A 72089-nucleotide genomic window follows, 5' to 3' on the forward strand; every position below is an offset into this window, starting at 1 on the left:
GTCATATCACAAAACCCACACCTTTACCAGCAGTGGTAAAGTGGCCTCGAAGTTGGACTGGACGAAGCAACCATCATTTCACTGGAACGCTCGTTGAAGCCCTTTCTCCCCTTTCTTGAAGAAAACCTCACTCCAGGCTACTCACTTCTGCCATTTTTCTTCTGTACCGACGAAGGAAAGGTGGGTGAATCAGTGATGCTGCTATATTTTCATTCCAAGAATCTTCTTTTTGCGAAGCACCGACCGATTCTCACAGCCTATTCATTTCCCGTTTTCATTGCGATTGTGGTTTCCTTTCGATTGCTTTTTGTTTGTCAGTTCATTGATGGAACCTGGAGCACTAGGCAAAGAGTTGCCGGCGGACAACCCACTGGAGACAGCGATCTCCAGAAAGCGAGCACCGACCAACGAGTTGAACATGTTGGCGGGCCAACCCATGGAGACGAAGAACTCCAAGAAACAAGCACTAGCCAAAGAGTTGACGACGTTGGCGGACGAACTCCTCAAAGAAAGTTGGAAGAACAGTAAGGGCCCCACCGTGCCTACCCCAGAAACTCTGATGGCCACCTTTGCGCGGCTCAAGGCCGAGTTTGAGGAGATACTCGCCGTTGAGAAGCAGTATTCCCCTGGCAAGGTGATGGCCCCCATCGAGGACGAGGAGATGGCCCCCGGAGGGATGGGATCCCCCAGTGAGCTGCACAAGGTAAAAAATGAAAGTTGTGGTTTTTGATTATTTGCAATGTGCTTGCTAATATGTTAGGGTTGTGCAGGTGCCGGTGGATGTCCTTGATGATTCCGATGTCGTGGCCCGTCCTGTGGACAACGCCCCAGAGATCGTTTTCGATGTCGCGGTCCGTCCTGTTGGCATCGCCCCGGAGATCGATTCCGATGCCGCTGTCCATCCTGTGGACATCGCCCTAGAGATCGATTCCGATGTCGCGGCCAGTCCTGTGGACATCGCCCCAGAGATTGATTCCCATGCCGCTGTCCGTGCTGTGGTCATTGCCCGAGAGATCGATGACAAGAAATAGTTGGTCGCGCTAATCCTTCAGGGTAATTTGCATTGCCCTGTGTTTAATTACCAGAACGATGTGTGTTATCAAACCATCTTAGGGCTAGTGCACTGTCTTGTGTGGGCGGTACTTGCTAGTACTTTTGTTTGATAGTGAATCATGCGAACCCTCTCCGAGTTATGGAAACAGATGTATCCTCACCAGCTTTTGATGTAATATATGGCATGCTTAGATGTAAGTTTGAACTGTTTATCATATCAACATGGCTTATTTGATGATTCTTGGTGTTAGTAGGCTAGCTACTGTGCAAGCTATAGTACTTGCAAAACACTCACCGAAGAGAAATGTTGGGGCTGATGAGCTCGTGGTACGCTTATACTGATCCGTCGTCGATCGGCCAATAGCCCAAGCTCCTAAAATTGTAGGCTTAGTGATCGATCAGACAATAGTCGACACGGATACATTCAGGCCTCATTTGGTTCATAGGTTAGGAAAATCGTAGCAAAAGTACAGAGACGTACAATACAAAATCATAGCAGTACAGAGACATCCCTCCGTTTCAAAATAGATGAGTCAACTTTGTACTACTAACTTTGAAACGAAGGGAGTACAGATCCTAGGCGGGCTAGTTTGGCCTAGTGGGTTTTAGTGATATGACGTGGTACAATGTCGTCCAGTCTTCGCGTGCGGTAGCAGTACTGCGGGTAGAGTAAGTTTTCTTGAAGAAGCGGAATTCAACGAAGTCATGATGGTTCCTTCGTCCGACTAACTTACAGTGGGAAAGCTTGAGCCTGCGCTACGACCGGGGTGGACCAGGATAATTTTGTGCATGGCAGGTGGACCAGGATGGTCGACGTCCCACATGTTGGTGAATGAAAGTATTCTTTCCGATATAGTGGACGAGCAACGAGTATTCATTTTTTATTTTTGATGAAACCTATTTCCACTGTTACGACGGAGGAGTGTGAAACACGGCAGCCCAGTGAACTTGGCATGTGCACCACTCCCTCCTTCCTCATGTAATACTACCATAGTGTTGACTATAAGGTTACAACTTTTTCTCACTTTCTCTCTATCTATTTCCTCTCAAATGTTTTTTACCTTTCTTTTTTTAGACACAATTGTTTTTTATGCCTCTTTTTTTAGAATTAGTTTTTTTTATACCTAGGAGCACGTGTAGAGATGAGCTGCTGCAGATCCCACTCCTTGACTTTGTCAATGCCTCTCTCTCCTCCGCATAAGCGGGCTTGTCGAGAAGACAAGAGATGATCTCTTAGCACAATATGTTTCACCATGTTTTTAGGAATAACTAGTTATTGAAGATAAGGCTAAGTGATGATCCATTGTACACATGTTTTTTGTCATCTCTAAATTACATGCAAGACTTATGATAAGACTATCTTATCAACCATTGTACATGCCCTTTATAGCCCAGAATTTTACTGGTAGTACTTGCTATGAATACGGGCAGCTGGCCTCTGAGGGGGGAGCACGCGCGGGGAGGTGGTGGGGTGGGGGAGGGGTTCTGGTGGGCCAGGGCGGTAAGAAGCAGGCTTGGAAGCGGTGCGGACTCCCACATGGCCCACCTCACATTATCACCACATATTTCTTGGAGTCCGTGCACGGCAGGCGGGCGATCTCTTCTCCCTCCCCCGTCTCTCTCCTCTCAGCCGACGCCCGCCGAGCGATTAGATTTCGGCTGTCGACGGTTTATTCAATTGCAGTCCCACATGTCAGTGAAAATGCAAGACAACGTGTGTCCCCTCTGGTGAGCGGCGTGCGAGCCGGACTGTCGGGGGTGCGACGTGAACGCGACGCGTACGAGTTGTAAGTGTGCCGCCTTTTCCTTTTGAACCTGCAAAGCGTAACATTTTCGTGCGATCGATTGATAGAAATCCAGAACAAAATGACGAGGGCGATGCTTTCCCGCGCGTTAGGCGGGCTAGTTTGAGTGATATGACGTGCTACAGTGCCGTCCACTTGCTCCATTTTTATGTAAGCAAGAGTCTACACACTTACGTGGGAGGAGTGCGAAACACGGCGGATCTGATTTTGATCGAGGGATAACTGTTCCCTGCGAAATAATGGAGCACTGTTAGCGAATATAGCATGATAGTTAGGGCATCTCCAGCGCTGGCCCTCAAATTTACACCGGCATCTGTCCGAGGACACTGGTGGATGTCATCCAATGCTGCCCGCATACCTTCCGACAACTATATGAACTAACCGGATGAAATTCGTGCAACAAAGCAAATTTCAAATTGACCGGATGAAATTCATTACATTTTGAGAACTTTTCCTATAAACTGGACGAAATTCATTACATATTTCGCACAAACCGTACTAAAACCTACTGTAAACCTAATCTAAACAATCGTCGGGCCGCGACCACCATGTCCGGCCCTGAACCCAAGAAAGACGGCCATTGCCTTTGCCTCCTCCTTATCCGCCTCGATAACCTCCTCCTCCGGAGCACAAGGTTATGTAGATTTCCGCCTCCACGTCGCCGTCAAGCGGCTAATCGGCCGCCGATTATTATCCCACCAAGCTTGGCGTCGACTGAGTGGAGGAGCGGTGGCCTTCCTGGGACCAGAGCGGTGGCGACCTACCGTGTACTACTCTTCCTCGCTACCGGCTGCACTCGCGCACGCGCGCCGGCTTCGTGGTCGTGGCGGCAGAGGGCGGCCGGGGGGAGCCGGCGATCTCCTTCGTCTGCTCCTACGAGAGTACGTCCAAGAGAGCTTTGGAGCGCGCCCGGAGCGGAGCCACCGATGTCCTTCGTCTGTTCCTGCGACAGTACGTCCAAGAGAGCTTTGGAGTGCCCGGAGGCCATGGTTGGAGTGGTGCCAACAGAAGGAAGGGACCGGAGGAGAATGAGTGTGGGTCTTTGGCTATGGCTGGGAGCTGGGGCTCAAGTTAATATAGCGGGCGAATGGCAATGAGCCGCGGCAGACGGATGGACGGCTGGCATCGGATAGCCGTGGTGTAACGCGGAGCAATCGCTTGCACCGGGATGCCGCGCGGGTGGCGCTCTCTCGGTCGTCGCGCTGCTGCAATGTCGGCGCCAGTGAGAGGTCGTGTCGGGCGTGAATGCGGATGCTGCTTCAGTGACTTAACCGCAGGTGCTTTGTCTCACTGACATGTGGGCCCAACGGGCATCAGGCCCGCATGTCAGTGACACACCAACTGCACCTGCAGTTAAGGCCAGTGAATGCGGCATTGACGTTCTGGAGAGACGGTGATCGTTTCAGGCGGGAAGCGCGCGCTAGCGATGGAAGGGGTTTCGGTAGGCCAGGGCGGTCAGACGCTGGCGTGGTGGTAAAATGTGAACTCATGGATGACGAGCCTTCGAAGCGTATGCGGCACGTATTGACAACCAGGCGTCCATGCAACTGCTCTTGTCGCCAGCTAGCATTCGACGACCACCATTAGACACCACACAACCATACATAACTTACGAATAATGGACGAATCGATCAGACACACACTCGTGTGCAGTGGCACTATGATCGGTTGCTCACGATAGTACATACTCCGCACCATAGTACCCTCTCTAGCTAGGTTGTTTTATAGATTGTCGTTGTGATGGACGATATACATGAGCAAGGCGCCGAGTCACGAGTATGACCGTTGGTGTTGATCCAAGTGAATACATGCTCGGTGTTCGTGGAGGCCTCCAGCAAACGTCTAAACAGTAATGTCACATACGCATAATTTTGGTTTTTATTTCTTTCTCCACTGACAGGTAGGCCTGCATAGATAGATAGATAAAGAACACGAGCTGATGAGGCGCATGCGGACTGTTTGACTGGTCAACTAGACAAATACGGAGCTATACGCTGAGCCAGTTACCGTATAATCACCATATCTCGTATACAATGATCAAAGTGAGCTATCAAGACAAGTTCAATGACCGCCAATGCATTTTACTCGGTAATAAATGACCAAGATTGAAGGGGAATCCAAATTTCCTTTGTCTTCTATCCTTGAGCTCTTGACAAACCAATGCACTTTACGGTTGTCCGGCCACTCCACCCCAGAGCTGTCACCAAGCGTCGTTCATGCCACCGCGCCGCACATTAACCGGTAAGGAAGCGATGGCATCCCGCCGCGCCGAGTTCCTCGCCGCCCACGACCGCACACAGAATGGTAGGCAAGTGGTGGCATCCCGCCATGCCGAGTTCATCGCCGCTCGCGACCTCACACCTATGTGGGCGGAATTTGAAGCTGTCAAGGCCGAATGGGTGGTAGAGCAAGAGTCGGCCAAAGCCGCACAGAGGGAGCGGAAAAGTCAGAAAGCACTCAAGAAAAGAGAGGCTCGCCGCCGCAAGAAAGAAGAGGACGCACGCGCTGCTGCGGAGAGGTCGGCGAGGATCCAAGCACGGTGAGGTGTCGCCGACAAAGCCGGGAAGGAGAACAACAGCGTCTGGCCAGCATGTGAGAAGTAGTAGTACTAGTAGTTAGTATGTGTGTCTGTGTTGCCCGTACGTTTGTTTAATTAATTACAAGCATGTAACATACTACTAGTTACTACTGTAGTTTTTAGAGCAAATTACCAGTACATTAGCCTAGAATCAATGGAAAAATTCCTATCCTATGCATCAAATGGCATATCTTTCTCTATAGGAATTGAGATGCATGTCATCCCACTTCCTATGATTTTCATATTCCTATAAAATTCCTATCCTATGAACCAAAGGAGTCCTCTGCTGGAGTAACTACTGTAGCTAGCAGTACTGCTGGTACAGTAGTTTTCTTCAAGAAGCGGAATTCAAAGTCATGATGGTTCCTTCGTCCGAGCAACTTCACAGTGGGTAAGGTTGGGCCTGTGATTTGACAGCTCATTAGTAATTACTACGGCGCGACGATCGGGGTGAGTCTCCCTTGGAGTTCTGCGGGCATGGCAAGTGGACCAGGATGGTCGACGTCCCACATGCCGGCGAGCGGAAGTATTCTTTCCGATATCGAGGAGCAAGGAAACCGCGTGGTATAGTATCACTGGTGATTTATATTTATTTTTTATTTCTAATGAATGCTAGCGTTTCAACTCTTACGACGAAGGAGTGCCAAACGCACGGCACGTGCTGGATGTCGCACACGTCAGTGAAAGGAGTGGGACATGAACAGCGTGGTAGAGCGTCTCCACTTCTGGGTCGGAGACCACACGTAGTAGTACTACTGTACTAGTGGTATGAACGATACAAAGTGCGACCCGGAGACAAAGGCACGTCTAGTTGGAAGGTCTGGGGCATACACGTAAACAAATATAAAACCTAATATGTGCCTCCAATTAATATAGTAGTAGTAGAGTACTTAGTCATGTACTCCATAACATCACCGGGCATTGCACGTACAACATTTAGTGGTAGTAAGAGACAAATGCCTATATGCCACGCATGTTCATACTATTTGTGCCTTTCTACTTCACTTACTGCGCTACGTTACACAGGTTCGCACGTCCACTCCTGGGTACATGTCCGTCTCGTAGTTCCAGTCCCACGTGTTCTTCATATAGATGGAACGATCCTTGCATGACACGTGCACCTTGATGCTAGATGTGTCGCGTGTTGGCAAAAGGATGAACAAAGCTCACGTAAAAAAATAGAGTGGAAGAACATAGATTCCCGACGACCGAGAAGGAGCAAGGAACCTCGGGGTGGAGCGTCTGCACTCATAATATTTTATATTATTCAGCGATATTAAATCAACCAATCATCTCCACAGTGGACTGGAAGAGTACGAAACACGGCAGCCCAGTGTAGTTACATCATACTAGTACATGGCTAACCCACGCTATCACCATATTTCTTGGCTTCCGTGCGAACCTATCTCTAGTAATCCAGCAGCAAGTATTGCTTCTCCCTCCTCGTCTCTCTCAAAGGCCCTGTTTGGATACTCTAACTTAGTTAAAGGTTAGAGTTAGATTCTAATCCTGAACTAACCCTGAAGTAACTCTAGCGAAAGAGGTGTTTGGATGACATGGTTAGATGGAGCGCGGATACGGCGAGGTGCCTTCATGGGCGGTGCGAGAGGGAGGGAGGGCTAGAAGCTTCGAGGAAGTGGGGAGGGGTCTGCTGCGGGGAGAGCGAGAGAAAAATGTGATTTTTAGTCTCCCGAGAAGAACTAACCCAAATAAGCACCTCTTGGGTGGGTTAGATTTTTTTTTTGTGTTAGTTGAGTTCAAACTAACCCAAACTAACTCTAACACGTGGATCCAAACAGTAACCCAAACTAACCCTCCTGTTTGGATATTCTTGGGTTAGTTGAGTTCAAACTAACCCAAACTAACCCTCCTGTTTGGATATTTTTGGGTTAGTTGAGTTCAAATCGCACAGCCCGACCTTTCCAGCAGTAAGTAAGTTGAATCCGCTACTCCCTCACCCTCCTCGCCTCTCTGTCAAACCGCCTACGCGAAAACTGCCGCGCATACTGCCCGGGAAAAGCCCCGCCCTCAACTTTTAACTACGCGAAAATAGTTTGAGCTTGTTCATTCTATATAAATACTAGTACTGTATGTTTATTCACCCGTGGGGTTGTTCAATGAATGGAGGGCCGGGGAGCACAAGTGAACAATACTACTACTAGTAGTAGTAAGTAGGAGTCGTAAAGGTAGTCTCCTTAAATAGAGAGTTTCTTTTCTTTAATGCCACGTACACAAATTGAAACGCTTGTTGTGGAGAGAAAAAGATAATACTCCACTATATATGTACGCAGGGGCCTGAGCGCTTGCTTTACTAGGGTTGCTCTCTTCATTCTCTCATCCTCTCCAGATATAAACAAGACAGCGGTAGCGACATTTTCTCTCTGCTCACCGCTGGTCACAGATCCGGCTGGATCCCTTCGGCTGGTGTGTGTAGAGGACTAGGTGCATCATTCACGCGGGCATCACCGGCGAGGGAGGAAACCCACAGCTGCCGGACGGGCCCGATCCTCTGCCCGTGCCATTCTCTCCGACACAGCGCCAGCTCGGGAGGTCCTCCGACCCTTCTTCCTCCCTGCCGTGTTGTCCGCAGATCCGACCTACTGCCGTCGACATCCCGACGACCCTCAGGTATAAGTTCTTCGAAAGTGGCCTTGCTCTACTGCCCCAGCTCCCCACGTGTCTGCATGTGCATCTTTTTCTACTCCCATCAGCTCTTCCAAAGCCACCTTAATTTTTAGTATTATTAGAGGTAAAGCTACTTCATGCATTCGAATCTAGGGCTTTGTTCAAACAACGGAGAAAGGGGGGAAAGTTGTAGCATGAATCTAGGACTTGATTCAAAGAGGAAATAATATGGTGAAAGTAGTAGAGACCGGATACCCAACCGGTCTCTTGGTTGAAAAGGGAAATAATGGGAAACGCAGTACAAACTGGATAAGGAACAGATCTATTATTGGTTGAAAAAAGGATAGAAAGTGGTGGCTGGTGGACAAGTCAACAGAGTATGTCCAGGATTAGATTTGTTGCCCTCACATAGTAAAAGCTCTCCAGGATTAGAATTGCTGCCCTCACATAGTAAAAGGTCTCAGGATTAGATTTGCTGCCCTCACATAGTAAAAGGTCTCCAGGATTAGATTTGTTTCCCTCACATAGTAAAAGGTCTCCAGGATTAGATTTGCTGCCCTCACATAGTACAAGGTCTCCAGGATTAGGTTTGCTGCCCTCACATAGTAAAAGGTCTCCAGGATTAGATTTGCTGCCCTCACATAGCATGAGAAAACTCTGCATCACCACTTTATGCCTCCTTGTAGGTACATTGTGCTGATGCGTCCACTGTCGCATGTCCTTATACCAACCTTTTGTTGTTGTTAATGTAAGGGCGATGTAAAATGAAGTGATCACACTGTTACCTTAGGGACATGTCTAACCAGTGTTATTGTTAATCTAATGCCTCCAGTGATAAGATGCAATTAAATTGTGTTACAAATGGCACTCCTGTTGTTTTCCCCAGTATGATAAGTAAGTTGCTCCTTTACACTGCTGAGTGTCCTGGTGTCCCCACGGTCCCATGCCCTTAAACCAACTCTTTAGCTGTTGTTGATTTACTGTATCTGGTAAACAAGCAATGCCACCATTAAAGTAATCCCATATTTGAGGAATCACATTGTTGATCGTAATGCTTCTGGTAACATGAAGCATTGCTGACGTTTTAAAATTTCTACTGTCCTTGTGTGATTGCCATGAACATAATTAAGATGCTTCTTTTCATTTCGTATATGTTTCGTATATTCTTATTGACCAACAACTGTTTACTTTCTATCTTTTTGTGTAGATAGGGATATCCATTTCACCCTATTGCTATTGTGACCTTTTGGTGAACTGCACAAAACACTTTTTTTTCTAATGAGTGTCTTGTGCAGTTCAACTAAAATGTCATGTGGGCAACATCTCTCAATTTTGGTGGAACTGCACAAAATGGTGATTCGAGCTTCCAAAATCTCCGTCAAGTTCTGCTGGTAATCTCGTGCAACATTTTATTAGCCTTTGCAAGATGAGCCGTCACTATCACCACAATGGCACTTTATTTTAGTGGAACTGCTGTGACAGCCTGGTTTTTGCCCTTTCTTATTTGCTTGAAATTTCATTTGAAAGTTTTTGAAACTTGGAGTTTCTGAATCTTTTCATTTGGACTTCAACACTTGGGAATCCTTGGCTTTCACCCAAGTGTTCACTTCTCTCCCAAACCATCACTTCACTTCTGATCCACCACAAAATAACCTTTGGAATATTTTTCTTAAATGAAAAAATATTCATTTTCTCTCAAAAACCCTAAGCCAGATCTGTTTGCTTCAAGGAAACCCTAATTTTTATGGCTCAGAAAATTCTAAGATAATTCAAAAATATTCTAGGGACCCTAGGGCACCTCCCTGAGCAAAAATATTTCATCACTTTTTGGAATATTTTTGCTATAGAAAATCTTTTCTGTTCTGGACAGAAATGGTGGTTTCTACAGCAACTACCATTTTACTTGCTCCATTTGACCTGAACTTTCTTGTGCATCTTTACCTTAGTAACTTATAACTAGCCTCCAAAGCACAGCCCCAAACTCCCAGCCATTTGACCACAGTAACATCACAAAGTTACTGACCAAAAACTTACCTGGCTTGTAAAATCTTCTCTACTGCACCTGGATCCAAACCAAACCGTGGTAAACTTCAAAACTACCACGAACAACATGCCAGACATGATTTTTGGACGAAGGCTGGCCTGAGGAGAGAGTTTGCGCGGTGACCACGCGTGTCCACGATGCCAGGCATGCGTGTCGACGCGCTCTGGGTGACGCCGAGCACTCTGTTCGAGCGTGCTCGCTTCCCCCGCCTGCCCAACCATGCCAAACCCCGCCACCATCATCGTCTCGACGTCCTTAACTCCTCCCTGGCACTCGCCGACGCTGGAGCTCGCTGCAGCGAGCACGGGCAAGTTCTGGCCAGCCCAACAGTGCGGAGTGCACTGTGCTCATCGCCATCCCCTTGATCATGTGCTCGTCTCCGCTCGCCCACAGTGGCCGCGTGACCTCCGTCGCCTTCTCCCCCTCTCACTGACGCCGCTCGTCGCCGGGCGCCGTGGACAGGTGTCCACCGGCGGAGCCCGAAGCACCCTCGCCGCTCGCCTATAAATAGAGCCACCCCCAGCCTCCTTGAGCACCATCCAGCACTCACACACACCCCACGATCGAGTAGGAAGCCGTAGCCCGGCCGGGCAGGCCTCGGGCCGCCGTCCCTGAGCTCGAGCTCGCCGACGATCCCCTCTGGTCGCCGCGGTAGCTCCAGCCCCTCCAAGGCCTCCGCCTCTCTCCGGTGAGGCCATCTCGCCCACTTGGAGCCTCTGGAGTGACCTCTGCTCGCCGTCTTCCTCAACTCCGCGACCTCCATGTTCTGCCTCCGCTTGCGAGCTAGTTTCCGACGCCGTCCGACCACCCCTAGCCACGCTACGGGTACGGGCAGGTGCGCCATCGTCCCCTCTCTCGATCCCTCCCTCTCGTTTGGGCCAAGGAGCCCTCGTCGCCGGCGAGAGCTCCGGCGAAGCCGCGGCCCTCTCTGTTTCTCTCTCCCTCTTCCCCCACCTGACTAGCGGGGCCCGCTAGTCAGCCACTCAGTACACGCGCGAAGCGGTACGAGTGGTGGCGCCCCTGGGCTTTACGCCTTCGACGTCACCCCCCAGCGGTTTCTTTTTATTCAAATTCATTTATATTCCAGAGAGCTTCAAACAATTTTAAATTTTTAACCATAAGTCCAAATGAGATGATTCTTTTTGCATTGTGTTCTTTGAAAGTAAATCTAACAGCTCACCAAAGATGAGATTTTTCTGAGCTGTTTAGAATTTTTGGTGAATTTCAGAAGTGTTCTTGATATTTTATTTTTGTGTTTAAAATTATTTTCAGAAGGCGAGGCTTGTCTTGAGGACCACCAGGAGGCTTGTGAACCTCATCTGCACTAAGGCAAGCCACAGCAACATTTTTATGATGCCATTTCAATATTTGTGATTTTCTCACTTAAATGAAATGATTAACCCATGCATTTAAATAATTATTGAATTATTTGTATTCTGTTAAGTATTGGTCAGTTGTTATGGTTGATTTACAGAATAGTTGAAACTAGTTTAAGTGGGTAAAGCAAGTTAAAATTTATTTGAGGTGATGGTAGAAATAATTTTGTTATGCATGTTAGTAATTATTTAAAGCTTTGTGTTTGCATTCTGAAATTGATAAAAATTTGTTAGAAAATATTCTGTTAAATACTTGTTTAATCATATTACTTGTCTTACAGAATGTTTGAACCCAACTTAGTGATAAAGAAATTATGAGTTGTTGATAATGATATCTTTTGGTCAAGCATATGAAAGATTTATCGGAGTTACTTTCTTGCGTAGGAAATTAATAAAACTTGTTGCAAAATATTTTGGTTAAGTTGTGAGTTATTTTTGAGCAAGTAGAGCAATATGAGTTGTTGACGTCTATGCTTGTTGTGCATATGGATGACGTCGGTCATTTTTATCAATATGTGATGCATGTGTTGTTTTGCATTTCATGGCATGCTATGACACCGGTCATTTTTAGTTTAAAGTTAGTCCTGAATATAACTCAACTTGAATATACCGTTGACTGGGTCATGGTGCCGCTGAATCGAGTTTTTTTCCAGTGCAACCACATTTACCTTGTGGGAAGGCCTTGATTCGGTCCATTGACACGGCCTCTGGTCGGTGCCTCCATCTAGGGAAGATTATGTCGTGTTTGCCCTGGCCCGGTAAGCACACATAATCTTGTGTGCTCGTTGATGAGATTATGTACCGAGTCCCCGAGTGGGAGTGTTTTGACCACGACGGTGGTCGGGGTGTCTTTGGTAGACACGGGGCCACCCAGGAGCAGCCCGTTGGGGATTTGGGTCGGAGTGGCCGGGAGAGTGCTGTGGCAATGGAGGGGTTTTGTCGGAATGCTGTTGGTCCACCCGAATGGGAATGCGAGGCCATGGGTTCCATGGTGTGGGTACAGTGTGCTACCTCTGCAGAGTGTATAATCTATCGATAGCCGAGTCCACGGTCACGGACACCTCGTACTAGGTCCCACCATGAGTCAACGTTTAATAAAAATTGCACACTAAGCTATGAACTTTGCATTGTCAATGGATGGCAGAAAGGCCATCGAGATATTTGGGACCAAATGATGGTCGTGGTTGTGATCGCCGTAAGGATCACGAGTTGTTCTTGAGAAAGACCACTATGGTGGTGTGTTTGTGGTCCAGAGATGATCACAATTGGTAAGCTGTCCTGAGGGACGTTCGGGCTTGATCACAGCATGTTGACATATAATGTTGCATTATTAATAATTGGTTAAATATCATGATATTGTTTGTCATTATGATTATGCTTGTTGTGAGCTTGCAAGTACATTCAATGTACTGACCTGGCGTGTCATGCCAGATTTCAGGAAAGTCTCGTTGGAAAGGAGCGCTGTTCGAGTCTAGATCGTGTCCACATCAGTGTCCCTGTGATATGGAGCTTCCGCTACGACGTTATTCCGCTGCCACGTAGTTGTTCGAGTCGAGGCCCCTTTATGTTCACTAAATAATGTACATATTGTTCCGCCTCACCGAGTGTGCCGCTTGGCCTCGACCACTGTTGTAATATGAACTCTGTTCCGCTAGCATCAATAAAGCGGTTGTTTTCTGTACCAATATGTTGTGTGTTGCCAGAAGACATGATCTCTGGGCTGCCAATGCAGGGTAAACCGGTCGCTCTGAGCCGGGGTGCCACAACGGTTGGTACCAGAGCCGCGCTGACAGTAGGCCACGCTAGACTACGACGTGTTAACTGGACGCTAGACACGAGTAAATGTGAGTGTCGGTAGCAGTTATAGCTGGTTGTTGCATTGTAGTCATTTGAATATTATTTTTATGCTAACCTGTTAATGGTTGTGAGTGTAGATGGCTCCGGTGCCGTATCCGTGCCCGTTGCAGTTGATGCCGTACACGTCACCGCACCTTCTCCGCAACGTGTGGCGTCGGCTGTACCCTCACAGAGATGAACCAGTCTACCGTGTGTACCGGGAGCGTCTAGCAGACTCAGTGTATGAGTATCACGCAGTGGTTACTCTGCGCACCAGTTTCGATTCCGGATCTTACACTCGCACTTCTCGGAGCGGTTACGCCTCCACCGCTTCTCAGGCTGTCCAGTTTGCCGCATTTGAGGTCCTTGTCGAGCTTCGTTATACCGAGGTTCAAATGCAGCATCACCCAGGATTCTATTACTACCCATCTCTGCACGACAACGGTCGTGTCCGTTTTCCTCTCGTTAACCCGGAGTCTGATAGTGTTGCTAGCCATCTTGCTCGCTATATCACTGCTAGCTATCTGATGATCCACGAGCTGGCTCGAGAGCTGACTCGTGCCCGTACTGATTTAGCCGCTACCTTGGTCACTACTAGATCCACCACTACTCCATCCTCACTGGGATTTACCCCTTATGTCCCAGTTAGCTCTAGCTCCCCTATTTCGCCGGTTACTCCCCCGAGTAGCACAGGCGTTCCGGCCGTGAACCCTCTCAGTACTCCTGCCGAGTGGGTCTCACTTCTTGCTACTCCTGCAGCCCCGATGCTTCATCCTACCCCTGCCCCTGAGGGAGAGCCCTCGAGGCAGCGTCATCATGTTACCTTTAACCCGGAGGTTTCCGTTAACCACGTCAGTTCGGGATCTGAGGCCGCTTCAGGGGAGGACACCGCAACACCAGCAGAGCAGTAGTGTCTTTGAGTATTCGCAGTCGTCTAGATGGTGTACGGATGTAGTTGTACGAGTCATGATGCTTCATGTATGAGAGTAGTGGAACCAGTCAGGTTGTTAAATTTTCATGTATGAGTCTATGTATAATTATGATGGGACTTTAATCGCCGTATTCTCTTCGCTCTTTTGTCTTTTTCGAGAATTGTTGCTGGCTTTTCCCCAATTTTATTCTTGGACGTCTCTCATCTCGATTTCGTTGCCTTGGGAAAAATACTCAATAGGATGACGCGGGGAGGCGGCAGTAGCAACGTTCATGAGGGAACTCCTGTTCGTCGTTTCGCACGACAAGCAAGATATTCTCCCGAGCCGTATGTTCAGCCACCACCTCCTCCGCCTGATCCTCCCTCCACCGAGCAAGTTTTGCGTATGTTTGAAGAAAAAAGGAACAATTATCTGATTGAAATATTGAGAAGTGTGCAAGCTATAGTTGGACAAAATGGAAATCATAATGGTCATCACTCAAAGCTGTCAGATTTTCAGAGAACCAGTCCACCCAATTTCAGTCAGGTTGTTGACCCATTGGATGCAGACGATTGGTTGTGCACCATGGAGAAAAAGCTTGAGATCGCCCGTACTGAAGGAAATGATAAAGTCCCATTTGCAACCCATTACCTTGAAGGCGCAGCTGCCATATGGTGGGAAAATACAAAAGCCATGTGGCCGATTGATGAGGAAGTCACCTGGGAAAAATTCAAGGATAAGTTCCGCAAATATCACATCCCTACTGGAGTTATGAAGGCCAAGCAGCGTGAATTTCTCGCGCTTGTCCAAGGAAATCAATCTGTGGCTGAGTATTTGCAAAAATTCAATCATCTGGCCCGTTACTCTCTGTATGACGTAGCCACCGAAGAAAGGAAGATGGACAGATTTCTTGGAGGTTTAAATCCGCAACTTCGTTGTGCTCTTAGTATGTTTGATTTCACGGATTTCCAAACTCTGGTAGACAAGGCATTCATTGCTGAACGGGAACACAAGCTTATATCAGATAATAGGCCTGTTAACAACAACAAGCACAAGTTTGAGCCAAAGAAGGATGGGCAACCTATGCAAAAGGCTCGTACCTGGCAGCAGACTCAGGTGGAATACCGCCCAAATTGGCAGCAGAATGTTAACAAGACCACCACTCAAGTCAAGAATGTTGTGGCCAATCCAATGCATGAGGAGCGGCAGCACAATAATTCTTGTTTCACTTGCGGGCAGCCCGGACATTATGCCAAACAGTGCCCCAAGAACCACAAGGTGAATGCGCTGAGCAGGCCACAAGTCAACTTTATGGAGTCAGGGCCAACCCAGCAAAACTTCACTGGGCACGTGAATCATATCTCTGCCGATGAATCCCAAGAGAAGCCAGAAGTCGTCATTGGTATGTTTTCTGTTAATGACATACCTGCAGTAATTTTATTTGACTCTGGGGCTTCCCATTCTTTTATTTCTCGGAGTTTTGCCGCCCAAAACAATTTTCCTTGCACAATTTTGGGCAAAAATATGCTGGTACAAACCCCGGGATCTATAATCAAGAGCAATCTAGTCTGCCGTGATCTGGAGATCAATATCAACGGGGTCCACTTTCCAACATCTCTGATAATCATTGAGTCTGAACAGTTCGATATTATATTGGGAATGAATTGGCTGACCAAGTATCAAGTTTGTATAAACTGCGCAACCCGAGAAGTCAATTTAACCAGTCTGAATGGGCAACTCACCAAATTCTATGCTCGCAAGCATATACCCAAGCCAGAACTAGTGTGCACTGCTGTGGTCGAATTGGAATTTATTCCTGTGGTCAGTGAGTACCCTGATGTGTTTCCAGAAGAACTGCCAGGCATGCCACCAGATCGGGAACTGGAATTTGCCATAGATCTTGTGCCCGGAACCGCACCATTATACAAGAAGTATTAGCGGATGCCCTCATCAGAATTAGTGGAACTAAAGAAACAGCTTGACGAATTACTCTGGAAAGGTTATATTCGTCCCAGCTCTTCACCGTGGGGGTCACCTGCAATCTTCGTGGGTAAAAAGGATGGCAGTCTCCGTATGTGCATAGATTATCGCCAGCTGAATGAGGTCACCATCAAAAATAAATACCCACTGCCAAGGATTGATGATCTGTTCGATCAGCTCAGTGGGGCTAAAGTATTCTCAAAAATCGATTTATGGACCGGGTATCATCAGCTCAAGATTAAAAGGGAAGATATTCCTAAGACCGCATTCACTACACGATACGGTCTTTACGAATATACTGTGATGTCCTTTGGTCTCACCAATGCCCCTGCCTTCTTCATGCATATGATGAACAAGGTGTTCATGGACTTCCTCGACAAATTTGTGGTAGTCTTTATCGACGACATCCTCATTTACTCCAAGAGTGAAGAAGAGCATAAGGATCACCTCCGGGCAGTGCTACAACAGCTCCGCAACCATCAGCTATACGCCAAGTTCAGTAAGTGCGAATTTTGGCTCAAGCAAGTTGGGTTTCTCGGGCATGTACTATCCGCCGAAGGCATAGCCGTGGACCCGAGCAAAGTAAAGGATGTGCTCGATTGGGTACCGCCCACGACTGTAACACAGATCCGGAGTTTCCTTGGATTAGTTGGATACTATCGTCGTTTCATTGAAGGGTTTTCCAAAATTGCTAAACCTATGACGGAACAGCTCAAAAAGGATACAAAGTTTGAGTGGACCAAGGACTGTGAGAAGAGTTTTTATGAGCTAAAGACGCGTCTGACAACCGCACCCGTATTGACTCTTCCAGACATTTATCGCAGCTTCGACGTGTACTGCGATGCCTCCAGACAAGGTATTGGTTGTGTATTGATGCAAGACGACAAGGTAGTAGCCTATGCATCACGACAACTACGACCACATGAGGGAAATTATCCTACTCATGATTTGGAATTGGCTACAGTGGTTCATGCATTAAAAATTTGCAGACACTATCTCATTGGAAAAAGGTGCCAAATTTTTACCGACCACAAAAGCCTCAAGTACATCTTCACTCAGCCAGATTTAAATCTCCGTCAGCGAAGATGGTTAGAGTTGGTCAAGGATTATGACCTTGGAATAAATTACCATCCAGGCAAGGCCAATGTCGTTGCCGATGCGCTCAGTCGAAAGCCCGTCAGCTTAAATGTCATGTTAAAATCATTGCCTACCGAACTTCAGGAGGAGATCGCTCAGCTCAACTTGGTCATCGTGGATGCTGGCCTCACTAATATTTTGGAAGTTATCCCCACACTTGAGATGGAAATCTACAAGGCCCAGCCAGATGATGCCAAGCTACAAAAACATGCAAGGCAGCCCCCAGATTTCTTCAAGGACAACTTCGGTACCCTCCGATTCCGTGGACGAATTTGTGTACCAAATCAACCGGACTTGAAGAGGAAAATCTTGTCAGAAGCACACGAATCCTCGTATTCCATTCATTCGGGAAATACGAATATGTATGAAGACCTTAAACAAATATTCTGGTGGAATGGGATGAAGAAAGACATTGCCTATTTTGTAGCCTGTTGCGACATATGCAACAAGGTGAAAGCAGAGCATCAGAAGCTAGCCGGACTTCTCCAACCACTGCTAGTTTCACAATGGAAATGGGATGATGTTTGCATGGACTTCATCACCGGATTGCCTAGGACTCAACGAGGCAAAGACGCAATCTGGGTTATAGTGGACACCCTAACCAAGGTTGCTCATTTCATCCCGGTCAGCACCAGATACAGAGCAAATGAACTGGCGCAACTGTATGTATCCAGAATCGTCAGTCTGCATGGGGTACCTCGGACTATCACTTCCGACCGAGGTTCTTTGTTTACCTCCGCTTTCTAGTCCCGCTTCCATCAAGCCTTGGGGACAACACTAAAATATAGTACTGCTTATCACCCCCAGACGGACAGTCAAACAGAGCGAGTAAATCAAATACTCGAAGATATGTTGCTAGCCTGTGTGCTAGCCAACGAGGCGAACTGAAGATTGCTTGCCATACGCCGAGTTCTCGTATAACAACAGTTTCCAGACCAGTCTAAAGATGTCACCCTATGAAGCTCTATATGGTCTTAAGTGCCGCACTCCTCTAAATTGGTCTCAAGCTGGAGATAGCCATATCTTCGGAACCGATCTCATGATGGAAGCCGAGAAACAAGTCAAGGAAATCAGAGACCGACTGCAATTGGCCAAATCCCGTCAAAAGAGTTATTATGATGCAAAGCACCGGCAGGTCAGTTTTGAACCCAGAGAACATGTGTACCTCCGAGTCACTCCTATGAAAGGAGTTAAGCGATTTCAGACTCGTGGAAAGCTGGCACCCAGATTCATTGGTCCATTCTCAATTATGTCTCGAGTGGGTACGGTTGCATACCTACTGGAACTACCCCCGGAGTTGTCAGAAATACACAATGTGTTCCATGTTTCGCAATTGAGACGATGCATATCCCCGCCTGAGAAAAGGACTGCAATGGCTGAGATAGAATTGGCAAAGGATTTAACTTATGAAGAAAGACCGTCCAAAATTTTGGATCAAGTGGAAAGGGTCACTGGCAGCAAAGTCAGAAATTTTTTCAAGGTTCAGTGGGAGCATCACACCGAGTCAGAAGCAACTTGGGAGCAGGAAGAGTTCCTTAAGAGTCAGTATCCAGAGTGGTTTTCCCAAGCAACCGAATCTCGAGGACGAGATTCATTCTAAGTGGGGGAGGTTTGTGACAGCCTGGTTTTTGCCCTTTCTTATTTGCTTGAAATTTCATTTGAAAGTTTTTGAAACTTGGAGTTTCTGAATCTTTTCATTTGGACTTAAACACTTGGGCATCCTTGGCTTTCACCCAAGTGTTCACTTCTCTCCCAAACCATCACTTCACTTCTGATCCACCACAAAATAACCTTTTGGAATATTTTTGCTACAGAAAATCTTTTCTGTTCTGGACAGAAATGGTGGTTTCTACAGCAACTACCATTTTACTTGCTCCATTTGACCTGAACTTTCTTGTGCATCTTTACCTTAGTAACTTATAAATAGCCTCCAAAGCACAGCCCCAAACTCCCAGCCATTTGACCACAGTAACATCACAAAGTTACTGACCAGAAACTTACCTGGCTTGTAAAATCTTCTCTACTGCACCTGGATCCAAACCAAACCGTGGTAAACTTCAAAACTACCATGAACAACATGCCAGACATGATTTTTGGACGAAGGCTGGCCTGAGGAGAGAGTTCGCGCGGTGACCACGCGTGTCCACGATGCCAGGCATGCGTGTCGACGCGCTGTAGGTGACGCCGAGCGCTCTGTTCGAGCGTGCTCGCTTCCCCCGCCTGCCCAACCATGCCAAACCCCGCCACCATCATCATCTCGACGTCCTTAACTCCTCCTGGCACTCGCCGCCGCTGAAGCTCGCCGCAGCGAGCACGGGCAAGGTCCGGCCAGCCCAACAGTGCGGAGCGCACTGTGCTCGTCGCCATCCCCTTGATCCTGTGCTCATCTCCGCTCGCCCACAGTGGCCGCGTGACCTCCGTCACCTTCTCCCCCTCTCACTGACGCCGCTCGTCGCCGGGCGCCATGGACAGGTGTCCACCGGCGGAGCCCGAAGCACCCTCGCCGCTCGCCTATAAATAGAGCCACCCCCAGCCTCCTCGAGCACCATCCAGCACTCACACACACCCCACGATCGAGTAGGAAGCCGTAGCCCGACTGGGCAGGCCTCGGGGCGCCGTCCCCGAGCTCGAGCTCGCCGGCGATCCCCTCTGGTCGCCGCGGTAGCTCCAACCCCTCCCAGGCCTGGGCGACCCCTCCAAGGCCTCGCCTCTCTCCGGTGAGGCCATCTCGCCCACTTGGAGCCTCTGGAGTGACCTCTGCTCGCCGTCTTCCTCAACTCCGGCGACCTCCATGTTATGCCTCCGCTTGCGAGCTAGTTTTCGACGCCGTCCGACCACCCCTAGCCACGCTACGGGTACGGGCAGGTGCGCCATCGTCCCCTCTCTCAATCCCTCCCTCTCGTTTGCGCCAAGGAGCCCTCGTCGCCGGCGAGAGCTCCGGCGAAGCCGCGGCCCTATTTGTTTCTCTCGCCCTCTTCCCCCACCTGACTAGCGGGGCCGGCTAGTCATCCACTCAGTACACGCGTGAAGCGGTACGAGTGGTGGCGCCCTTGGGCTTTACGCCTTCGACGTCACCCCCAGCTGTTTCTTTTTATTCAAATTCATTTATATTCCAGAGAGCTTCAAACAATTTTAACTTTTTAACCATAAGTCCAAATGAGATGATTCTTTTTGCATTGTGTTCTTTGAAAGGAAATCTAACAGCTCACCAAAGATGAGATTTTTCTGAGCTGTTTAGAATTTCTGGTGAATTTCAGAAGTGTTCTTGATATTTTATTTTTGTGTTTAAAATTATTTTCAGAAGGTGAGGCTTGTCTTGAGGATCGCCAGGAGGCTTGTGAACCTCATCTGCACTAAGGCAAGCCACAACAACATTGTTTTGACCACGACGGTGGTTGGGGTGTCTTTGGTAGACACGGGGCCACCCAGGACCAGCCCGTTGGGGATTTGGGTCGGAGTGGCCGGGAGAGTGTTGTGGCAATGGAGGGGTTTTGTCGGAATGCCGTTGGTCCACCCGAATGGGAATGCAAGGCCATGGGTTCCGTGGTGTGGGTACAGTGTGCTACCTCTGCAGAGTGTATAATCTATCGATAGCCGAGTCCACGGTCACGGACACCTCGTACTAGGTCCCACCATGAGTTAACGTTTAATAAAAATTGCACACTAAGCTATGAACTTTGCATTGTCAATGGATGGCAGAAAGGCCATCGAGGTATTTGGGACCAAATGATGGTCGTGGTTGTGATCGCCATAAGGATCACGAGTTGTTCTTGAGAAAGACCACTATGGTGGTGTGTTTGTGGTCCAGAGATGATCACAGTTGGTAAGCTGTCCTGAGGGACGTTCGGGCTTGATCCCAGCATGTTGACATATAATGTTGGATTATTAATAATTGGTTAAATATCATGATATTGTTTGTCATTATGATTATGCTTGTTGTGAGCTTGCAAGTACATTCAATGTACTAACCTGGCATGTCATGCCAGATTTCAGGTAAGTCTCGTTGGAAAGGAGCGCTGTTCGAGTCTAGATCGTGTCCACATCAGTGTCCCTGTGATATGGAGCTTCCGCTACGACGTTATTCCGCTGCCACGTAGTTGTTCGAGTCGAGGCCCCTTTATGTTCACTAAATAATGTACATATTGTTCCGCCGCACCGAGTGTGCCGCTTGGCCTCGACCACTATTGTAATATGAACTCTGTTCTGCTAGCATCAATAAAGCGGTTGTTTTCTGTACCAATATGTTGTGTGTTGCCAGAAGACATGATCTCTGGGCTGGCAATGCAGGGTAAACCGGTCGCTCTGAGCCGGGGTGCCACAACTGCACAAAAGGATAAGAAAATTATAGTTGCACCTTACATGAGCCGGACAGCCAACCTTAATGTTCCTCAATTTTAGTGCAACTACTAAAGAAGAACCTGCCAGCTCATGAGAGCAAGTACTTCTTGCTAGCTAAATGATGCAATCTTTGCTTCATTTCAGGTGAACTGCAGAAAAAGGCGCATGAATTGAATCATGGAATACTCAACTACAGATGTTGTGACGGTCAAGAGCATTCGCCAAGTTCTTCGATTGTATGACATGGCTAGCCAAGATGGATTAATCCCGATATTCACTTTATCAAAAGACTCTAATGGGTTGGTTCTGAATCTTGCAAGCTGGGAATCAATGAGATGTGTAGGCGTCTTTGTTGTACTTATTATTTGAATCTTATTTGTTGGTTCTGAATCTTGCAAGCTGGGAATCAATGTGATGTGTAGGCATCTTTTTTGTACTTATTATTTGGATCTTATTTGTTGGTTCTGAATCTTGCAAGCTGGGAAACACGGCATGATGATGCAGAGGACAACAACCATAACAAACAGTTCAAACTTGGTAGTATTATCTTTGTGAAAGTGCGACAAATGTGTTGATCGTGTGCGTCCTGAGAATAATAATTCTAATTGTTGTGCATGTTGATCCTGTGGCACTGATAGAACGAGCCAATGCATTGCTTGTTTTAAGTATAAATTTATATTAAAGCTAATTAAATTTAAGTAAAGTGACCACTAACTCCTGTTATTATAGGACCAATACAAACCCACTCATGAACCGACGTGTGGCCGGAGTAGGTTTCTTAATGGAGGCGTTTGAATGCGCTGAGGGTGCATCTTCTGCCGGGCGTGCAGCGGACGAGGGAGGGGTAGTAACTGTTGTCGCCTGTACACACTCAGTTTACTGTTGAATCCAGTTCCCCAAGAGCTGAAAAACAAACTGCCATCGCCGCCTACACACTCGTTCACTTGAAGAGACTCCAATGGCGATCCGAGGGGTGAGCCTGCTGGATATGGACTTCAGCAAGGAGTTCCCCTTTGAGTTCGCCGTTCAGTCCTATGGCTGCACCAAGTTGAATGTGATGTACACCAACGATCCGGACTCGGTGAAGCTCTGCCTCGCCGAGTTCAAGCAGTACCTGCAGGACGAGAAAGCACAAGGTTGCAGGACTAGACCTTGTGCCCATCCATTCGTCTCCTGACAGGGACCAGCGGATCGCCGTCGCCCAGGTATGTGTGCGGGACGAGGTTCTCATCTACCACTTATGTAGGGCCATCAGAGGTTCTGGAGCATTCGCCCGTTTCATCGGCAGCGCCGACTGCACCTTCGCTACGGTGGAGAGAAGGAAGAACGTGACGATTCGGCCATCTGGTGCAACATGCTTGTCGACATCTAGAAGCAATACAAGATCATCACCAACGGGCAGGAGAAGGACTCCATGGTTGACCTCGCCGAGACCATCATCGACCCCTGATACGCCAACATGAAAGAAGACAACGATATGAAGGACCTGAACACGTGGGAGGTACCTCTGAATCTAGCCTACATAACTTATGCGGCCAAGGACGCATACGCATGCTACGACATGTACAGGCAGATCTTGGACATGAGGGCGTGTCTGCTTCCCGTAACCGACGAGTACACGGACAGCCGCAGCGTCATGATCAAGCATGCCAGGAAGGTCTAGATGTTGTACTTTATCTGTTTATAAGCACCTTTATCATCTGAGTGTTTCATGCATTAGCCTAAGTGTCGTAATTATCTGTTTTGTCCGAAAATTTTCTTTTAAGAACCCATTAACATGTTTGCTTTTTTAGTGGCTATTTGCTTATGTATGTAACTAGTTCACTTGTCCGTTAAAAAAACTAGTTCACTCGGCTGCCGTGCTTTGAATCTCCTTCCTCCCAACATATTCCCCTCCTTAGGTGGACCCAGCAGGTCTCGTACACAGACATATGGGACCAACCACCTATCCATTTGTATTTCTTTATTTTGTTCAATCTTTCTTCCTCTTCCTATACAGCTCAGTTCTATTTTTTGTTTTCATTAATCCTATATCTGAATTTTCTCCCACTTTCTTTTTCGATGTAAACTGAGTTTTCTCCCAGTACTTTTCCCTAGAACCAACTCAACTGTCCCACGTCTAGCCTAAAAAATAATAATACCCCACGTACTATTAACTCATCAAATTTATATGATATTTTATTTCGTAAGTTGAAAGTTCTTACAAAATAATAATAATAATTGTTTATATATAACTTGGCAAGTTAACTCCTAGTGATTGCGTACATAAGCTTGCAAAGATTTTACTGACCAATGCAATAATAGACGTGCAATCATGTGTTTATGTTTTTATAACATTTCTCCGTCTAGCCCAACATGATATTTTCACCCAGCCCAGCAAGTCCGCGGATTTCGAGAAAAATGCAAATGGGCTTTAAATTCTACCATACATATAAACGGGTTGCATAGATGCTACATCATTGTTTCACCCAGCCCACCAAATGGACTAAAAAAACAAATGGACTGGCTGACGTGTGGGCCAGTAGGTCGAAGCCTAAGAAGGCCTTGGATTTACATCCAACGGCCGGCATTCTTCTTCAATCCCTCGTCTTCTTCCCCCAGCGCTGCCGGAACCGCCTGCTCCAGCCTCCGGCGTCCAGCAGCGTTGTTTTGCGCTCCTCGGCGAAACGCTACCCCGCCGATAGCCAGGCCATCCCTCCACTCCGCACCTCCTGTTATTCTCTGCCGAGTGTAGGCCCACCCCGCACCCGAACCAGTCAAGTTTCCCACTCCTCTCCGTCTGCGACTCCACTGTCGCGTCTTCCCTATCTCTGGGTTGTTCCAGTCTGGGGCCTCGCCGCCGTCGACCGCCTCGGTCCGCTCGGCGTGGCATGGTAAACATACGAGAGTCATCGGAAGAGGACTGTACGTGGAGAGCTTGACGGCTGGGACCCACGAGGTCCATGGTCGCACGCAAGGAAAGTTCCTCCTTATTACGCACTGTACGTGGACTGTACGTGGGAAGGGCTTCTGTATTTCGTGAAAAAAACGTCCCCCCCCCCCCGCTGACAGGTCGGACCCACCAGCTATATCTTCGCACGCAAGGAAGTGCCTCCTTATTACGCACAAAAAATGAATACCCCCTGCTAGCTGGGACCCACCATAGTGGGTGGCTGACTTGTGGTCCTACTAAGTTGACGGGGACGGAGGGCGTTGTGAACTTAGTCAACATGAACGATTCTAGCTCCAGTGACCATACGATGTCCATCCAACGGCCATAGTGCTTCTTCAACCTCTGGTCTTCTTGCTCCAGCCGCCCAAAGCAGCGTCGGTCATGCCGCGTGCTCCTGCCACCCGTGGCCGGCTGTGATGCCGCGGAGGCCTCACCGCCCCTACTACTCCCACCGATGGCCAGGGCATCCCTCTACTCACCCACACCCCCTGTTATTCTGCGGCGACGGTAGCCTCACGCCACAGCCGAACCAGTGAACCCTCGTACTCCTCTCCGCGTGGGCATCCACTGCCGCGTCTTCCCCGGCTCCGTGTCGTCCCCTTCCTAGGCCTCGCCGTCGTCCACCGCCTTGGTGCTCTCGGTGCGGCGTGGTCAATGTGGTCAACGACCGACTTCCATCGGAAGAGTACTGTACGTGGAGAGGCTGACAGCTGGGTCCACGGCCGCAGCTGGGTCCATGGCCACAGCCCAGTTTTTTTGTGATTTGCCAAGTAAGTCGCTTTGTCAGGCCTGTTGGGCTGCAAATCTTCCAAGACGAGGAGAGCTTCATTCGGCTGGCCGAGAAAATGGCCTATCAATAATGAGAAATGGGATGTACATTTTTGAAACACATCAAACCGGCAATTAGTTTCAAATTTCTTTTTTTCATTTTGAGATTTTAAATTGCATTGATTTTTATGCGTGGACAATTTGTTGGATTTTATATTGATATACATTTATTTTTAAAATCAGTTTGAATGTGACTCAAAATTTCGGGATTAAAAACAGTTCGGACCGCACCGAAATATGCAAAATTTCGTATAATTTTTAAACCGTGGCCACAATATGGGCTGTAATGCTAACAAAAAGAATATGGGCTCCAAAAAACCTTAAGAATTAGCAAATGGGCTGTAAATTATTAGAAATAATGGCAGATGGGTTGTATGCTGTTTTCCACAGATTTGAGGCTTCCCTAAAAAAAGGTTGACGCACAAGCAGTGACTGTTGGATTTCCATCCAACGGCCATCGTGCTTCTTCAATCTCTGCTCTTCCTGCTCCAGCCGCTCAAACAAGCGCCGGCGGGACTGCCTGCTCCCTCCTCCCCGCGGCCGGCTGTGCTGTCGCGCAGGCCTCACCGCCCCACCGTACTCCCATCGCTGGCCTAGCCATCCCTCTACTCGCCCACACCTGATGTTATTCTCCGGCGACGGCAGACGAACCAGTAAACCCTCGTACAGTCGTACTCCCCTCCGCGTGGGAAACAACTGTCGAGTCTTCCCTGCCTCCGTGTTGTTCCCTTCCTAGGCCTCTCCGTCGTCCACCGCCCTGGTGCTCTCGGCGCGGCCTGGTCAACGTGGTCAACGACCGACATGCATCTGAAGTGGACTGTACGTGGAGAGGCTGACAGCTTGGTCCACGGCCGCACGCAAGGAAATGCCTCCTTATTACGCGGAAAATAATGATTCCTCCACCTGACATCTGGGACCCACCGAAAGGGCCTCTGTATTTCACGAAAAAACGTTACCGCCGCTGACAGCTTGGACCCACCAGCTATATCTTCGCACACAAGGAAGTGCCTCCTTATTACACACAAAAAAAATGAATACTCCCCCTGGTAGCTGGGACCTAGTATAGTGGCAGGCTGACTTGTGCGCCTACTAAGTTGACGGGGACGGAGGGCTTTGTCAACTTAGTCAATATGCACGATTCTAGCTCAAGTGACCGTACGATGTCCATCCAACAGCCGTAGTGCTTCTTCAACCTCTGGTCTTCTTGCTCCAGCTGCCCAAACTAGCACCGGTCGTGCCTCGTGCTCCTGCCTCCCATGGTCGGCTGCGATGCGGCGGAGGCCTCACCGCCCCTACTACTCCCACCGCTGGCCAGGCCATTCCTCTACTCACCCACAGCCCCTGTTATTCTGTGGCGACGGCAGCCTCACACCGCAGCGAACCAGCGAACCCTCATACTCCTCTATGCGTGGGCATCCACTGCCGCGTCTTCCCCGGCTCCACGTCGTCCCCTTCCTAGGCCTCGCCGTCGTCCACCGCCCTGGTGCTCTCGGTGCGGCATGGTCAACGTGGTCAAGGAACGGCTTCCATCAGACATGGACTGTACGTGGAGAGGCTGACAGCTAGGTCCACGGCCGCAGCAAGGAAGTGCCTCCTTATTACACGCAAAATAATTATTCCTCCACCTGACAACGGGAACCCATCGGCCGGGCCACCGTATTTCACGAAAAAACATTTCCCCCTGACTGCTGGGACCCACCAGCTACATCTTCGCACGCAAGGAAGTGCGTCCGGGCAAAAAAACGATTTGCCCCCCTGACTGTTGGGACCCACCAGCTACATCTTCGCAGGCAAGGAAGTGCCTGACAGTCGGGACCCACCTGGTCGAAGCATACGTAGCGTTGTCATTCTGGTCGCGAACGTGTATGTACATATTGGTCATTGTAGAGGCGCGCACGTGTCGTAGTAGAGGCACGCACGTAGCATCTACACGTACGTACAGCGGCCAGGGTGCAAGAAAGAAAATACGGCCACATACGTACATACGGGCAGGGTCTCGAACGCCTACTTGCGCATACGTATGGCCAGGGCTCTTGTACATGGCTGGGTCGGAACGGAGAAACTGCGTCGTCGTCGTGTTCATGGGGAGCCAACCGGCTGGGTCGGAACAGAATGCGTCATCGTGTTCATTGGGAGGGCTTGGACGGAACAGCCGATGGAAACGAGGCCTGGCGTACCGCAGAACGGAGGAAACGGCCTTGTGTTCGACCGGCCACGTTCTAAACGGGATCCTGTTCATCGGGAGGGGTCTGGCGTACCGCAAAACGGAGGAAAGGGACCTCCTACGGTCGAAACGGGGGTCCTGTTGATTGGGAGGGGTGTGGCGTACCGCAAAACGGAGGAAAAAGACTTGTGTTGGAGTCCTGTTCATCGGGAGGGGTGTGGCATACCGCAAAACGGGACTCCACGGGATATTGTCCATCTCCACCGTCGACCCCCTCCAGCCTCCACGGGCTACTGTTCATCCACCGTCGACCTCCTCCAGCCTCCACCTGCGACTGTTCATCCACGGGCTCTTGTTCATCCAGCCTCCACCGCGCGCTACTCCGCCGGCTACTGTTCAACCAGCCCTCTCCACGGGCTCCTGTTCAACCACCCCTCCACGGGCTACTGTTCATCCTGCCCTCCACTGTCTATTGTTCATCCTGCCCTCCACGGGGTGGTCCTGTTCATCCTACCCTCCACGGGGTCCTGTTCATCCAGCCCCAACCGGCTCGATCGATCGGGGTACTGTTCATCCAGAGGCAACACCACGGGGTCCTGTTCATCCACCCCCACCGGGAACTGTTCATCCAAACCCCCCGCAACCCTCATTGTTCATCCAGAGGCAGCATCGATCGGCTTCAGTTAGCAGCAGTAGCGAAGGAATCGCTCGATCGGGTTCAGTTAACCGCCATCGATCGATTTCTCGGGTTCAGTAACGCTTAGCCTGCAGTGCAATCGCTCGGGTTCAGTTAGAGCCCAACGCCTCGCTCGGGTTCAGTTAGATCCCAACGCCTTGCACACACGCGCGTACGTATGAGAGAAACGCGCATCGCTCGGCCTCCGACCACCCACCGTAACCGGGGACACCCCGATATTTTCCTCGCCCTCGCTTCTACCACGGTTTTTTCCGTCATGGATGGCCCAAAGAATGTCATGCAGCTGCGTCTCCGGCCCGCCCAGGACGAAAAGCCCATTTTTTGTCATGAATTTTTGTCATAGAAGTAGGACCCCACCACATCTATGATGATACCGTGTTTTTTCACAATTATCATCATAGAAGTGTCATAAGTATGACATAAAAGATTTTCGTTCGGCCCAAAATGTCACGGATGTGTCTCTTTTTGTAGTGTTAGTACATGTGTGAATACATAGACAAACAGAGTGTCACTAGTATGCCTCTACTTGACTAGCTCGTTGAATCAAAGATGGTTAAGTTTCCTAGCCATAGACATGATTTGTCATTTGATTAACGGAATCACATCATTAGAGAATGATGTGATTGACTTGACCCATTCCGTTAGCTTAGCACTTGATCGTTTAGTATGTTGCCATTGCTTTCTTCATGACTTATACATGTTCCTATGACTATGAGATTATGTAACTCCCGAATACCGGAGGAACACTTTGTGTGCTACCAAACGTCACAACGTAACTGGGTGATTATAAAGGTGCTCTATAGGTGTCTCCGATGGTACTTGTTGAGTTGGCATAGATCGAGATTAGGATTTGTCAGTCCGATTGTCGGAGAGGTATCTCTGGGCCCTCTCGATAATGCACATCACTATAACCCTTGCAAGCAATGTGACTAATGAGTTAGTTGCGGGATGATGCATTATGGAACGAGTAAAGAGACTTGCCGGTAACAAAATTGAACTAGGTATTGAGATACCGACGATCGAATCTCGGGCAAGTAACATACCGATGACAAAGGGAACAATGTATATTGTTATGTGGTTTGACCGATAAAGATCTTCGTAGAATATGTGGGAGCCAATATGAACATCCAGGTTCTGCTATTGGTTATTGACCAGAGACGTGTCTCAGTCATGTCTACATAGTTCTTGAACCCATAGGGTCCGCACGCTTAACGTTCGGTGACGATCGGTATTATGAGTTTATGTGTTTTGATGTACTGAAGATAGTTCAGAGTCCCGGATGTGATCACAGACATGACGAGGAGTCTCGAAATGGTAGGGACATAAAGATTGATATATTGGATGACTATATTCGGACACCGGATGAGTTTCGGGGGTCACCGGATAATTATTGGAGTGCTGGGGGGTTATCGGGACCCCCGGGGAACTAATGGGCCAACATGGGCCTTGTGAGAGAGAGGAGGGGCCATAGGGCTGGCCGCCCCCCCCCCCCTTGGGAGTCCGAATTGGACAAGGAGGGGGGCGGCGCCCCCTCTTTCCCTCCCTCTCTCCCTCTCCTTCCTTCCCCCTTCCTCCTCCTAGTTGGACTAAGAAAGGGGGAGTCCTACTCCTACTAGGAGGAGGAGGACTCCCTCCTTGGCGCGCCCCTGCTACCTCTTGAGCACTGCGTTGGTTTCCCCTTGAAGAGGAAAGGGTGATGCAGTAAAGTAGCGTAAGTATTTCCCTCAGTTTTTGAGAACCAAGGTATCAATCCAATAGGAGGCCACACGCAAGTCCCTCGTACCTACACAAACAAATAAGAACCTTGCAACCAACGCGATAAAGGGGTTGTCAATCCCTTCACGGCCACTTGCAAAAGTGAGATCTGATAGAGATGATAAGATAATATTTTTGGTATTTTTATGATAAATACTAAAAGTAAAGAAAGCAAAATAAACGGCGACAGAAATAACTTCTTGACGGGAGATTAATATGATGGAAAATAGACCCGGGGGCCATAGGTTTCACTACTGTCTTCTCTCAAGATAGCATAAGTATTACGGTGGGTAAACAAATTACTGTCGAGCAATTGATAAAATTGAGCATAGTTATGAGAATATCTAGGTATGATCATGTATATAGGCATCACGTCCGTGACAAGTAGACCGACTCCTGCCTGCATCTACTACTATTACTCCACACATCGACCGCTATCCAGCATGCATCTAGAGTATTAAGTTCATAAGAACAGAGTAGCGCTTTAAGCAAGATGGCATGATGTAGAGGGATAAACTCATGCAATATGATATAAACCCCATCTTTTTATCCTCGATGGCAACAATACAATACGTGTCGTTTCCCCTACTGTCAGTGGGATCGAGCATGGCAAGATTGAACCCAAAGCTAAGCACTTCTCCCATTGCAAGAAAGATCAATCTAGTAGGCCAAACCAAACTGATAATTCGAAGATACTTGCAAAGATAACCAATCATACATAAAAGAATTCAGAGGAGATTCAAATATTGTTCATAGATAATCTTGATCATAAACCCTCAATTCATCGGATCTCGACAAACACACCGCAAAAGAAGATTACATCGAATAGATCTCCAAGAGAATCAAGGAGAACTTTTTATTGAGATCCAAATAGAGAGAAGAAGCCATCTAGCTAATAACTATGGACCCGAAGGTCTGAGGTAAACTACTTACACATCATCGGAGAGGCTATGGTGTTGATGTAGAAGCCCTCCATGATTGATGCCCCTCCGACGGAGCGCCGGAAAAGCCCCCAAGATGGGATCTCATGGGTACAGAAGGTTGCGGTGGTGGAAATAGGGTTTTGGCTCCTTGTCTGATGTTTTCGGGGTACGTAGGTATATATAGGAGGAAGAAGTAGGTCAGTGGAGCTACGAGGGGCCCACGACGGTGGGGGGCGCGCCCAGGGGGTAGGCACGCCCCCTGCCTCGTGGCCTCCTCGTTGATTGCTTGACGTCCACTCCAAGTCCTCTGGATCACGTTTGTTCAGAAAATCACGTTCCCGAAGGTTTCATTCCGTTTGGACTCCGTTTGATATTCCTTCCCTTCGAAACACTGAACTAGGCAAAAAAACAGCAATTTGGGCTGGGCCTCCGGTTAATAGGTTAGTCCCAAAAATAATATAAAAGTGTATAATAAAGCCCATTGAACATCCAAAACAGATAATATAATAGCATGGAACAATCAAAAATTATAGATACGTTGAAGACGTATCAAGCATCCCCAAGCTTAATTCTTGCTCGTCCTCGAGTAGGTAAATGATAAAAACAGAATTTTTGACGTGGAATGCTACCTAGCATATTCCTCAATGTAATTTTCTCTATTGTGGCATGAATGTTTAGATCCGAAAGATTCAAGATAAAAGTTTAATATTGACATGAAAATAATAATACCTCAAGCATACTAACAAAGCAATCATGTCTTCTCAAAATAACATGGCCAAAGAAAGTTATCCCTAGAAAATCATATAGTCTGGCTATGCTCTATCTTCATCACATAAAGTATTTAGTCATGCACAACCCCGATGACAAGCCAAGCATGTTTCATAGTTTTGATGTTCTCAAACTTTTTCAATCTTCACGCAATACATGAGCATGAGCCATGGACATAGCACTATATGTGGAATAGAATGGTGGTTGTGGAGAAGACAAAAAGAAGAATATAGTCTCACATCAACTAGGCGTATCAACGGGCTATGGAGATGCCCATTAATAGATATCAATGTGAGTGAGTAGGGATTGCCATGCAACGAAGGCACTAGAGCTATAAGTGTAGGAAAGCTCAACAAAAGAAACTAAGTGGGTGTGCATCCAACTCGCTTGCTCACGAAGACCTAGGGCATTTTTGAGGAAGCCCATCATTGGAATATACAAGCCAAGTTCTATAATGTAAAATTCCCACTAGCATATGAAAGTGACAACATAGGAGACTCTCTAGCACGAAGATCATGGTGCTACTTTGAAGCACAAGTGTGGTAAAAGGATAGTAACATTGTCCCTTCTCTCTTTTTCTCTCATTTTTTATTTGGGCCTTTTCTCTTTTTTTATGGCCTCTTTTTTCGTCTGGAGTCTCATCCCGACTTGTGGGGGAATCATAGTATCCATCATCCTTTCCTCACTTGGGACAATGCTCTAATAATGATGATCATCACACTTTTATTTACTTACAACTCAAGAATTACAACTCAATACTTAGAACAAAATATGACTCTATGTGAATGCCTCCGGCGGGGTACCGGGATATACAATGAATCAAGAGCGACATGTATGAAAGATTTATGAAGGTGGCTTTGCCACAAATACGATGTCAACTACATGATCATGCAAAGCAATATGACAATGATGAAGCGTGTCATAATAAACGGAACGGTGGTGAGTTGCATGGCAATATATCTCAGAATGGCTATGGAAATGCCATAATAGGTATGTATGGTGGCTGTTTTGAGGAGGGTAATGGTGGGTGTATGGTACCGGCGAAAGTTGCGCGATACTAGAGAGGCTAGCAATGGTGGAAGGATGAGAGTGCGTATAATCCATGGACTCAACATTAGTCATAAAGAACTCACATACTTATTGCAAATATCTATTAATTATCGAAACGAAGTACTACACTCATGCTCCTAGGGGGGTAGATTAGTAGGAAAAGACCATCGCTCGTCCCCGACCGCCACTCATAAGGAAGACAATCAATAAATAAATCATGCTCCGACTTCATCACATAATGGTTCACCATACGTGCATGCTACGGGAATCACAAACTTTAACACAAGTATTTCTAAAATTCACAACTACTCAACTAGCATGACTCTAATATCACCATCTTCATATCTCAAAACAATTATCAAGTATCAAACTTCTCATAATATTCAATGCACTCTATATGATAGTTTTTATTATACCTATCTTGGATGCTCATCACTTTAGGACTAAAATTTTAACCAAAGCAAACTACCATGCTGTTCTAAAAGACTCTCAAAATAATATAAGTGAAGCATGAGATATCAATAATTTCTATAAAATAAAACCACCGCCGTGCTCTAAAAGATATAAGTGAAGCACTAGAGCAAAAACTATATAGCTCAAAAGATATAAGTGAAGCACATAGAGTATTCTAACAAATTCCGAATAATGTGTGTCTCTCTCAAAAGGTGTGTACAGCAAGGATGATTGTGGTAAACTAAAAAGCAAAGACTCAAATCATACAAGACGCTCCAAGCAAAACACGTATCATGTGGTGAATAAAAATATAGCCCCAAGTAAAGTTACCGATAGACGAAGACGAAAGAGGGGATGCCTTCTGGGGCATCCCCAAGCTCAGGCTTTTGGTTGTCCTTGAATTTTATCTTGGGGTGCCTTTGGAATCCCCAAGCTTAGGCTCTTGCCAATCCTTGTTCCATAATCCATCAAATCTTTACCCAAAACTTGAAAACTTCACAACACAAAACTTAACAGAAAATCTCATGAGCTCCGTTAGCGAAAGAAAACAAAACACCACTTCAAGGTACTGTAATGAACTCATTCGTTATTTATATTGGTGTTAAAACTATTTTATTCTAACTTCTCTATGGTTTATAAGCTCTTTTACTAGCCATAGATTCATCAAAATAAGCAAACAACACACGAAAAACAGAATCTGTCAAAAACAGAACAGTCTGTAGTAATCGGTATCTAACGCAAACTTCTGGAACTCAGAAAAATCTACCAAAATAGGAAGGCCTAGATAATTTGTTTATTGATCTACTTCAATTGAAATCAGTATTTTATCAGATTCTGGTGATTTTAAACAATTGTTTTCGTGAACAGAAAGTTTCTGGAATTTTCAGCAAGATCAAATAACTATCATCCAAGAAGATCCTATAGGTTTCACTTGGCACAAACACTAATTAAAACATAAAAAAACATCTAACCAGAGGCTAGATCAAAGATTTATTACTAAACAGAACCAAAAAGCAAGAAAATAAAATAAAATTGGGTTGCCTCCCAACAAGCGCTATCGTTTAACGCCCCTAGCTAGGCATTGAGATTTCAATGATGCTCACATGAAAGACAAGAATTGAAGCACAAAGAGAGCATCATAAAACACGTGACAAGCACATCTAAGTCTAACATACTTCCTATGCATAGGCATCTTATAGGCAAACAAATTATCAAGGCAAGCAAAAACTAGCATATGCAAGGAAGCGGAAAGAAACAATAGCAATCTCAACATAACGAGAGGTAATTTAGTAACATGAAAATTTCTACAACCATATTTTCCTCTCTCGTAATAATTACATGTGGGATCATAACAAAATTCAACAAAATAGCTATCACATAAAATATTTTCAACACGATCCACATGCATGCGAAGTTGACACTCTTCCAAAATAGTGGGATTATCATTAACTAAAGTCATGACCTCTCCAAACCCACTTTTATCAAAAAAAACATAAGATTGAACATTCTCCAAATATGTGGGATCTAAAGTTGACACTCTTCCAAACCCACTTTCAATAATATTGCAAACACTATTATCAATCTCATATTCATCACGGGGCCTAAATAAATTTTCAAGATCATAAGAAGAATCACCCCAATCATGATCATTGCAACAAGTAGTAGACATAGCAAAACTAGCATCCCCAAGCTTAGGGTTTTGCATATTATTAGCACGATTGACATCAACAGAATTTATATCAAAATAATTGCAATCATGCTTTTCATCAAAGGAACTATCAAGTATGGGTGCAATAGCAACGATCTCATGTTTAACATATGGAACTATAGCAAATTCATCTTTATAAATATTGGCACCATAGCCACAAGAATAGCAAGCATCATGTTCATCAAGGGATATTTCAATCAAATCATCGGAATCGTAATTATCTATAGATTCATGCATATCATTATTTTCTTCCTCATAGACTCCTGCAAAATATTAGCCTCTTCTTGGACAGCGAAGGAGTCCTCAATATATGGTTTAACATAGGCATTAGAAGCATACTTATCATAACAATATTTAAGTATGGCAAAATTTTCAGATTTGTAAAGAGTAGCATCATATGTTTCAATCAAAGAAGCAATTTCATAAGCACCCTTAAAAGCAACAGATTCTTCAATTTGTTGAACATCATAGTAATTGTAAACACCCTTAGCATACGAAGATACGATTCCATTATCACTAAACTCACATTAGTAGGGAAGGTGTTTCTTAATGTTTTCAGAGCAACAAGTAAAATCATAAATTTCACAAAGATTCCAAGCATAACACATCAATCTGTTTATTTGATCCCATAAGAGTCTCCCTTTTCAGACAAACAGTGACACACAAAATGAGCATGCTCATCTAAAGATTTCCCATCAACTAGGCTAGTTGGGGTTTCAGCACGAGCGCATAAGGATCGAAGATGATCCAAGTAGAACACTTTAAGTGGATCCATATCAATAGATTTTTAGCAAGCAAAGATGCAAGCATATAAAAGGCACATGGTAAGACAAGCAAACAATAGATCTGGCGAGAAAAAGGCAAACGAAAAAGAAGGCGAATAAAACGGCAAGGGTGAAGTGGGGGAGAGGAAAACGAGAGGCAAATGGCAAATAATGTAATGCAGGGGATAAGAGTTTGTGATGGGTACTTGGTATGTCTTGACTTGTGCGTAGACTCCCCGGCAACGGGGCCATAAATGGCTAGTTGCTGGGAGTCAAATCTTGACTTGACTTGGCATAAGCCTCCCCGGCAACGACGCCAGAAATCCTTCTTGCTACCTCTTGAGCACTGCGTTGGTTTTCCCTTGAAGAGGAAAGGGTGATGCAGTAAAGTAGCGTAAGTATTTCCCTCAGTTTTTGAGAACCAAGGTATCAATCCAGTAGGAGGCCACACGCAAGTCCCTCGTACCTACACAAACAAATAAGAACCTTGCAACCAACGCGATAAAGGGGTTGTCAATCCCTTCACGACCACTTGCAAAAGTGAGATCTGATAGAGATGATAAGATAATATTTTTGGTATTTTTATGATAAAGACTAAAAGTAAAGAAAGCAAAATAAACGGCGACATAAATAACTTGTTGACGGGAGATTAATATGATGGAAAATAGACCCGGGGGCCATAGGTTTCACTAGTGGCTTCTCTCAAGATAGCATAAGTATTACAGTGGGTAAACAAATTACTGTCGAGCAATTGCTAGAATTGAGCATAGTTATGAGAATATCTAGGTACGATCATGTATATAGGCATCACGTCTGTGACAAGTAGACCGACTCCTGCCTGCATCTACTATTATTACTCCACACATCGACCGTTATCCAGCATGCATCTAGAGTATTAAGTTCATAAGAACAGAGTAACGGTTTAAGCAAGATGACATGATGTAGAGGGATAAACTCATGCAATATGATATAAACCCCATCTTTTTATCCTCGATGGCAACAATACAATACGTCTCGTTTCCCCTACTGTCACTAGGATCGAGCACCGCAAGATTGAACCCAAAGCTAAGCACTTCTCCCATTGCAAGAAAGATCAATCTAGTAGGCCAAACCAAACTGATAATTCGAAGAGACTTGCAAAGATAACCAATCATACATAAAAGAATTCAGAGGAGATTCAAACATTGTTCATAGATAATCTTGATCATAAACCCTCAATTCATCGGATCTCGACAAACACACCGCAAAAGAAGATTACATCGAATAGATCTCCAAGAGAATCAAGGTGAACTTTGTATTGAGATCCAAAGAGAGAGAAGAAGCCATCTAGCTAATAACTATGGACCCGAAGGTCTGAGGTAAACTACTCACACATCATCGGAGAGGGTATGGTGTTGATGTAGAAGCCCTCCGTGATCGATGCCCCCTCCGGCGGAGCGCCGAAAAAGGCCCCAAGATGGGATCTCACGGGTACAGAAGGTTGCGGTGGTGGAAATAGGGTTTTGGCTCCTTGTCTGATGTTTTCGGGGTACGTAGGTATATATAGGAGGAAGAAGTATGTCGGTGGAGCTATGAGGGGCCCACGAGGGTGGAGGGCGCGCCCAGGGGGTAGGTGCGCCCTCCTGCCTCGTGGCCTCCTCGTTGATTGCTTGACGTCCACTCCAAGTCCTCTGGATCACGTTTGTTTAGAAAATCACGTTCCTGAAGGTTTCATTCCGTTTGGACTCCATTTGATATTCCTTTCCTTCGAAACGCTGAAATAGGCAAAAAAACAGCAATTTGGGCTGGGCCTCCGGTTAATAGGTTAGTCCCAAAAACAATATAAAAGTGTATAATAAAGCCCATTGAACATCCAAAATAGATAATATAATAGCATGGAACAATCAAAAATTATAGATACTTTGGAGACGTATCAGCCCCAAGGGTCAGCCGGCCTCCCCCCTTGCTCCTTTATATACGGGGGCAGGGGGGCACCCTAGAACACACAAGTTGATCATTGATCTCTTAGCCGTGTGCGGTGCCCCCCCCACCATAATCCACCACGGTCATATCGTTGCAGTGCTTAGGCGAAGCCCTGCGCCGGTAGCTTCATCATCACCGTCATCACGCCGTCGTGCTGACGAAGCTCTCCCTCGACACTCTGCTGGATCATGAGTTCGTGGGACGTCACCGAGCCAAACGTGTGCAGATCGCGGAGGTGCCGTACTTTCGGTGCTAGGATCGGTCGACCGTGAAGACGTACGACTACATCAACCGCATTGTCATAACGCTTCCGCTTACGGTCTACGAGGGTACGTAGACAACACTCTCCCCTCTCGTTGCTATGCATCACCATGATCTTGCGTGTGCGTAGGAATTTTTTTGAAATTACTACGTTCCCCAACATAGGTATGGGTATGTCTACTTGATGAAACACAAGTCTGAAACATTTGAAAAGTTCAAAGAATTTCAGAGTGAAGTGGAGAATCATCGTAACAAGGAAATAAAGTTTCTACGATCTGATCGTGGAGGCAAATATTTTAGTTATAAGTTTGGCCTTGATTTAAAACAATGTGGAATTGTTTCACAACTCATGCCACCTGGAACACCACAGCGTAATGGTGTGTCCGAACGTGGTAACCGTACTTTGTTAGATATGGTGCGATCTATGATGTCTCTTACGAATTTACCGCTATCATTTTGGAGTTATGCATTAGAGACAGCCGCATTCACGTTAAATAGAGCACCATCTAAATCCGTTGAGACGACACCGTATGAACTGTGGTTTGGCAAGAAACCTAAGTCGTTGTTTCTTAAAGTTTGGGGTTGCGAAACTTATGTCAAAAGGCTTCAGCCTGTTAAGCTCGAACCCAAATCGGAGAAGTGCGTCTTCATAGGATACCCTAAAGAACCAATTGGGTACACCTTCTATCACAGATCCAAAGGCAAGATCTTTGTTGCTAAGAATGGATCCTTTCTAGAGAAGGAGTTTCTCTCGAAAGAAGTGACTGGGAGGAAAGTAGAACTTGATGAGGTAGTTGTACCTTCTCTCGAATTGGAAAGTAGCTCATTAGAGAAATCTGTTTTCGTGATGCCTACACCAACTAGACAGGAAACAAATGATAATGATCATGAAACTTCAGATCAAGTTGCTACTGAACCTCGTAGGTCAACCAGAGCACGATCCGCACCAGAGTGGTACGGTAATCCTGTCCTGGAAGTCATGTTATTAGACAAAGCGAACCTATGAATTATGAAGAAGCTATGATGAGCCCAGATTCCGATAGATGGCTTGAGGCTATGAAACCTGAGATAGGATCCATGTATGAAAACAAAGTATGGACTTTGGTGGACTTGCCCGATGATCGGCAAGCCATAGAAAATAAATGGATCTTCAAGAAGAAGACTGACGCTGATGGTAATGTTACTGTCTACAAATCTCGACTTGTCGCGAAAGGTTTTTTGACAAGTTCAAGGAGTTGACTACGATGAGACTTTCTCACCCGTAGCGATTCTTAAGTCAGACTGAATCATCTTAGCAATTGCCGCATTTTATGATTATGAGATCTTGCAAATGGATGTCAAAACTGCATTCCTTAATGGATATCTTAAAGAAGAGTTGTATATGATGCAACCAAAAGGTTTTGTCGATCCTAAAGGTGCTAACAAAGTGTGCAAGCTCCAGCGATCCATCTATGGACTGGTGCAAGCATCTCGGAGTTGGAATATACGCTTTGATGAGGTGATCAAAGCATATGGTTTTATACAGACTTACAGTGAAGCCTCTATTTACAAGAAAGTGAGTGGGAGCTCTGTAGCATTTCTGATATTATATGTGGATGACATATTGTTGATTGGAAATGATATAGAATTTCTGGATAGCATAAAAGGATACTTGAATAAGAATTTTTCATGAAAGACCTCGGTGAAGCTGCTTATATATTGGGCATCAAGATCTTTAGAGATAGATCGAGACGCTTAATAGGACTTTCAAAAAGCACATACCTTGACAAAGTTTTGAAGAAGTTCAAAATGGATCAGTCAAAGAAAGGGTTCTTGCCTGTGTTACAAGGTGTGAAATTGAGTCAGACTCAAAGCCCGACCATAGGTTCTATCATGTATGCTATGTTGTGTACCAGACCTGATGTGTGTCTTGCCATAAGTTTGGTAGGGAGGTACCAAAGTAATCCAGGAGTGGATCACTGGACAGTGGTCAAGAACATCCTGAAGTACGTGAAAAGGACTAAGGATATGTTTCTCATTTATGGAGGTGACGAAGAGCTCGTCGTAAATGGTTACGCTGATGCTAGCTTCGACATTGATCTGGATGACTCTAAGTCACAAACCGGATACGTATTTATATTGAATGGTGGAGCTGTCAGTTGGTGCAGTTCCAAGCAGAGCGTCGTCGAGGGATCTACGTGTGAAGCGGAGTACATAATTGCTTCAGAAGCAGCGCATGAATGAGCTCATATCCGATCTGGGTGTCATACCCAGTGCATCGGGTCCAATGTAAATCTTTTGTGACAACACTGGAGCAATTGCCTTGGCAAAGGAATCCAGGTTTCACAAAAAAAACCAAACACATCAAGAGACGCTTCAACTCCATTCGTGAAAAGGTTGAGGATGGAGACATAGAGATTTGCAAAATACATACGGATCTGAATGTAGCAGACCCGTTGACTAAGCCTCTTCCACGAGCAAAACATGATCAGCACCAAGACTCCATGGGTGTTAGATTCATTACTATGTAAACTAGATTATTGATTCTAGTGCAAGTGGAAGACTCAAGGAAATATGCTCTAGAGGCAATAACAAAGTTGTTATTTTACATTTCCTTATTCATGATAAAGGTTTATTATTCATGCTAGAATTGTATTGATCAGGAACTTAAATACATGTGTGAATACATAAACTAATATCGTGTCCCTAGTAAGCCTCTACTAGACTAGCTCGTTGATCAAAGATGGTTAAGGTTTCCTAACCGTAGACATGTGTTGTCATTTGATAACGGGATCACATCATTAGAAGAATGATGTGATGGACAAGACCCATCCATTTGTTGGAAATATGCCCTAGAGGCAATAATAAATTATTTATTATCATATTTCCCAGTTCATGATAATCGTTTATTATCCATGCTAGAATTGTATTGATCAGAATCTCAGATACATGTGTGGATACATAAACAACAACATGTCCCTAGTAAGCCTATACCGGACTAGCTCGTTGATGAAAGATGGCTATGGTTTCCTAGCCATAGACATGTGTTTTCATTTGATAATGGGATCACATCATTAGGAGAATGATGTGATGGACAAGACCCAAACTATAAATGTAGCGTACGATCGTGCCAAGTTTATTGCTATCGTTTTCTGCATGTCAAGTATATGTTCCTATGACCATGAGATCATGCAACTCACTGACACCGGAGGAATACCTTGTGTGTACCAAACATCGCAACATAACTTGGTGACTATAAAGGTGCTCTACAGTTATCTCCGAGGGTGTCTGTTGAGTTGGCATGGATCAAGACTGGGATTTGTCACTCCGTATGACGGAGAGGTATCTCAGGGCCCACTCGGTAATACAACATCACAGTAAGCTTGCAAGCAATGTGACTAATGAGTTAGCCACGGGATCTTGTATTACCGAACGAGTAAAGAGACTTGCCGGTAATGAGATTGAACTAGGTATGGGGATACCTACGATCGAATCTCGGGCAAGTAACATACTGATTGATAAAGGGAACTGCATACGGGATTAGCAGAATCCTTGACATTGAGGTTCGACCGATAAGATCTTCGTAGAATTTGTAGGAACAAATATGGGCATCCAGGTCCCGCTATTGGTTATTGACCGTAGAGGTGTCTCGGCCATGTCTGCATAGTTCTCGAACCCGCAGGGTCTACACACTTAACGTATGGTGACGATATAAGTATAGTTCAGTCATTTTGGTGGTTACCGAAGGTTGTTCGGAGTCCTGGATGAGATCTCGGACGTGACGAGGAACTCCGGAATGGTCTGGAGGTGAAGATTGATATATTTGACGAAGGGTATTGGAGTCCGGAATTGTTTCGGGGGTACCGAGTGATGATCAACATCACCGAAAGGGGTTTCGGGGGGGGGCAAGTGTTGGTGGGCCCCATGGGCCAAGGGAAGGGGGGAACCAGCCCACTAAGGGGTTGTGCGCCACCCTCACCCTTTCCCACGTAACCAGAAGGGGTGGGGGTGCTCCCCTAGGGCAGCCACCCCCTTTGCCTGGGCCAAGGCTCCCGGGGGGAGGCGCACCAAAACCCATCTAGGGTTTCCCCCTGGTGGCCGCTGCCCCCCCCTAGGGAACCCTAGGGCGCCCTTCCTCCTCCCTTCCCCCTATATATAGAGGGGTAGAGGGAGGGCAGCCGCACCCATCTGTGCCACGGCGCTGCCCTCCCTCTCCCTCGTAGTCCTTCTTCTTCTCCGTGAGGATTGGCGAAGCCCTGATGAGATTTCTTCACCACCACCACCATCACGTCGTCGTGCCGCTGGAGGACTCGAGCTACTACTTCACCATCACTCACTGGATCGAGGAGGTGAAGGCGTCATCAAGCCATACGTGTGTTGAACGTGGAGGTGCCGTTCGTTTGGCACTTGGATCAGGAGTTCGCGGGACGGATCGTGATTGGATAGCAAAGTCGTTCGACTACATCAACCGCGTTTCTTAACGCTTCCGCTTAGCGATCTACAAGGGGATGTAGATGCAATCTATCCTCTCGTAGATATCCATCTCCTAGACTGATCTTGGTGAGCGTAGGAATTTTTTGTTTCCCATGCTACGTTCCCCAACACCATTAGCTTAGCATATTGATCATTCAGTTTATTGCTATTGCTTTCTTTATATCAAATACATATTCCTTCGACTATGAGATTATGCAACTCCTGAATACTGGAGGAATACCTTGTGTGCTATCAAATGTCACAACATAACTGGGTGATCATAAAGATGCTCTACAGGTATCTCCGAAGGTGTTTGTTGAGTTGGCATAGATCGAGATTAGGATTTGTCACTCCGAGTATCGGAGAGGTATCTCTAGGCCCTCTCGGTAATGCACATCATAAGAAGCCTTGCAAGCAAATGACTAATGAGTTAGTTACAAGATGATGTATTATGGAACGAGTAAAGAGACTTGTCATTAACGAGATTGAACTAGGTATAGAGATACCGACGATCAAATCTCGGGCAAGTAACATACCGATGGACAAAGGGAATTACGTATGTTGTCACAACGGTTCGACTGATAAAGATCTTCGTAGAATATGTAGGAACCAATATGGTCATCTAGGTTCCACTATTGGTTATTCACCGGAGAGGTGTCTCGGTCATGTCTACATAGTTCTCGAACCCATAGGGTCCGCACGCTTAACGTTCGTTGACGATATAGTGTTATATGAGTTATATGATTTGGTGACCAAATGTTGTTCGGAGTCCCGAATGAGATCACGGACATGACGATGAGTCTCTAAATGGTCTAGAGGTAAAGATTGATAGATAGGACAATGGTATTCGGACACTAGAATAGTTTCGGAGTGCACCGGGTAGTCATCGGGTCACTGGAAGGGGTTCCGGACACCCCCGGCAAGTGTATGGGCCTTATGGGCCATAGGAGGGGACAGACCAGCCCACTAGGGGGCTGGTGCACCCCTCTACAATGCTGGCCGGCCCTAGGGGAAGGAAAGGGGAGGGGTGGCCCCTCCTGCCTTTCCCTCCTCAGGAAAGAAAGGAAAGGGGGCGCCACCTCCTCCTTCCTTCCTCCCGCACTCCAATAAGGAAAGGGGGTGCCACTTGGGGAGGACCCCAAGTAGGATTCAGCCTACTTGGGGTGCCCTCCTGGCTGCTCCCCCCACCTATATATATATGTGGGAGGGGCGCCTAGGATAACCACGACAATTTCTTAGTCGTGTGTGGCGCCCCCTCCACCGTTTACACCCCCGATCGTATTTTCGTAGTGCTTAGGCGAAGCCCTTCGGAGATAGCTTAACCATCACCATCACCATGCCGTCGTGCCGCCGGAACTCATCCACTACCTTGCCATCTTGCTGGATCAAGAAGGCGGAGGACGTCACCGAGCTGAACGTGTGCTAAACACGGAGGTGTCATACGTTCGGTACTTGATTGGTTGGAGCGCGAAGAAGTTCGACTACATCAACCACGTTAATAAATGCTTCCGCTTACCGTCTACGAGGGTACATAGACACACTCTCCCCCCTTGTTGCTATGCATCTCCATGGATAGATCTTGCGTGTGCGTAGAATTTTTTTTGTTTTCCATGCAACGTTTCCCAACAACCCCAACCATCTTTGATCAACGAGCTAGTCTAGTAGAGGCTTACTAGGGACACAATGTTGTTTATGTATACACACATGTATTTAAGTTTCCGGTCAATACAATTCTAGCATGTATAATAAACATTTATCATGAACAAGGAAATATGATAATAACCAATTTATTATTGCCTCTGGGGCATATTTCCAACAGGAGATGTCCAAATTGTTGATGGAGGCGACCGAGAAGAAGCTAGCACTCAAAGAGAAGAGGGCCATGATCGAAGAGAAGGACACCATGCTCGAGGAGAAGAAGACGATGCTCAAAGAAAAGAAGGTGAAGATCGCAACCAATGTGGAGGATGCCAAGTTGTTGTACTTGAATATTGAGTCCTTGGATGATAGCGCTGATGGAAATATGCCCTAGAGGCAATAATAAAATGGTCATTATTATATTTCCTTAATCATGATAAAGGTTTATTATTCATGCTAGAATTGTATTGACTAGAAACTTAAATACATGTGTGGATACATAAACAAATACCGTGTCCTTAGTGAGCCTCTACTAGACTAGCGCGTTGATCAAAAGATGGTTAAGGTTTCCTAACCATAGACATGATTTGTCATTTGATAATGGGATCACATCATTAGGAGAATGATGTGATGGACAAGACCCAACTGTTAGCTTAGCATATGATCATTCAGTTTATTGCTACTGCTTTCTTAATGTCAAATACATATTCCTTCGACCATGAGATCATGCAACTCCCAGATACCGGAGGAATACCTTGTGTGTTACCAAACGTCACAACGTAATTGGGTGATCATAAAGATGCTCTACAGGTATCTCCAAAGGTGTCTGTTGAGTTGGCATGAATCGAGATTGGGATTTGTCACTCCGTCTATCGGAGAGGTATCTCTGGGCCCTCTCGGTAATACACATCACAAGAAGCTTGCAAGCAAAGTGACTAAGGAGTTAGTTGCAAGAGGATGTATTACGGAACGAGTAAAGAGAATTGCCAGTAACGAGATTGAACTAGGTATAGAGATACCGACGATCAAATCTCGGGCAAGTAACATACCGACAGACAAAGGGAATTATGTATGTTGTCATAAAGGTTCAACCGATAAAAGATCTTCGTGGAATATGTAGGAATCAATATGGGCATCCAGGTCCCGCTATTGGTTATTGACCGGAGAGGTGTCCCGGTCATGACTACATAATTCCTGAACCCATAGGGTCACGTGCTTAACGTTCATTGATGTTGGAGTAGTATTGGGATATTTGATGAATGGTAACCAAATGTTGTTCGGAGTCCCAGATGAGATCCCGGACGTCATGAGGGTTTCTACTCCAAATGTCTGAGTTGGTGAATAGCTCCACGGTTTTATTTCGTCCCACCACTTTTGTCCGTTTTATTTCGCTGTTTTTTTCCGTCCCATCCCCCACCATCCCTACGTAAAAAAAACATGTATGCCGCCCCTCCTCGCGATCCACCCCTCCCGCTGCGACCTCTCTCTTTCCCTCGTCTCCCACTCCACCGTCGCCGCCCCATCTCCCACTCCGCCACTGCCCCTACTGCTCCACCCTATCTCCTCTCTCTCTCTCTCACTCCTAACGTCCCGGTTTCCTGAGTTTCGGCCGCCGTCGATCCCCAGGGACGCTGCGGATCACCAGGACGCCACCATTGCAGATCACCACCGCCGCCGTTGTTGATCCCAGGGACGCGGAAGATCCCCAGGACACCGCCAATACCCAGGATGCTGCGGATCTCCAGATGTCACCATCGCCATTGGCGCAGATCCCCACATGCCACCGGCGCCACGGATCCCCATGGACCGCGCATACGACAGCGAACAGTGTAGGGCATCGTCACTGGAGAAGACCGTGCCAGCCTCTAAGGTATTTTCCTGTTCGAGTTTGATATGTTAGAGGTACTGATACGTCTCCGTCGTATGTATAATTTTTGATTGTTCCATGCCAATATTATTCAACTTTCATATACTTTTGGCAACTTTTTATATTATTTTTGGGACTAACATATTGATCCAGTGCCCAGTGCCAGTTCCTGTTTGTTGCATTGTTTTATGTTTCGCAGAAACCCAATATCAAACGGAGTCCAAACGGGATAAAAACGGATGGAGAATTATTTTGGAATATTTATGATTTTTGGGAAGTAAAATCAACGCGAGACGGTGCCTGAGGGGGCCACGAGGCAGGGGGCGCGCCCTGGACCCTCGTGGGCACCCCGTAAGGCGGTTGACGCTCTTCTTTCGCCGCAAGAAAGCTAATTTTGTGAGAAAAATCTGGGCGAAATATTCAACCCAATCGGAGTTACGGATCTCCGGATATAAAAGAAACGGTGAAAGGGCAGCAGAGAAAAAACACAAAAACGGAAAGAAGCAGAAACAGAGAGAGACATATCCAATCTCGGAGGGGCTCTCGCCCCTCCCACGCCATGGAGACCAAGGACCAGAGGGGAAACCCTTCTCCCATCTAGGGAGGAGGTCAAGGAAGAAGAAGAAGAAGGGGGCCTCTCTCCCCCTCTCTTCCGGTGGCGCTGGAACGCTGCCGTGGCCATCATCATCACCGCAATCTTCACCAACAACTTCACCGCCATCATCACCAACTCTTCCCCCCTTTATGCAGCGGTGTAACCTCTCTCTTACCCGCTGTAATCTCTACTTAAACATGGTGCTCAACGCTATATATTATTTCCCAATGATGTATGGCTATCCTATGATGTTTGAGTAGATCCGTTTTGTCCTATGGGTTATTTGATGATCAAGATTGGTTTGAGTTGCATGTTTTATTATTGGTGTTGTCCTATGGTGCTCTCCGTGTCGCGCAAGCGTCAGGGATTCCCACTGTAGGGTGTTGCAATACGTTCATGATTCGCTTATAGTGGGTTGCGTGAGTGACTGAAACACAAACCCGAGTAAGGGGGTTGTTGCGTATGGGATAAAGAGGACTTGATGCTTTAATGCTATGGTTGGGTTTTACCTTAATGATCTTTAGTAGTTGTGGATGCTTGCTAGAGTTCCAATCATAAGTGCATATGATCCAAGTAGAGAAAGTATGTTAGCTTATGCCTCTCCCTCAAATAAAATTGCAATAGTGATTACCGGTCTAGTTATCGATTGCCTAGGGACAAATAACTTTCTCGTGACAAAAAGCTCTTTACTAAAACTAATTTAGTTGTGTCTTTATCTAAACAGCCCCTAGCTTTTATTTACGTGCTCTTTATTATCTTGCAAACCTATCCAAAAACACCTACAAAGTACTTCTAGTTTCATACTTGTTTTAGGTAACGTTAAGCGTGCGTAGAGTTGTATCGGTGGTCGATAGAACTTGAGGGAATATTTGTTCTACCTTTAGCTCCTCGTTGGGTTCGACACTCTTACTTATCGAAAGAGGCTACAATTGATCCCCTATACTTGTGGGTTATCAAGACCTTTTTCTGGCGCCGTTGCCGGGGAGCAATAGCGTGGGGTGAATATTCTCGTGTGTGCTTGTTTGCTTTATCACTAAGTAATTTTCATTTGCTGTTCTTAGTTGTTTTCTATCTTTAGTTATGGGTAGGAAATGCAAAATACCAAAAAAAATTAGTTGTACCTACTAAACCAATGGTTGAAGAACCACTCAAAATCTATCACACTCCTGAAGCTTATTACTTGGATCATCTTCGATCCCTATGTGCTCGTGCTGAAACCCCAACTAGCTTAGTTGAGGGCAAATCTTTAGATGAGCATGCTTGTTATGTGCGACACCGAATATTTGAAAAAGGGAAAATTTTACTGGGTCAAATTCATCGTTTGCAATGCTATGCTTGGACTTTATGTGAAATATTTGATTTTACATGTTGTTCTGAAAACCCTAAGAAACACCTTCCCTATCAATGTGAGTTTAGTGATAATGGAATCGTATCTTCGTATGCTAAAGGTGTTTATAATTACTATGATGTTCAACAAATTGAAGAATTTGTTGCTTTTAAGGGTGCTTATGAAATTGCTTCTTTGATTGAAAAGTATGGTGCTACTGTTTACAAATCTGAAAATTTTGCCATACTTAAATATTGCTATGATAATTATGCTTCTAATGCCTATGTTAAACCATATATTGAGGACTCCTCCGCTGTCCAAGAAGAGACTAATATTTTGCAGGAAACTATGGAAGAAGAAATTGATGAAACTATGAGCTCATTGGATGAAAAAGATGATGAGGAGAGCGAAGAACAAAAGGAGGAAGAGCGGATTAGCTACCTGTGCCCACCTTCTAATGAGAGTAACTCTTCAACTCATACATTGTTTAATTTCCCTTCGTGCTTACCGAAGGATGATTGCTATGATGACTATTATGATCCCATTGATTCTCTTGAAATATCCCTTTTTGATGATGCTTGCTATGCTTGTGGCCAAGATGCCAATATGAATTATGCCTATGGAGATGAACTTGCTATAGTTCCTTATGTTAAACATGAAATTGTTGCTATTGCACCCACGCATGATAGTCCTATTATCTTTTTGAATTCTCCCGATTATACTATATCGGAGAAGTTTGCACTTATTAAGGATTATATTGATGGGTTGCCTTTTACCGTTGCACATGATGATTTTGATGAATATAATATGCATGTGCTTGTTGCCCCTACTTGCAATTATTATGAGAGAGGAACTATATCTCCACCTCTCTATGTTTCCAACACGATAAAATTGCAAGAAACTGTTTATACTATGCATTGGCCTTTACTTTGTGTGCATGAATTGTTCTTTTATGACATGCGATGCATAGGAAGAGAGTTAGGCTTCGTATTTTCTTGATATATGTTGCTTTGTGCTCACTACTAAATTACAAATCATTGCTAATTAAAATTGGCTTTGACATACCTTGGGATCCGGGTGGATTCACTACTTGAGCACTATATGCCTAGCTTAATGGCCTTAAAGAAAGCGCTGCCTGGGAGACAACCCGGAAGTTTTAGAGAGTCATTTATTTCTGTTGAGTGCTTTCATACAGTTTAAAAACAACAAAAATAAAGAGGGGAACCCAAAACTTTTTCAAAAAGGAAAGCGAAAGTGAGAAAGACGAGCATTGTTGAAGTGGGAGCTAGCCTTGAACTTTGTTCATGCTCACGGAAACTTTGTGAATCTTGATTACAGAAACTTTTCAACAAAAATAATTATCCCCTTGTACAATTCCATTGTATTATAAAAATAATGTGCTAAGGTTTTCCTTTAGGGTGTTTACAATGCTTGTTGGTTTGTACAGTGCAGGACAGAAACTTTGGCTGTAGTGCTCGATTTTTCATTTTTTTTACTGGAATGTCAAATGGTTCTGAATCTTTTTGCACTTTATTTCTATACAAATTTTTTATTTTTCCTAATTTTGGCAGAATATTTCAAGTATCAGAAGTATGGTGAATGTTCAAATTATTACAGACTGTTCTGTTTTTGATGCATAGTTTGCTTGTTTTGATGAAACTATCAATTTATATCAGTGGATTAAGCCATGAAAAAGTTATATTACAGTAGCTACAATGCCAAAACAAAATATGAATTGGTTTGCAACAGTACTTAGAGTAGTGATTTGCTCTATTATACTAACGGATCTTACCGAGTTTTCTGTTGAAGTTTTGTGTGGATGAAGTGTTCGATGATCGAGAAGGTCTCGATGTGAGAAGAAGGAAGAGAGGCAAGAGCTCAAGCTTGGGGATGCCCAAGGCACCCCCAAGTAAATATTCAAGGAGACTCAAGCGTCTAAGCTTGGGGATGCCCCGGAAGGCATCCCCTCTTTCTTCAACAAGTATCGGTATGTTTTCGGATTCGTTTCATTCATGTGATATGTGCAAATCTTGGAGCGTGTTTTGCATTTAGTTTTCATTTTTCTTTTATGCACCATGCTGGTATGAGATAGTCCTTGGTTGATTTATAAGAATGCTCTTTGCACTTCACTTATATCTTTTGAGTATGGCTTTATAGAATGCTTCATGTGCTTCACTTATATCATTTGAAGTTTGGATTGCCTGTTTCTCTTTGGATAGAAAACCGCCATTTGTAGAATGCTCTTTTGATTCACTTATATTTGTTAGAGCGTGGGCATATCTTTTGTAGAAAGAATTAAACTCTCTTGCTTCACTTATATCTATTTAGAGAGTTGACAGGAATTGGTCATTCACATGGTTAGTCATAAAATCCTACATAAACTTGTAGATCGCTGAATATGATATGTTTGATTCCTTGCAATAGTTTTGCGATATAAAGATGGTGATATTAGAGTCATGCTAGTGGGTAGTTGTGGATTAGTAGAAATACTTGTGTTGAACTTTGTGATTCCCGTAGCATGCACGTATGGTGAACCGTTATGTGATGAAGTCAGAGCATGATTTATTTATTGATTGTCTTCCTTATGAGTGGCGGTCGGGGACGAGCGATGGTCTTTTCCTACCAATCTATCCCCCTAGGAGCATGCGCATAGTACTTTGTTTTGATGACTATTAGATTTTTGCAATAAGTATTTGAGTTTTATGACTAATGTTGAGTCCATGGATTATACGCACTCTCACCCTTCCATCATTGCTAGCCTCTTCAGTACCGTGCATTGCCCATTCTCACCTCGAGAGTTGGTGCAAGCTTCGCCGGTGCATCCAAACCCCGTGATATGATACACTCTATCACACATAAGCCTCATTATATCTTCCTCAAAACAGCCACCATACCTACCTATTATGGCATTTCCATAGCCATTCCGAGATATATTGCCATGCAACTTCCATCATCATCATATACATGACTTGAGCATTTATTGTCATATTGCTTTGCATGATCGTAAGATAGCTAGCATGATGTTTTCATGGCTTGTCCATTTTTAATGTCCTTGCTACGCTAGATCATTGCACATCCCGGTACACCGCCGGAGGCATTCATATAGAGTCATATCTTTGTTCCAGATATCGAGTTGTAATATTGAGTTGTAAGTAAATAAAAGTGTGATGATCATCATTATTAGAGCATTACCCCAGTGAGGAAAGGATGATGGAGACTATGATTCCCCCACAAGTCGGGATGAGACTCCGGACTTTACAAAAATAAAAGAGGCCAAAGAAGCCCACCAAAAAATAAAAAAAATACAAAAAATGAGAAAATAAAAAAAATGAGAGAAAAAGAGAGAAGGGGCAATGTTACTATCCTTTTACCACACTTGTGCTTCAGAGTAGCACCATGTTCTTCATATAGAGAGTCTCTTGAGTTATCACTTTCATATACTAGTGGGAATTTTTCATTATAGAACTTGGCTTGTATATTCCGATGATGGGCTTCCTCAAACGCCCGAGGTCTTCATGAGCAAGCAAGTTGGATGCACACCCACTTAGCTTTCAGTCTGAGCTTTCATACACTTATAGCTCTTAGTGCATCCGTTGCATGGCAATCCCTACTCCTCACATTGACATCAATTGATGGGCATCTCCATAGCCCGTTGATTAGCCGTGTCGATGTGAGACTTTCTCCTTTTTGTCTTCTCCACACAACCTCCACCATCATATTCTATTCCACCTATAGTGCTATGTCCATGGCTCACGCTCATGTATTGCGTGAAAGTTGAAAAGGTTTGAGAACGTCAAAAGTATGAAACAATTGCTTGGCTTGTCATCGGGGTTGTGCATGATTTGAATATTTTGTGTGGTGAAGATGGAGCATAGCCAGACTATATGATTTTGTAGGGATAACTTTCTTTGGCCATGTTATTTTGAAAAGACATGATTGCTTTATTAGTAGGCTTGAAGTATTATTGTCTTAATGTCAAATGATAGACTATTGCTTTGAATCACTCGTGTCTTAATATTCATGCCATGATTAGACATATGATCAAGATTATGCTAGGTAGCATTCCACATAAAAAATTATCTTTTTTATCATTTACCTACTCGAGGACAAGCAGGAATTAAGCTTGGGGATGCTGATACGTCTCCGTCGTATCTATAATTTTTTATTGTTCCATGCCAATATTATTCAACTTTCATATACTTTTGGCAACTTTTTATATTATTTTTGGGATTAACATATTGATCCAGTGCCTAGTGCCAATTCCTGTTTGTTGCATGTTTTATGTTTCGCAGAAACCCAATATCAAACGGAGTCCAAACGGGATAAAAACGGACAGAGAATTATTTTGGAATATTTATGATTTTTGGGAAGTAAAATCAACGCGATACGGTGCCCGAGGGGGCCACGAGGCAGGGGGCGCGCCCTGGACCCTCGTGGGCACCCCGTAAGGCGGTTGACGCTCTTCTTTTGCCGCAAGAAAGCTAATTTTGTGAGAAAAATCTGGGCGAAAGATTCAACCCAATCGGAGTTACGGATCTCCGGATATAAAAGAAACGGTGAAAAGGCAGCAGAGAAAAAACGCAGAAACAGAAAGAAGCAGAAACAGAGAGAGACAGGTCCAATCTCGGAGGGGCTCTCGCCCCTCCCACGCCATGGAGACCAAGGACCAGATGGGAAACCCTTCTCCCATCTAGGGAGGAGGTCAAGGAAGAATGAGAAGAAGGGGGCCTCTCTCCCCCTCTCTTCCGGTGGCGCCGGAACGCTGCCGTGGCCATCATCATCACCGCAATCTTCACCAACAACTTCACCGCCATCATCACCAACTCTTCCCCCCTTTATGCAGTGGTGTAACCTCTCTCTTACCTGCTGTAATCTCTACTTAAACATGGTGCTCAACGCTATATATTATTTCCCAATGATGTATGGCTATCCTATGATGTTTTAGTAGATCCGTTTTGTCCTATGGGTTATTTGATGATCAAGATTGGTTTGAGTTGCATGTTTTATTATTGGTGCTGTCCTATGGTGCTCTCGGTGTCACGCAAGCATGAAGGATTCCCGCTGTAGGGTGTTGGAATACGTTCATGATTCGCTTATAGTGGGTTGCGTGAGTGACTGAAACACAAACCCGAGTAAGGGGGTTGTTGCGTATGGGATAAAGAGGACTTGATGCTTTAATGCTATGGTTGGGTTTTACCTTAATGATCTTTAGTAGTTGCGGATGCTTGCTAGAGTTCCAATCATAAGTGCATATGATCCAAGTAGAGAAAGTATGTTAGCTTATGCCTCTCCCTCAAATAAAATTGCAATAGTGATTACCGGTCTACTTATCGATTGCCTAGGGACAAATAACTTTCTCGTGACAAAAAGCTCTTTACTAAAACTAATTTAGTTGTGTCTTTATCTAAACAGCCCCGAGCTTTTATTTACGCGCTCTTTATTATCTTTCAAACCTATCCAAAAACACCTACAAAGTACTTCTAGTTTCATACTTGTTTTAGGTAAAGTGAACGCTAAGCGTGCGTAGAGTTGTATCGGTGGTCGATAGAACTTGAGGGAATATTTGTTCTACCTTTAGCTCCTCGTTGGGTTCGACACTCTTACTTATTGAAAGAGGCTACAATTGATCCCCTATACTTGTGGGTTATCAGGTACGTAGTTTGTGACATCAACAGCCAAATCACGTTTTTCACCAGCATGTCTGAGGAACTCTTTTAGCACCAGCACGGCTAGAGAAGAGAACGGCATGGGCAGCCACCAGCGGAAAGTGTTCATGGAGTTAAAAAATACATGTCAATACAATGGCTAGATCCTGCACCTTATGATATCTACCAATAACTGGTGATATGTTTTTGGCTGGATGTCTACTTCCTGTCTTAAGGCCACAGTAGGACCGATCAACACTAGATATATCTAATAACTTCCAATAAAGCCAGCTGATTTTTGCTGAAAAATCACTGGCTTTATTGGAAGTGAATTAACAGTGCAGTTCATGTGCACATTATGCTCGGTTAACACCTTTCATTTATCACAAACCGATGTGGAATAAACACTAAGTAGTAAGTATGCGTGTCCATCTATACTTCTGATCACAGACATCTTTGGTGTCAAGTGATATTAAACTGAAACTACAGGCACATAGTTTAGGGCTTGTTCATACAATAATCTGCATTAGTATGTGTCCGTAAAATCAGCACCAGTGGTTGTTCCTTTAGTTCGCTAGAAATGCTTTTAGCTACAACATTATTTTGTTACAAACATTCCAGCTGCCACATGTGTACTGGTTTCAGTGCGTAGTGTGTTTCCAAAAATGATAGTTCCTATGATTCAAAGTTTTTGGACAACATTTGAAATTCAAAAGGCCGCCGCCGTGGTAGGCTGAAGAAATGATATTGCATGCTGAAGGGTGTTGCTGCCAGCCGTGTGTTAGGCATCCGTTCTGCTGGAAGTCTCTCCCAGAAGGGCGTCCATGGTCGTTGCCTCGTTAGTGCCTCGGTAATCAAAGAAGGGACTCCAACTAAATCATTGACAGAGCAGGGGAGCAAAGCATGAAAGCATGTCATTGATACAAATATTATGTTGCCATGGCCATTGATACAGCAGCGGAGCAGAGCATGAATGTCGAAGACATGGTGGAGGCGATGTTACTTTCTCGCATTGGCATCATGCAGACTGATAGTTTGGATGGTGTGTACGTCGCTAGGTGGTTGCACGGGCACGCATTTGCCACGGTGTCTCCCACGGAGATCTCAGGTTCAAGCACATCGGAAGTGCATAATTTTGGTAAGATAATCGTCGTTTCGATTCCTGCTTGCTAGCCTTTTATGGACACATTTGAGAGTTGTCTCACTCCATAGGAAAATACTGCTTTTGATGTTGAACGATACATACTAATACTATGGTGAAGGTTGATGGAAATGATTTTATTTGAGCAGACGCTTTTCCTCCCATCCGATTTACCATCAATGTCATGCCTATTACACAACAAAATGGGCAATATGTGTTTGGTAATTGTCATGCTTTATTTTAGATGCTTGTGTTAAGATTAATTGATGACACACCTGCATACTTCAGAGCAATGCCATGCGTTTGACCTCCGAGTAAAGGATCATTTAGTACTGTTGAGAAAGTACTTCTTAATAGTACCGAAACTGAAATTCAATTGCTAAAACATGTAATCATTCAGATCTTTGCAACTACATCTATGACTACCATGTTGCATAGTAAAGTGATATACCGGTGACGGCTTTAAGTTCAGTGTAGGCAAAATTGATCAAGTCTCCTAACCGGAACTGGATAGTTGATTGATACGTCTCCAACGTATCTATAATTTTTTTATTGTTCCATGCTATTATATTATTTGTTTTGGATGTTTTATATGCATTAATATGCTATTTTATATATTTCTGGGACTAACCTATTAACCTAGAGCCCAGTGTCAGTTTCTGTTTTTTCCTTGTTTTTGAGCTTCGCAGAAAAGGAATACTAAATGGAGTCCAAACGGAATAAAACTTCACGATGATTTTTCTTGGACCAGAAGACACCCAGGAGACTTGGAGTTCAAGTCAGAAGAGACACGAGGCGGCGACAAGGGTGGAGGGCGCGCCCAGGGGGTAGGGCGTAGCCCCCCTACCTTGTGGGCCCCTCATAACCCCCTAACCTAGTTCTGCCTCCTATATATTCACATATATTCCCAAACCACCAGAAGCATCCACGAAAACACTTTTCCACCACCGCAACCTTCTGTTCCCGTGAGATCCCATCTTGGGGCCTTTTCCGGCATCCTGCCGGAGGAGGATTCGATCACGGAGGGCATCTACATCAACTCTATTACCCTTCCGATGAAGCGTGAGTAGTCCACCTCAGACCTATGGGTCCATAGCTAGTAGCTAGATGGCTTCTTCTCTCTATTTGATTCTCAATACCATGTTCTCCTCGATGTTCTTGGAGATCTATCCGATATAATACTCTTTTGCGGTGTGTTTGTCGAGATCCGATGAATTGTGGATTTATGATCAGCTTATCTATGAATATTATTTGAATCTCCTCTGAGTTCTTATATGCATGATATGGTATCTTTGTATTTCTCTTCGAATTATTGGTTTTGTTTGGCCAACTAGATTGGTTTTTCTTGCAATGGGAGAGGTGCTTAGCTTTGGGTTCAATCTTGCGTGATTTCACCAAGTGACAAAGTAGGGGTAGCGAGACACGTATTGCATTATTGCCATCGAGGATAAAAATATGGGGTTTTCATCGTATTGCTTGAGTTAATTCCGCTACATCATGTCATCTTACTTAATGCGTTTCTCTGTTCTTTATGACCTTAATACTCTAGATGCAGGCAGGAGTCGGTCGATGTGTGGAGTAATAGTAGTAGATGCAGGCAAGAGTTGGTCTACTTGACACGGATGTGATGCCTATATTGCATAATCATTGCCTTGGATATCGTCATAACTTTGCGCTTTTCCATCATATTAGTTTCCGATATACTATTTTGCAATCTTTTATTTTCAGATCTATAAACCAAAAAACCCAAAAATATTTTATCTTTTGTTTAGTTTTATTTATCTATCTCTATCAGATCTCGCTTTTGCAAGTGTCCGTGAAGGGATTGATAACCCCTTTATCGCATTGGGTGCAAGTGTTTGATTGTTTGTGCAGGTATTGGTGATTTGTGCGTTCTTATCCTACTGGATTGATACCTTGGTTCTCAAACTGAGGGAAATACTTATCTCTACTTTGCTGCATCACCCTTTCCTCTTCAAGGGAAAAACCAACGCAAGCTCAAGAAGTAGCGGGAAGAATTTCTGGCACTGTTGCCGGGGAGATCTACGCCAAGTCAAGACATACCGAGTACCCATCATAAAACTCTCTTCTCTTGCATTACATTATTCGCCATTTGCCTCTCGTTTTCCGCTCCCCCACTTCTAAAATGATTTCCGAAAGATTTTCCTTTTTCTTTCGCCCTTCTTTCGTTCGTCTTCTCGTTTGCTTTTTGTTTGCTCGTGTGTTAGATTGCTTGTATTGCTTTCATGGCTAGTCCTCCCATCATTGTTAGCACTCCCGAGAATGAAGCCCTTAATTTTAAGCAAAGGGAGGGGGAAATTTAAAGGATGCTTGGTATAGAATTTGCAATGCTCAGAATAGATCTACTCGAAAGCAATCTACTGTCGTTCTCCTTCGCAATTTTTATGTGGGCATTACTCCTAGGAATAGATATGTTCTAGATACCATTACCGGGGGGGATTTCATGGGGAGCCATACTTTTGATCTTATAATGCTATGATAGATTTGTTAGGCCCACCACCTCTTATGATCAACGGAACTATTTTAACCTTGGAACATGTGATGCAAAGGCTTGATATTATTGAGAATAAAATTGCTACCGTAGAATTGATTGAAAATTTGGATAAAAAGATTCATAATCATATTACTCAATATGGATCTAAGGTAGGAGTTACTTTAAAGAATCTTAGGGAAAAGGAACCCATAGTTAATGAAAAGATAGATCTAGATTCTGCTAGAATTGGCAAACTAGAAGATATTATTACCAACTTAGGTTCCGCTTTTTCCTCCGCTAAAATGACTCAAGATTTTCCTTCCACTAAGGCTACAAAGTTTTTTATGTTCCTAAGAAGAAGGATGAATCTTCTAGTAAAGGTAACGAAGATCTCAAAACAATAAGTGTTCGCTCTAACCTTTTTGATATTATTAAGGAACCAATTGCCACAAGTGAATTTCTTGATTTCTTGCCTAGGAGTTTGATCATTGATAAAACCAAAGAATTTCCTAAGGATTATAGGTGTGCAATCGATGGATTGCATACCAAAGATGACAATACCTAGATCCATGTTTTATGCCCAGCTAAGGGCGTTTAACAATAGCGCTTGTTGGGAGGCAACCCAATTTTATTTTTGTTCTTGATTTTTTGGTTCTGTTTTTCAATAAATAATTCATCTAGCCTCTATTTATATGTGTTTTCTATTTTAATTAGTGTTTGTGCCAAGTAAGACCTTTGGGATGGCTTACGGTGATAGTTGATTTGATCTTGCTGAAAAACAGAAACTTTTGCACCTAGCAAAATAATTTTCATAATTCATAGAAGCGTGCTTTTGATCTGAATTTTTTACACAAGATTGATATACAAATTTCCCAGGTTGTCCAAATTTTTCAGAATTTTTGGAGTTACAGAAGTATTTGAAGTTCTCTGATTTGTACAGACTGTTCGCTACGGTGTGAATTATGACCATCCATCGGATGAGGACACGATTGTGGCAGGGATGTTGGTGGCATGAAGTTGTATAGCAGCAGGATGGTCTAAACTCAGCCACTAGAGATTTGAGCTCCTTTTTGGTCATTTTCTACTCAATTGTAGAGTTTTATTGCAGTATCATAATTTTTCATACCTCAGTAAAGTGGATGTTTTTTAGGTTAATAGTAAAGTGCATGTCAGTACCTCCAAAAGGATTTTTATTTCATGAAAATTGTTCTTTCCTGATGGTAATAATTTTCATACAAACTACTATAGTTGCTTGCCCTTTTGGTTTTGCATCGTGTCCATTCCAGAACCTCTACGGAATCATGAACGTTGTTGAATTCCTACTATTTTGTTATGATTTTCAAGCTTTGATTGTTGAATTCCTTCAGGCTAATAGTATGCTCCACATGAAACTTTTCACAGAGATACAGTTTTGATATACAACGTCACTTGATTCTTAATCCATGTTGTAATGTCATTGGCATACATAATATTTTACGCATACCATACACTGTTCTCTCAAAAAAATATTAGTTTCTAAATTCTAATCTTCTTTTGGTTCTGGTTTCAGAATTGCATGAAGGAGGATGGAGTTGTCCTTCAAAGAATTGTCTAAAGAACTAAAAAGTAGTAACACCATGTCTTGTTCAAGTGCCAAATCAACATGCAACGCGCTAACTCATGTATGGGGTCCGCTGATGTTGATTGGAACCTTTGATAATTAGGAGATCCATTTTCTCACCCATACACCGTATTTGCTTTACTGACATTTCTTGCGACCACAGAAGCATTATACTATTTAATATAATTTGATTCTTTTGCTACATGCAATATTTGTTTTTCTTTATGTTGCTTGTAGCCACAAAAATGTTAACTTTGTTGCGATCAAAGAATAAGGAGAGGCAAACATTGACATTGCACTTCGTGCATCTTCATTTTTTGTAGATAAGAAATTAATATGCCATCATCTCTTGGAGTAGGCGAGAACCATTTCATTTTAGAAGCATACGTTAATATGCTATGCCAACAAATCATGGTACATGAGGGCTATTTCATTGATCAGCTAAGGTTGAAAAATGATCTCAAAGGATGGTAAGGAGAGAAGAAGTTTTGAAGCAACAATAATACTAGAGTTAGACGAATGAAGAGAATAGAGGTGAATGGGGGAGGAGGGATATGCAGCTCCGTGTTTTACAAGGAGATGATGGTTAAGGATATACAATGATCGCCAAAAGAAAGACGAGGATGGAGAGAATTGTTATTTGTAGATATATGAATGGAGACATCATGCTAACATTGCTCGTGCAGCTTGCACATTCTTAAATCTTCCACGTGAAATCTTCATGATAACATTGCTCGTGCAACTTGGTTATGAGCCGAGAATGAAAAAAATATTGTACTTGCTGTAGTATCGTGTGAACGAAGCTAAAGACAATATTCCTGATGTTGTATGGGAATATTTCAAATGCATCAAGTAGAACTTAGTTTGTAAAAGAAAACTATTTGGATCATTGCTCCTTATGTATGCACATCGTCAAATTACATTCAAGTGGAGTGGATTTCAATTATTTTTCAATTGTTGTAGGCTATCTTTTCTATACATGTAAATTTTTATATGCATTATATATTTATTGTTTTTATGGGGAACTATGATGGGCTTACGGCGGCCTGAACTATATGCATTATATTTATATATGTGCAAACAGAAAAAAGGCCCGTGGCAACGCACGGGCTTTCTACTAGTAGGAATAGGATTGGACTTGGAGTCCAAGTCCTCTCCCCCTTAGCTGCGCCCTAGGGATTAGAGGGGATGTTTCCCATGCCCCTGATAACCCACAAGTATAGGGGATCGCAACAGTTTTCGAGGGTAGAGTATTCAACCCAAATTTATTGATTCGACACAAGGGGAGCCAAAGAATATTCTCAAGTATTAGCAGCCGAGTTGTCAATTCAACCACACCTAGATAACTTAATATCTGCAACAAAGTATTTAGTAGCAAAGTAGTATGGAAGTAACGGTAACGGTAGCAAAAGTAAAAGTAGTAGTATTGTAGTGATTGTAACAGTGGCAAAGGAAAAGTAACTAAGCGGATAACAATATGTGAAAAGCTCATAGGCATGGATCGGTGATGGATAATTATGCCGGATGCGATTATTCATGTAACAGTTATAACATAGGGTGACACAGAACTAGCTCCAGTTCATCAATGTAATGTAGGCATGTATTCCGAATATAGTCATATGTGCTTATGGAAAAGAACTTGCATGACATCTTTTGTCCTACCCTCCCGTGGCAGCGGGGTCCTATTGGAAACTAAGGGATATTAAGGCCTCCTTCTAATAGAGTGCCGGACCAAAGTATTAACACATAGTGAATACATGAACTCCTCAAACTAGGTCATCACCAGGAGTGGTCCCGATTATTGTCACTTCGGGGTTGCCGGATCATAACACATAGTAGGTGACTATAGACTTGCAAGATAGGATCAAGAACTCACATATATTCATGAAAACATAATAGGTTCAGATCTGAAATCATGGCACTCGGGCCCTAGTGACAAGCATTAAGCATAGCAAAGTCATAGCAACATCAATCTAAGAACATAGTGGATACTAGGGATCAAACCCTAACAAAACTAACTCGATTACATGATAAATCTCATCCAACCCATCACCGTCCAGCAAACCTATGATGGAATTACTCATGCACGGCGGTGAGCATCATGAAATTGGTGATGGAGGATGGTTGATGATGACGACAGCGACGGATTCCCCTCTCCGGAGCCCCGAACGGACTCCAGATCAGCCCTCCCAAGATAGATTAGGGCTTGGTGGCGGCTCCGTATCGTAAAACGCGATGAATCCTTCTCTCAGATTTTTTTTCTCCCCGGACGTGAATATATAGAGTTGGAGTTGAGGTCCGTGGAGCACCAGGGGGCCCACGAGGCAGGGGGCGCGCCCAGGGGGGTAGGCGCGCCCCCACCCTCATGGATAGGGTGTGGGCCCCTGGCCTTGATTCTTTTGCCAGTATTTTTTATTATTTCCAAACATAATCTCTGTGAAGTTTTAGGTCATTCCGAGAACTTTTATTTCTGCACAAAAACAACACCATGGCAATTCTGCTGAAAACAGCGTCAGTCCGGGTTAGTTCCATTCAAATCATGCAAGTTAGAGTCCAAAACAAGGGCAAAAGTGTTTGGAAAAGTAGATACGTTGGAGACGTATCAACTCCCCCAAGCTTAAACCTTTGCTTGTCCTCAAGCAATTCAGTTGATAAACTGAAAGTGATAAAGAAAAACTTTTACAAACTCTGTTTGCTCTTGCTGTTGTAAATATGTAAAGCCAGCATTCAAGTTTTCAGCAAAGATTATGAACTAACCATATTCACAATAACACTTAGGTCTCATGTTTACTCATATCAATGGCATAATCAACTAGCGAGCAATAATAATAAATCTTGGATGACAACACTTTCTCAAAACAATCATAATATGATATAACAAGATGGTATCTCGCTAGCCCTTTCTGAGACCGCAAAACATAAATGCAGAGCACCTTTAAAGATCAAGGACTGACTAAACATTGTAATTCATGGTAAAACAGATCCAGTCATACTCAATATAAATTAATAGTAATGGATGCAAATGACAGCGATGCTCTCCAGCTGGTGCTTTTTAATAAGAGGGTGATGACTCAACATAAAAGTAAATAGATAGGCCCTTCGCAGAGGGAAGCAGGGATTTGTCGAGGTGCCAGAGCTCGATTTTGAAATAGAGATAAGTAATATTTTGAGCGGCATACTTTCATTGTCAACATAACAACCGAGAGATCGCGATATCTTCCATGCTACACACATTATAGGCGGTTCCCAAGCAGAATGGTAAAGTTTATACTCCCCCTCCACCAACAAACATCAATCCATGGCTTGTCTAAAACAACGGGTGCCTCCAACTAGCAACAGTCCTGGGGGAGTTTTGTTTGCAATTATTTTGATTTGGTTTGCTTAGAGCATGGGACTGGGCATCCCGGTGACCAGCCATTTTCTCGTGAGTGAGGAGCGGAGTCCACTCCTCTTGAGAATAACCCGCCTAGCATGGAAGATACAGACAGCCCTAGTTGATACATGAGCTATTCGAGCATACAAAACAGAATTTCATTTGAAGGTTTAGAGTTTGGCACGGCAGGTAGATACCGTATATAGGAAGGTATGGTGGACTCATATGGAATAACTTTGGGGTTTAAGGGATTGGATGCACAAGCAGTATTCCCGCTTAGTACAAGTGAAGGCTAGAAAAAGACTGGGAAGCGACCAACTAGAGAGCGACAACAGTCATGAACATGCATTAAGATTAATAAACATTGAGTGCAAGCATGAGTAGGATATAATCCACCATGAACATAAATACCGTGAAGGCTATGTTGATTTGTTTCAACTACATGTGTGAACATGTGCCAAGTCGAGTCACTCGAATCATTCAAAGGAGGATACCACCCTACTATACCACATCACAACCATTTTAATAGCATGTTGGCACGCAAGGTAAACAATTATAAACTCCTAGCTAATTAAGCATGGCATACACAACTATAATCTCTAATTGTCATTGCAAATATGTTTATTCATAATAGGCTGAATCAGGAACGATGAACTAATCATATTTACAAAAACAAGAGAGGTCGAGTTCATACCAGCTTCTCTCATCTCAAACAGTCCATCATATATCGTCATTATTGCCTTTCACTTGCACGACCGAACGATGTGTATAATAATTAATAGTGCACGTGCATTGGACTAAGCTGGAATCTGCAAGCATTCAATAAACAGGAGAAGACCAGGCAATATGGGCTCTTAGTTAAATTAACAATAATGCATATAAGAGCCACTTCAACATTTTCATCATAGTCTTCTCTTATCGACCCCAAAGAACAAGAAAAGAAATAAAACTATTTACACGGGAAAGCTCCCAACAAGCAAAAGAAGAACAGGAAATCTTTTTGGGTTTTCTTTTAATTACTACTACTACAAGCATGGAAAGTAAACTAGCTAAAAGCTACAACTAATTTTTTTGGTTTTTCTTAAGGTTTTTCAAACACACAAGAAGAAAGCATAAAAAGGTAAATAAACTAGCATGGATAGTACAATGAAAAAGTATGAGCACTGACAACTAGCATGAGTGTGTGAATATGAATGTAATGTCGGTGAGAAATACGTACTCCCCCAAGCTTAGGCTTTTGGCCTAAGTTGGTCTACTGCCACGGCTGGCCTGGCGGATATCCAAAGTTGTAGTTGGGGTTGTACTGTGATACAACAGCTATTGCCTCATGAGCTGCCGCTTGGAGGCGAGCTGCCTCAGTCCTCCTCTTATACTCGTTCGCCTCCTCCCTGGTTATAATATATCTCCCTTTTGCCTGAAAGTCAAAGAAAGTAGGAGCGGGGAGAACAATATTGACAGTGTGACGCCTTTCAAAGATTATTCGGTACTGGAGAGGCGGTTCATTCCTCTCAACAAACTGATGGCATTAAAATCTAGACAAGCAGGAGGCAATTCCATATCATAATCACGAATAGGTATCTCAAGATAATTAGCAAAGCGGGTTTCATAAATTCCACCAAACAAATCTCCGTTTATACTGTTATTATGCAACCTACGCGCAACAATATCCCCCAAGTTATATTGTTTATCTCCTAACACAGCACTCCTGAGAACGCTGAGATCAGGAACACACATGTGGCAAGCTTCATCCTTACCATTTATGCATCTACCTATGAAGAGAGCAAAATAATGTATAGCAGGAAAATGAATGCTCCCTATGGTAGCTTGTGTTATTTCTCTAGATTCCCCCACTGTGATACTAGCAAGAAAGTCTCTAAACTCAGATTTGCGAGGTTCACTAGGACTACCCCATTGCGGGAGTTTACAAGCAGTGCTAAAATCCTCTAGGTCCATGGTATAGGATTGATCATAAAGATCAAACAAGACCGTGTGATAGTTGCGTGAAGATGAAAATCTAAATCTTCTCACAAAGGAATCAGTAAGGTAATAGTGTTGGAGGCACTTATCTGACATGAAGCCCTCCAAATCAGCGTTACGCACATATGCCTCAAATTCCTCCTTAATTCCTGCTCGGAGCATGAAGTTTTCAGACGGCCATTCACAAGGTCGCACTTGAGCTTCTCTTGGTGGTTCATGGTCTGGCTCACGTATTGCAGGTCTGGGTCCTTGCTTCCTTGAAGAACCTCCTTGGTACATTTTCCTAAACATATTTCTTTCTCTGAAAAATTTCTGAAATTTTTAGTAACTTCAAATAAAAGTGAACCAAGCTCAACAAAATTGATAGCAACTACTCCCACAAGTGCCTAGAGACTATATCATGCATTAGAACTACTTGGGACCAAATAAATTTGACATGCAAGCTCAAGAACAGGGTCACCTAGGCAGCAAAAATTTGCAATGAATAAAGCACTAGAACAAAAACTAATTGGACCATTGGAGGAGTCACATACCAAAGAACAATCCCCCAAAGCAGTTTTGTGAGTGGAGCTTTGAGCAAGGAGATCGAAAATGGTAGCAAGATGAGCTAGAACTCGTGCTTGAGCTGGCTGGTGATTTTTTAGGGAGGAAGAAGGAGTGTGTGGTGGATGGAATAAGTGGAGGGGAGCCACCGTGGGCCCACGAGGCAGGGGGGCGCGCCCTGGACCCTCGTGGCCAGGTGCTTGCTCCCCTGCTGTGTTCTCAGTGCTAGATATTCTCAAATATTCCAGAAAAAATCATATTTCAATTTCGGGGCATTTGGAGAACTTTTATTTTCAGGGTATTTTTTATTGCATGGATAATTCAGAAAACAGACAGAAAATACTATTTTTGCTTTATTTAATCTAGATAACAGAAAGTAAAAGGAGGGTACAGAAGGTTGTGCTTTCTAACTCCATCCATCTCATGTTCATCAAAAGGAATCCACTAACAAGGTTGATCAAGTCTTGTTAACAAACTCATTCCGAATCACATGAAACCGGAGAATTTTCGAATAGCACTAGGTTACCTCAACGGGGATATACATGTCCCCAATAATAAGAATATCATATTTCTTCCTGACAGTAGGTAGAGGAAATTCAAAACCTCCAAAAATAATTGATGGAATTTTTCCAATAGAGTTTATACTATGAACTTGAGGTTGTTTCCTCGGAAAGTGTACCGTATGCTCATTACCATTAACATGAAAAGTGACATTGCCCTTGTTGCAATCAATAACAGCCCCTGCAGTATTCAAAAAGGGTCTTCCAAGAATAATAGACATACTATCATCCTCGGGAATATCAAGAATAACAAAGTCCGTTAAAATAGTAACGTTTGTAACCACAACAGGCACATCCTCACAAATACCGACAGGTATAGCAGTTGATTTATCGGCCATTTGCAACCATTTGCAAGGATATTTCAGTAGGTGTCAACTTATTCAAATCAAGTCTACGATACAAAGATAGAGGCATAACACTAACACCGGCTCCAAGATCACATAAAAGCAGTTCTAACATAGTTTATTTTTAATGGAGCATGGTATACACTACAAAAAAATACACTTCCATGATGATACGTGTTTGTCAAAGTAGGTCACGTTTTTTGTCATGCATGTACATCCATGACAAATTTATGACAGAATCAAGATAGTCATACCTGTGCTGTCGTAGAAGTGTTCCATGACATTACCAAAATTATCATCACGGAAGTGTCCACTTCCATGACGATAAATCGTGTGTCACAGAAGTGCTTTCGTCAAGGGTGACCGACATGTGGCATCCACCGTAACAGAACGCCGTTAAGCTATCGGGTCCGGTTTTGGATCCGATAACCCGTTAACAGCCCCGACCAATGAGGATTTTCCACGTGTAAAATCATCATTGGCTAGAGGAAACACGTGTCGGCTCACCGTTGGGACAGATGTCATCCACTCATTGGACCCAAAGCACCTATGATACGTCGACACGTGGCACGGCCCAACAGAGGCCCATTCCTGTGAAAAGGTCGGCCCGTTTGACTTGGTCAAAAGGTGGTGGGCCGGCCCACGGCAAGCCTGTTAACGGCTTGTTCGCATATAGCCCATTTACAGCCCGCTATCCCAGGGCCCGTTTACGGCCTATCCGAATTAGGCCCAGTAGCGTCATCTGGGCTATCCAATATAATTCCAACCCGTTTTAACTTCCGGCCCATGTATGGCCCATGACGTCTTTCGGCCCATATGAGGCCCTTAGTAACCCTCGGCCCCTTAACGGCCCGTGGTAAAACTGGCCCGTAATGAACAGTGTATCACTTTATACTCATTAACGGCCCATTATTCCGTTGGGCCGTTTCCAGCCCATGTTATCTTTCGGCCTTCTCAGAGCCCATTTATTCTTGGGCTCATTTCGAGCATTTGGTTACTTACGGCCCGTTACTGTCATTTTCTGCTTGTGGGCCAAATTCAGCACGTGGTTACAGTCGGCCCGTTTGTGGCCCGTTAATACGTTGGGCCGTTTTCATGTTGAAAAAAAACCGTTGGGCTGTTTTCATAGAGTTATCAAATACGGCCTATTAACGGCCCGTTATTGTCCATGAATAGTACGGCCCATGATTGGCGAAATGATGATACGCCCCGTAGAAGGCCCATGGATCCTACGACTCGTAAAAGGCCCATGGATCGTACGACCCGCAGAAGGCCCATGGATCCTATGGTCCGTATGGAAGGCCAATGGATCCTACGGCCCGTAGAAGGCCCATGGATCATACGGCCCGCAGGAGGCCCATGGTTATAATAGTCCGTGTGTTGCCATGATTATTTTGGCCTAGTTCCCAAAAATAGGTTATTGTGGCCACTAGAAAAACACAGAAAAAGAACTGCAGTGACTACAAGAAAACAACTAAACAAGACAATAAGGAAATAAATAAGCAAGCAATTAACGCTAGCCTATTATCGCTATTACACATATTACATCCACTGGGCATCAAAGTTCGCCACCAGTGCAAATATAGGGACCAAAGTAGCATATTACATACACTGGCCGTCAAAATTGGCCACCAGTGCAAATAAACGCGGCAGCAAAACAAGAGCATAACTGAAACAACTTCAGAAGAGCTCAAGAAACGTGGTATCCATCATGCTGGCAATAAGCTTAGCAAGCTTATTAGCTTTGTCCTGTTTGGCGCTAAAATCCTCCAACGCTTGCTGTTGCACCAGAAAGTATGCATCCGAATGCTCCAGGGACTTCCGCAGTCCTTCCGCTTCTTGTCGCAGCACAGCTGATCGATGTCTTTCAGCTTGTAGTGGAGACTCAAGAAACTGAACTGATTCAGACAGTGAGTTTGAATAGCTTGTGCAAGCGGTAGTGGCCAGTAACTCGAACACTAAACCAAGACAGGATATTGGGGTTGTCTCACTGTCTTCGAGATAGTCTTCCTTAGATGTTATCAGCTTTGTTGGAGACCAACAAGGATGTGTCACTATCCTAAACCTTATCTGCATTACTTCCTTTATAATTGCTTAATAAGGCAGTCTTCCCAATATTCTGTCAGCATTCTAAAAGAAGAAACAAGCAGACACATAACAGGTTTAGCATGTACTAGTATATGAAACTCATTCGGTGAACCAGTTCATTAGTAAGGTGGACAGGATTAAACTACCAAGTCTTCTATTGCCAAGTACTAGTACATAATAAAAGCATCAAACAAACATATATCTATGTCCTATGGTCACTGCATTGTCTTGCCAAATCAAAATAGAGACACGGTTCAAATCATATCAGTTCAAGACAAAGCAGCAGTGAAAGAATACAAAGCGTGGGAAACTACACGGCACAACAAGATTTCAGATGGATACCACGGGTCTACATGTACAACAACACTATTGGCTCTGTTGTGATGCTAATAATGTGCATGATATGAGAAGTCAACTGTATACACAATTGAAATTGAAATCAACAGAGCTATTGATAAGAGCAAGCCTGTTAAAGAAACATGTGTGAACATACCTGCTGTGCCATTGGAGTTTCGATTGGATCCTTCAATTTAAAAATAAGTTTGTATGAGTAAATATAGTGATACAAGAGCAAAGCAGTATGCACGATAGCAATCATAGTTAAAAAAGGTGCGCCTAAGCGAGCGCTTAAGCGCGCCTAGGCTCTAGGCGTTGGCGAAATGCATTGCGCATAACTACGCTTAATCTGTGCATAATTGCGCATAAGCATGCGCTTTGGTCAGTAAAGCGCAAGGCCATGGCAAAACGCACAATTAACGCCTAGCGCTTTTTAAAACTATGATAGCAATGGAATCTTAAATTAGAACAGTTGTTCTTCAGGTTTAGGCACTTGTTCTACATGAACAGAGTACAGTAAGACGCAAGAATATAGTACTTAAAAATAGAAAATGAGCTCATAGACCTTACCACATTCTTGGTTCGGGACCAGTATAGAAAAAGGCGTTCCCAGTCATCGTCCAGTAAATGTGTCTCAGGAGAACGTAAGGGAATTTGATGAGTTTCTTTGCCGGTGAAGTACGTTTTCTTCAGGTAATTACGATACTGCAACCAAGAATTCTTGAAGATAGCAGAGGTATTAGCACAGGTTACCTCATCCTGAGTTTCCAAATCGGTCCTTCTCTATAGAGAAAAATGGGAAAAAAATTTGTATTATAATCATCATGGAGGTAGGATGTATGGGACAAAGCAAAGTAATTGCCATGAATAACATTACTTACACATAACTCCTGGACAAACACCTGCAACTGGCATTTTCCTTCATCTTCAGTATAATATTTCCAAGATGGGAAGATACGCACATACGATTTAACAACATCAAATGCGATAGATGCTAAACTACGACTAGCTGGTTGTGCTTCCTCCACAGGAATAGGCGTACTAACTGGTGGAGTTGGGGTTCGCCGTGGTAGTATTGGCCCTTTGGGCACTGGAGCTGCCTTACTAATTGCTCTTGTTTGGGAGCTCTGTGGTGGAGATGGTGCTGTGTCAACAGGAACTGGGTTACTATCTGCTGGGGTTGGGGTTAGATTGGGTGAAGCTGGTTCTCTGTCCATCGCAGTAGGGGTACAATCTGCGAGAGTTTGGGTTATGTGTGGTAGGGCTGGTTCTCGTGCATGTACAACCGGGGTGCTATCTCCACCAAGAGGTAGCACTGTTTTATTTGAAGACTATGTTTTTAGTCCGCTAGATGCTGGCATCACCCGCTCCAATTCAAATGGCTGATAAACAGGAAACATAGTTGAATGTACAGACATTGTATGAGAGACAGATGCAATAGATAGTGTGGAAAAAAACAGGGCATGAAATAGTTGACATGTATATTGTTTAACTAAAACGGATAGCATGACATAATTCCACATATATGATGTCTATCTAAACTGGATAGCATAGCATAACATAATTCAAAGATATGATGAATAACTAAACAGGATCGCATGACATAATTCACCTACATGTTATCTAAGTAATCAGGATCGCATCATTTAATTCACATATGTGATTTATATGCTAAACAAAGGGCATTAGATATGATGTTTGAACTAAGAACATGGTGTTGAATATTGTGTATATGATGTCTAAACTATGCAATGCAAGACACCATATGCATGATATGAGCAGTATAACTGTGCCAAGTTAGAGCATACACCTCGGTGGGGGAATAGGACTGGTCATCTGTCTCTGAATCCGTCTCTGAGGAGCTATCAGGACCCAACAAGAGATCTGCTTCGACAGGTAGCACTGTCAGCTCTGAAGGCCTTGTTTTCACTCCAGATTTTTCAATCTCCCACCCAAATGGCTGATTCACAGGAAGAGTAGTGTCGGGGATATACCCTGCGGCATAACCCGGCACGAAGTATAACCCGGCCAGACTTGGCGACTCACAGGTAACCCGGCGGACGGGCCAGACGGATGACAAGGCTCAAGGCCCAGAAGGTCGGTTTATACTATGGTGGGCCGGTTTACAAGGAAAGGCATAAGGAATATTTAATTATCTTACAAGGAGTTAAGACCCGGACTTGTATACGGTTTGTATTAGAAGGTAGACTAGTCCTAATCCTAATAGGACTCCACATGTAACCCGCTCCTTCAACTTATATAAGGAGGGGCAGGGCTCCCCAAAGAGGGACAAGCAAGAAGAAACAATCTCTAGGGCTAGACACAAAGAGCTGGTTTATCGGCGACTCTCTCGTGATGATAATGAGACCTAGCCACAAACAGCATGTAGGGTTGTTACCGGATGATGTTTCCCGGGGCCCGAAGCTGTCTAAATCCTTGTCTTGTGTTGCGTCTCTCGATTCCGCTCAACCCCTCTCAAGCTACCACATAGATGCGTTGGCCTCACGACTACGTCCTCACACTAGGACATTTGTCGTGACAATTCCACGACAGTTGGCGCCCACCGTGGGGCCTGCGCACGGTGGTGTTGAGTTCTTGGAGGGATCTCTTTAAGGGATTGAGAAGCTCGTGTTATGTCAGATAAAAAGCGCCAGCATGAAAAGCACGCGGGATAACCCGGCGTGAGACAACCTTGGACAAAGCCAGCACGTTCACCGGTTTATATTCAGAATTATGATTGATTTGGAGGTTGGCAGATGTGAGTTTGAAGATTGAGAGATTAGGGTTGTGTGTGTCGTTGCTGTTGTCCAAAATAATCGTCGAGACCGAGACTAAACTTTCCGTTTGCAGCTTTCCTACTCGGATTACGGGGCGGATACACCGAAACCGACGTGAAGCAATCCCGCGCCATGGTTAATTGCCGTAGTCCTTTGTTTTTCCTCCAATGGATCAAGCTGGATACACGTATGCAAGAGGGAGTACTAGTCCACAGAAGAATCAGTCGGCAAGTCATGTCAATGTGAAGCAATCATTATGTCAAAGCATCCTTTGATAAAGCAAAGGCTAAATCGGTTATTTACTTGCTGCGCTCGGACAAACGACTCCGAGGATTAATCTGATACACTTACCGTCCATGCCAAAAAATTATATGAGTCAGCGTCAGGTCAAGACCGATCTAGTAGTCAAGATCATACTATTTTTGTGCTGTTGTTCGTATAAAGTGGTTCATCAAGCATTTGAATGTTGTCCGCGTAAAAGCTCAGATTTGGAGGAGGAGAAATCTGTCCGGCAAGCAACTAGTACCAGTACGAGGAGCTAAAGTGAAAGAAGACCACGACTCGGTTTGGTCAACCGGCCATGACTCGGAAATGGGTACGGCCGTGGTTCGGTTTCGAGCCGCCACCCGCCGGTTTTGCTTTGGCCAGAGCTTCAAGTCGCGGTGAGTCTGAGTTGTTTCCACCAGGATTCTCAAGTCACCCATCCGAGCTGAACCGCCCCGTGCCAAGTCACGGGACTCCGTTGCCTCGAGCCGCTGCCACGGCCTTACTCGTTGCCCGCGCCATGAGCCGCCAAACGCCTTCACTGCTGCGGCCCTTACCTTCGGCCGAATCACGCTGGCCGCGGCCAGTTTACGAATCACTGCGGCCGATTTACGAATCACCCCAGCCGGGTCACCTCCACCGCTGTTATGACTCACTGCATCGCCAGCCTGCGATGCCGAACCGCCGCGACTCACCTCTAAAAAGCCCGGCCTCCACCGACCACCTCTGCTTGGATCACCATGCGCCGAGTCGCCGCCACCATGATTGTAACCTACTGCGGTGAGCCGCTGCCGCTGCCTCTGAACTTGAGCCGCTGTCACCCGCGCTAGGCCAACCTCAACCTGCGAGTCACCGCCGCGGCCCCAAGTCGCCTCGCCTCCGTTGCTCCGTTACGGTCCCGTTTTTAGCCGCTGCCGCGCTGAGCCAAGTCGCCGCTGCCGTGATTGCTGTCTTGAGCCGCCCACCGCTTCTGACTGCTGAACCGCCGGTGGCCTCCTCTCCTGCTGAGGCGCCCGCTTTGAACCGGCCGTGTGTGATCTGTCGTGCCTCCGCTTCTCTACTGCGGTTTGCCTGAAAGTGCTCTCCCCCAGTCTACGTACAGCCATTATGAGGACACGCT

The sequence above is a fragment of the Triticum aestivum genome, chromosome 5D (genome assembly GCF_018294505.1).
Source record: "Triticum aestivum cultivar Chinese Spring chromosome 5D, IWGSC CS RefSeq v2.1, whole genome shotgun sequence".
NCBI lineage: Eukaryota > Viridiplantae > Streptophyta > Magnoliopsida > Poales > Poaceae > Triticum > Triticum aestivum.